This window comes from Musa acuminata, chromosome BXJ2-4, assembly GCF_036884655.1.
Source record: "Musa acuminata AAA Group cultivar baxijiao chromosome BXJ2-4, Cavendish_Baxijiao_AAA, whole genome shotgun sequence".
Classification (NCBI taxonomy): Eukaryota; Viridiplantae; Streptophyta; class Magnoliopsida; order Zingiberales; family Musaceae; genus Musa; species Musa acuminata.
In genome coordinates, this window is record NC_088341.1 from 30130989 (window position 1) to 30191936 (window position 60948).

Consider the following 60948-nt stretch of genomic DNA (forward strand, 5'->3'; position numbering starts at 1 on the left):
GTTGCCCTACAATTTGGCCGAAGGCTAACATCCACAATTTGCTATAAGTTTTTGGGTTTACTTCACACAGGCAGGCCCTATCGTTCCAGAGAAGTAGAAAGTAATGAAAAAGAGTAGAAAGTAGACTTCCATAGAGCCCAAAAACAGGACTTGCTAGAGTAGTTGCGAGTTGCTTGGCTCTTCAGAGAATCTGCCTAAGATGGTAGTACCGGAGTCGAGTCACATCTAGCTAGCGAAAAAGAAGCTGTAAGGCCTTATCCTAAAGTACAGGTTTGGGTCTGTATCCCAACTCACAAGTATAGTTCCGGGTCATATTCCAACTCGCAAATCAAACATTTATTTGTTGGTCTTGTCCTAGCCAAAAGTAGCAAGGTCGAGAGCAGCAAAGGTGCTCTCAACCTACAGGTTGGCAACCCTTGCAGTCAGGAAGGGGCACCCCTAGCGGCCAAGGTTTCTTAGTCGTATGGGTTGCTCTAGCGGCCAGGAATCCTAGCTGTAGGGGTAACCCTAATGGCTTAGGCTTCTTGGCTGCATGGGGCACCCTATGGTAGGGTATCCCAAAGGACAACAGAATAATTAATTGAATGGTTTAATTAATTAATTATTATTATTATTATTATCTAGTAGTCCTACATGATGATATATACATGTGATATATAATGTGTGATGTGATGTATGTGTGTATTATAATAATTATTATTATTGTGGCATACGAGCCTCTATTTTTTCTCGTTTATTATTAGACCTGCATGTCTACGATTATATTGTAACTACACGAGAAGGTGCAACGGGAGCATGGAGGCAATAGCGGGACCCACGAGGCTGAGACAGATGATCACGACGCATGGAGATGCGATAAGATGTTGACGGAATCGATGATGATAAGATGGACGATCACAGGGCATGGAGATGCGCTAGTGCACACATAGATCGTGATATGAGTGATTGGGCTCATTGGCTCGAGCTTGATTATATTAGGTTGTGGTCCATGATCAGCTGGTGTGATTGTTCATATGACATGTGATTGCTTATACACTTATATATATATATATATATATATATATATATATATATATATATATATATATATATATATATATATATATATATATATATATATATATATATATATATATATATTAATTTGATAAACATGAGACAATCAGATTGACTCATATGGCTTTCCATCATTATTGGGAGAAATTAATTCTCGATATAGGTTGAGTTGGTCGAGTCCCTCGAGGCTCACCTATATTACGATTTGATATCTTGCCTACGATATAGAGATATCACCGGTGACCTAAAGATGTAGTATGCTTGGTCGAGTCCTTCGAGGGCATACCATCGAATCAAACTCATCTTATAACGATGGTAATTACTTAACCGAACATCCTTGTTCGTCGAGTCCCTCAAGGCCATGGTGGTTCGAAGGCCGAACAAGATGTGAATCATAAAGTGTTGTGATCAACAAGAGCTACATACCTTTTTGGGCTTAGCATGATTGGTCGAGTCCCTAAAGGTTACGTTCAGATGCCGATTGAATCCCGATCCCTACTAGAGATCTACCATAGGTCTCTAATTCACATATTGGAGGGAGTTATATATTTTACAAGAAAATAAAGGGAGTAAGTTAAGATAGAATTCCTTATCTTAGTTGTTTATTTTTTACAAAATCTACATATTATTTATTTTTGCTATATATTTATTTTCAGAAAATATCGCTTTCAAATCATTTACGTGGCATATTTAATATCAACTGTCTCACTGGTCTAAATTACATGGATTGACTCTACAACCTAAGAATCGTTCTCATGGCAGATAAGATCAAGTATATCCTTGATATAGTGATGCCTATCCTCGAGGAAGGGGCAAGAGAGGATGATATCACTCGCTACATAAAGTACACAAATGACTCAACTCTTGCTTAGTGTTACATGTTAGGCTCTATGACTCCCGAGTTATAGAGGCATCATGAAAAGATGGATGTCAGATCTATTCTCTTATATCTCCATAAATTGTTTGAGGAATAGGAAAGGACTTTGCGATATGAGATATCTAAGAGTTTCTTCCGCGTTAGGATGACTAAGGGGACACTGATTCAGAACCATATTTTTAAAATGATTGAGTGGATAGAGAAACTCATGGGTCTAGGAATGGTCTTAGAGGATAACTTGTTTGTAGATCTTGTGCTTCAATCCCTACTAGATTCCTTTTCATAGTTCATCATAAATTTTAATATGATCAAGCTTGAGATAACTTTCCCTAAACTCCTCAATATATTGAGGGAGGCTGAGAGCACCATCAAGAAAGAGAACTAGTTCTCTATAGTGGTAAGACTAGAAAGAAAAGGAAGGTAGGGAAGTCCCTTAAAAAGGGTAAGAGCAAGGATAAACCGGGTAAAGCAAATATTGCTAAGAAGGACCTGACAAAGGACAAAGACCACTACTTCCACTATAGTAAAGACGGGCATTGGAAGAGGAATTGTAAAGAATACATTGCAGAGAAAGTGAAACAGAAGCTTGGAGAAGCTTCATATACATTCATGATTAGTCTCCATTTGTCATATTCTTATGATAACACATAGGTATTAAATATCAGTAGTACTTATTATATCTATAATTCGTTGTAGGTTTTGGTAAGACATAGGAGATTGTTAAGAGATGAGATGAACCTGAAGATGGGTAATGAAACAAAAGTTACTATAGTGGCTATTGGCGAGGTCAACCTATATCTACTTGGTAGAGCTTCTATTACATTAGATGCATGTTATTTTGTTCCTTCTATTATCAAAAATATTATTTCTATTTACTCTTTGATAGTTAGTGGGTATAAATTAGTGTTTTAGAATAATGGTTGTTCAGTAATATTAGATGATAAGATCATTACTAGAGGAATATTATATAATGATTTATTTATACTAGATACTACTTCACATATCATGAATGTAAGTGTGTCTAAGAGAAAACAAGATAAAGTGAACAATGCATACATGTGGTATTGTAGGCTAGGCTATATCCATGAGGGAAAGATTTAAAAGTTGTTGAATGATGGATATTTAGATCCATTCGACTATAAGTCATATGCAACTTGCGAACCTTACCTTCGTGGAAAGCTAACCAACTCTCCTTTTAGTGGAATTGGAGATTGAGCCACTAAGATACTAGAACTCATACATAGTGATGTATGTGGTCCCACGTTAACCCAGGGCATAGGTGGTTACTCCTACTTCTTTACTTTCACTAACGATTTCTCTAAGTACGGACACATATACTTGATGAAGTACAAGTCTGAAATTTTCGAGAAATTCAAGGAGTATAAGAATGAAGTAGAGAACCAGATTGGAAATAGTATCAAAACTCTTCGATCAGATCGAGGAGGTGAATACTTGAGTAGAGAGTTCACATAGTTCCTCATGGATTATAAGATTCTATACCAATAAACACCTCTTTATACACCTCAGCTCAATGGTATATCCAAAAGGAGGAATCGTATACTATTAGACATGATACGGTCCATGATGAATTTCGCCAATCTACTTGTCTCATTCTGGGGATATGCCCTAGAATCCATAGCTTATCTTCTGAATAGAGTTTCAATTAAGTCGATAGTATCTACATCATATGAGATATGAAAAGGGAAGAAGCCTGATCTTAAAGTTATTAAGATTTGGGACTATCCCGCCCATGTTAAGAGACACAACTCCGACAAGTTGGAATCTAAGACGAAACGGTGTAAGTTCGTGGGATATCCCAAGAAAATTTATTGATATTATTTCTATCACTTCGAGGACCAAAAGATCTGTGGAGCCAAGAGGACAATGTTCCTTGAGAAGGAACACATTCTTGGTAGAAATAGTGAGAGCATGATAGAGTTGAGTGAGGTTGGAGAACCTAGCTCAAGCATCATTCTATAGCCCGAGCCTGTTCAAGTACCTAGCATACAAGTTCTAACTTTACGTAGATCTAATAGAGTACCTCGTCCTCTTGAAAGATATGTGAGATATATCAGAGGAAAGAATATTAAGGATATTTAACCTTAGACTTACGAGGAGAATATTACGAGTATAGACTCCGTGATAAAAAATTATAAATTTTGAGATGAATTTTATGTATTCTAACAAAGTTTAGATATCATACCCATTAGTTATAAATGAATCTCGATCAAATTAGATAGAACAGTAAAAGTATAATAAATACAACAAATATCTCAAACTATAATAAATACAACAAGTATCTCAAACTACGCATCCACCCATAGTTCCTTCACGACATGGACCCCTCTTGTGCCTTCTTGAACTCAAAAACTTTATTCCGTTGTATTGAACTGTCAGGTTTGATTTCACAGGATGACAGCACTGTTTGTTGGTACACATGAAAGAAAAAACAAGAAAGATAAAAGGGAAGTTGCATCACCATACTCCGGCCCTTGGAGTCTCCTTTCCTGTGGGTCAACCTATTCAGTTCATCTCCAGTTCCAACGCTTTAGAGGTTCTTCTCCAAGTCAAAACTGTGGAGCTATCAGGAGAGTCGATCCTTCTGCGTTCTAATTGATTCTTAGAAAGAGACGTGAAATATATCTACGTGGCTTGGACAGTTGGACTTGCTCTGTCCCCCACGGGACAAGCAGGTGTCGGAACTGTTCCAAGGAGTCGCTCCCCTATAAAAAGCCCAAAGTAAAAGAAGAAGAAGAAGAGCAGATCCGTCGGTAAACAGTGACAACAGTAGCAACAGAGTTTCTTCACCTGCAGGTCCAGAAGAGCAACGAAGAGTCCGCCTCCATGGTTGCAGCTCTCAGCAGTCGCAGAAGGCCCATACCAAAGCGGGGGCAGATCAAGTATCGGGTAGCCACTTCCGCAATACACTCCGTTGTGTCAATGCTGTGGAGAGCTATTCACCGCAGCCGAATTCTCATCCGTCATCCTCCTGTGAAGGAATTAGAGTTGTGCTGTAGAAAACCCAAGTAGCTGTACACTCCGTTGTGTCAATGCCTTATCGACATATTCATTCATTTCCTAAGTAGCTGTAGAAAACCTTTTGCTTCGAGTTGTGCTGCAACTGCTCTATAGATTTCTTCCACCACTTCTCATCTGGATAATCTGAAAACACTAGTTGTCTCACCGCAGCCGAATTCTCATCCGTCATCCCCCTGTGAAGGAATTAGAGTTCCACTCCACGTCGCATGGCAGAGATGTGTTGGAGATGAGTATGTATATAGACTTGTTGTCTCAGCCACTATAGACTTGTAATGCTCTAGGAGAAGAACAACCGGGGAAAAAAAAAAAGTGGATGCAAAAGATTTGAACACAATTCCCTAAGACTGAAAATAAATTGTCAAAAATATGTAAAAAATTTGGTAAGCGAATCACACGACTTATGGATTCAGACCAATGAGAGATGGAGATACGGTTAGCGACGTACGCTTCCTCTAGGACAAACTTGTAATCAACACCGCATCACTTGGAACTGCAGGACAATAGTAACCTTTCTGAATACTATGATGGACAGCTTACTGCTGTGTGTTGGAATAAGAAAACTGTTCATGTTATCTACGGACTTCGATTTCGTAATTCTTATAAATGAATGAATGGGTAGTGTCCGTACCGCCAGACAGGATCCTGGCAACACAACATAATACACCGATTTTATATCATGTTCCTGATATTTTGCAAACTTATCTTGAATCTCGAATAAAAACATAAATATTGCAGTTTCAGATACTAAGTACCACTTTTCCTGTGTGGGAAATGTCCGAAACAATATTTTAGATAAGCTATCATGCGATGACTAGTTTTGGACCAAAATCTTCCGGAGAAGGATGATCATGTTCATTACGTATAATTGTAAGCCGATGGAGCCAGATGACAGGCAAGGCAAAAACTTCATGCTCAGTAAGACACATCACAAACCATCAGCATTAGTTCTCCTTCTTACTGTCAGCTTCTTCAATAGCAGAAAGTCTTTCAACTAGCGGAGGGTGGGAGTAGTGGTAAGCCGAATACCATGGATCAGTGTTCATAGCAGAGAGGTTCTCCTCCTGAAAGCAAAAGTAAATATAAAAACAAGAATAATATATCACAAACTATATTGATATTCATGCCTAATCTAGCAAAATAAAGTGGAAAATATCCAGTGATTATGATGCCGCAATCCCTCCATTCACTGAGATAGCACTAATAGCAAAAAGAATATTACATCACTGCTGATCCTTCAGCAGACTCTATCTATTACTTGGTCTTCCTATGAATTCAGCTTTCTTCAACCATAAAAGCTGTCAGGTCAAGATTAGGAAGCACGGACAAGGTGATTTGGGTGGCATATCCGTGTCCGTCACGTGCTGGACACGGATTCATCACTGACACAACCGAACATGTCTAGCCTTGTTTTTTTTAATTGTTTTAATTCAGTTGGACATGGTGTTTACATGTTAGACTCGAGATTTCTCAGCGCTCGCGTGCGGAGGCATCGTGAAACCTTCGGAATCTTTCTCCCTCCTAGATATAGATATTTCTTCCTCATCAACGTTAAATACCACTTGTATCCTGCCTTGACCGAATCCTTCATCCACCTCGGCTTCCTTCTTCACCAGTAAAGCCTTCACCCCCACCCTACTTGCAGAAGAGGTGGGCTTTGCCCCCCGCCCCAAGCACCCCCTAGATCGCCACCACCCACCGACCACCTTTACTCTTAACTCTCGAGTGAATCAAAGGTTTCACAATATAGTGAACCCTTCTTCCTCGATGAAGCGAAGCCTCTTCCCTGCCCTGAACACCCCTAGTCCACCATAGAGGTCCAACGAAGCTTGCGCCCTAGCAAAACATCCTCACCTGCCCCGAGCACCCCACCTGTGACTCGGTGGCCATCATGTTATCGGGCCCTCGGCCCTGAGCGCCCCACCTGTGACTCGACAGCTCCACCATCGCATGAAGCTTCTTCCTCGATCATTGTGCTCTACCATCACGTGAAGCTTCTTCCTCAACCGTCATGTGTTGCCATTGCACATCGTCATGCAAATTTTCTTCTTCAGTGGCAATGCTTCCTCAATCATTGTAAGGTAAATTACTATGTCTAGATTTTTTACCGCTAAAAAACACTTATTTCAATTAATAACATATTATTAACCTATTTTATTTAATTTTAGTCTAGGTATTTTTATTGCTTCTGATTAAATTGTTAACATATTATTAATCTATTTTTTTATTTTTATTTTTTTAATCCAAGGTTTTTTACTACTTCTGATTAAATTATTAACATATTGATGGGGATCAAAGCACCACCACATCATTACGGTGGTCCAAGAGGATGCAAAGAGCTCCAGATAGCGACATCGGAGTCACATAGGCCTAAGTGCCCATGGAGAGCTCATCCTATACATATTTTATTTTCTTATTAGATTATAGTAGGATTTGGGCATCCGATATATTTGTATTGGGCTTTGGGCTTCAGCTTGTATTGATGTTCATGCAAGGGTGGACACTTGTCCCCATCTTAAAGTACATGTTTTAAGGTACACATAATAGAGGATCTTGGAGTGGACACATTTCTCCATCTTATGAATCCCTAACCCCCTCTTCTAGAAAGGGGATATGTGACGTTCAAGCAAGGGTAGATACTTGTCCCCATCCTATGGATCTTTACCCACAACTCTTTTATGAGACATGTGGCACTCATCAAAGGGACATTCATCCTTATAAAAGTATTATAAACCCCACATTTTGGGATAAATGAATGAATGAAGAGCTAAGAGCTTGTAGCTACCAAGAACCTTAGATGAGACACCTAAGGCGAGATTCCTCAAGGTGAGAGGAATCTCTCCTATGGATACTTGTCTCCATCCTATGAATCCCTACCACCACTTTTCTAGGAGAAGGCATGTGGCACTCATCAAAAGGACATTCATGCTTATAAAAGCATTGTAAACCTCACATTTTAAAATAAATGAATGAATGAAGAGCTAAGAGCTTGTAGCTACTAAGAACCTTAGGTGTGATGCTTAAGTGAGGAGAGATTCCTAAAAGGTGAGAGGCCTTACCCTATCTATTCTTTCCATTTCCTTCCTCCCCACCACCCTTCTTGGCCTCTTCAACCATCACAACAGCACCATCACTATCATAGCATCACTACTACCACCAAAAGGAGCAACAACATCAGCCACCAATTGCCATCAACACAATCCCCATCGACAACCACCACCCTACATGCCACTTCTTCTACCACGCCATTTTCTCGTTCATCATTGCACCGTCCCAGGCCAAGAGCATTAGATCCTTTACAGTTGTGTTAAGGGCTGTTTACGGGAGGAATGTTCCCTACCCTCAAAGCTTAAGCTATGTATTAACTCGAGAAATAGGATAGATCCAGCCCCTTGATTGTATCTAGATTAGGACTAGCTCTTGGCATCGTTTTCAGCTCTTTCACCCAAAGTGAGTCTTCTAAACCCCCTTGTTTTCCTTAGTTATTTTGCACTTTCTTGTCTAGATTTATTAAATCATTGCTCAAACTAATCAAGTCATGGTTGGAAGATAAGTTAACATTCTCATTGCTACCACTTGTCTTTCTCAAGCTCTTTGACTTCATCACCTCTCATTACATCTTTTATTTTGCTCACCACACACCACACCACTCACCCCTACATCACATATTATTAAACTTTTTTAATCTTTTATTTTTTAAAATCTGAGATTTTTTACTGCTTATGATTAAATTGTTACAACAATTTGAGTAATATAACAAGATTCTGCTACTTCCCAGTTTATTCTGATTAAATTATTAAATATTATTTGATGTACATAAACTTTATTTTAGATACTTAGATTTAGATGATTTTAATTATTTAAACTCGTGTGATAATATTTATTTATTCACATTATTGAGTCTATAAAATTTAAATATAAATATTATAAATATTATAAAACTCATGTTAATAGACTTTTTTTTTTTAAATAATGTCGCTGTATCTGTGTCGTGTCGTGTTGTGTCTATGTAACACTAATTGCAGGACCTGAAAAAACAATAATCCACCGATCTTGATCTACATCCTCTAAAATAACCACATTGAAAATAAAATTTTGAAAACAGTTTTAAACTGTCCACCCTTTCACCAAGTGGTTAAAAGAATGAGTTCAATAGAAACAAATTTACACAGTTTACTTTTTGATCACTTAATCAATTAGGAAATGGGCTTTGAATGTCCTGATTTATTTATTACTTCAGAAGGTTCATCAACTTGAATAATTCAAATCATCTACTGGATCCAGACTCCCTACTGACCAATGTGCTATTTTTCTTAGTAGAAATTGAAAAAACCAATTGAACATAGCAAATTACTAACAAACCGGCAGGGTCTACCCGTTTGGTATTGTTTCCCACAAAAAATTGAGCAAGCCCCACAAGCATAAAGATTAATAAGACATTATGGTGCAGGACTCTACATGGGAGGCTCCACGAGGATTTTGCAGAACTCCAAACTAGGCACTGCCACACAAACTCAACTCAATCACTCATTCTTCATTCAACCACTATTTAGTTGACCTTTTGTTGAAATTGCTGCAATTAAACCTCATATAAGACTGGGAAAAAACTAGATTTTCACCAGAGAAAATTTTATTTATTTTTCCAGCAAAAACTCCCATATCTTTTCATGCAAAATAGTACAATTTCAGTACATGAGACATTAAAAAATTATTAAAATTTGAGGGAAAAAAAAGAAGAATAAAAAAGCAAAGACATGTTTCCTTCAAACATGAGGCAAAGTATCTATAATCTGAGATATTGCTCAACACAGTTCACCTTGTGAGGTCAAAACATTAAATTTAACCATGAGACTCCCAAATGTTACAATTGATAACCAAAATCAATCTCACAATTATGGTTTGCCCATTTGGACAGATAAAAAGTAGTGTTTGACATGAAGTAATTTAACAAAAAACTAAAACATGAGAGACTAGGTGAACATTAAACAACAAACAACATAAAATGGAAAAAAAAAAAAGCCTGCAACTTACTTGCAACTTGATGAGGCCTGCTCGAAGAGCTTTGGCATAGCCCAGTTTCTTAGCAAAAGCATCAGCCTAAAAAACATATTAATTACATAGCTTAAAGTATAAGGTGGCACCAAAATATATAATGAAAAGTAGCCAATTCTTAAGTGAGACTGTTGAATATGAAAACATCAATTGCAAAAACTAACATGAAAAAATGATTTTGACAAGATCTAAGGTACCTGGAATTCAAATGCCCGGCTTACAAGATTGAGACCAAAATTCACAAGGTGCTGGAGGGGTATAACAGTATGCTGTAATAAGACTCCAGAAATTAGCCAAACATTTTATATATCATAGAAACATCCGACATGATGCTTGCTATATAGACCCATAGTAACAAAGAAATGATAAATTAGCAATAAAAGAGTCTGTTAACTGACTTTTCTAATAACTAAAGTAAGAAAATGAAAATCTACATAAGCTATAACATAAATGGTACCAATGCCATTGCATCATGAAAGGTTAATAGGAAACATATGTTAGATCAAGTCCTTTCTCCTTGTCCTCTCTGATGATTATCATGTTCATAAACAAATATTTTTCTCTCACTTGTTGTCTCTTACAGTGATTTAAAAAGCACTAGGCGCCAAAAGATACCAAGGTCTAAAAAGGTCTAAAAACGCCCTAGGCGCTCGCCCGAGCGAAGCGAAGCGCTAAAATATAAAAATATATAATATAATTAATAAATATAATTATTTAAATAAATTATGATATTAAATTAAAAAATCTTACAAAATCACAATATCACATTAACAAAAAATCTCAAAATTCAAAACAATAACAATAATTTCAAATAAATAAAAATTAGCAGTATTAAAATCAAAATAATATATTATTAATCTAATAAAAAAATATTGTTACTAGTATACAATTAACAGTATACGATTAATATATTGTTAACAGTATACTATTGAGTCGATGTGAGAAGAGGTAGCAGCGAGTAACGGCAGCGAGAGCGAGAGCGAGAGAGGCAAGCGGCGACAGTAGCAGCGAGAAGCAGCAACGGGAGCGGTGACAATGGCAGCGACAGCAGCGAGCAACGGGAGCGGGAGCGAGAGCGATGAGCGATGAGCGATGATAGTGACAGTGACAGCGGCGAGCAACGACGGCGACGGCGATAGCGGGAGCGACGATAGTGGCAGCGAGCAACGATAGCGGTAACAGTGAGCAACGAGAGCAGGAGCGGCGACAGCGACAGCGACAACGGCGAGTGGCAACAGTGGCAGCGGGAGCGACAGCTACGAGTAGGGTTAGGGTTGGGAAGTCGTGAGAGGAAGGCTGATATCGGTGATTTAGTTGGTTCGATTGAACCAACTAAAGCACCGGAGACCGAACCAGACCTAAAACGTTGGTTCAGTCGCCTAGTTTAACCCGGGCGCTCGCCCGAAGCGCCCAATGCCTAGGCTCGGGCGAGCGCCCAGGCAGTGCCTCTTTGAAGTGCGCCGCCTGGAAATGAAGTGAGGCACTCGGGCCTCACCTCACCTCGCTCGAGCGCCTAGGCGAGTGCCCGAGCGCCTATTGAAATCACTGGTCTCCTACAACTAATCATGCTCTTCTATGTCAACTGATTCAACCAAACATTTGTTTCAAAGTTAAACTACTACACAGGAATCCTTCATTTTCAGCCACTTTTGCATATCTATGAACCTTTTCTTTTCCTACCAAAACGTACCACAGATCTCTGGCTAAAATATGTACCTCTTACTAAACCATACCATTTGTCTCCCACTCACCAGAGCAATATAGAAGGCGAATCTTGACACTAGACAAGTATCTGATTTTTCAATTTAACTAGACAAATTACAAAAAATATACAATGCGAGCCTTGATGCCATAGTTAGATTGCTCCATTATGACTTGGGTGACTAGGGTTTGAGATAGAAATAACTTATTTTCTTGCAAAAGTAAGACTATATACAATAATCCTATCCAAAGCCTGTACTAGAAACCTTATACACTAAGTGAATCTTCTTTTAACACAATATAAAGACAATTACACTAAGAGGGAGCTGCCAAATTTACTATCCCACTTTCTATTATTAAGCATGAGAATCATATATTTTCTGAAATATGAAGTAAAACACACAAAACTACAACAGTAATATTCAACTTTCCAACAGAGCTGTATACTAAACTAAGAAGTTACTATACAAATTAAGTAGATTGGAGTCTATGAATATGAGGTCACCATAAATTATTCTTATTATGCAAAGTTAAGATGACCAAACAGGAAATACAACTTCATTAACTACATTGCAAAAGAAACATGCAACACAAGATTACCTGAAATATAATGAGACCAATAAGTATTGGTTGACTATCAAAGCCAAAACTTTCAAAGAGATCCTTTGAGTTCCTCACTAGTGTGTATCCTCCAAATTGCAAAAATGTGAGAATCTGAACAAAACAATTGATCTTAGACATTAGATGTCTATTCAATCATGATTGCAAAAGGTGATTTATTTTGAGTAGGTGCTTTTGTCTCTTCATAAGAAGAAAAAGGTACCAAGAGAAACATGTAGAAAAAAACAAGAAAATAGTAAACCAGGATTCATGTATTATGTTCTTCAATAATGAAATTTTGAAAACAGACCAAATATAAAGTCCCCAATATAAAAAAATAATTGCCAAATTGTAAAATTTATTTGTGCCTTCTGATCTTGCACACAGCAATTGTGAGAACACTTGTATAAGGTCATGCTCATGGAATGATAATATAATTGTCCTGGCGTTAAGTGCAAAATAACTTATGAACAAATATTAAGTATAAGCAGGAACTCAAGAGTAAATGAGATTTCTAAAGACGAATTTCCCTTATGTGGATATCATGCACAGTATTTTGTGGTTACAATCTTACATAGGAAGCATTACACGACATGTATATCAACTGATAGAACCAAATTCTGACTAAAATGTCACCGACAAAACCTTCCACTACAGCCAAGTTTAAACTCCAATGTAGACAAGAAAAAAGAAAAGTTGAAAGGAAATAAGTTAGAGATACAAGTGAAGACGTTATTACTAAAGAAATTACCATAAAATTAAGCACAAAGAATTCAGTGAAAAACCATGCAGTATGGTAATCAAGAGTAAGCTTTAGAAAAGATGCAAAAAACATATCAGAATGTCATGAATAATTAAGAAACTATATTAGGATCCTTACACAGCTCAAACACATACATGTGATGAATGATAAATTTAAAACCTAGTACATTCCTTATTATTGCACTGAATGAAATAATAATGTGTTTGCCAATTATCCACACTGCACACTCAAATGCCCACACAAATCTAGGAAAAATATGGGGAAATGACACAAGAATTCCAAATTCTACTACAAGGACAATTTGGAGTTATTTGTGTTCCTTCAGATATAGGGGCTTTGACACGTAGGCAATTTGATGCCATGTCATACCCATCCATGCTGACTGAGTCATCATCCAATAGGGATGATTACTCGATATCAACTTGCTCAATATCAATGGGGACGACGACTTGAGGATGATCTACTCAACCGAAATGGCAGCTGGCAGGTCCTAGTGCCAGTGCGATCATTACATACCTGTAACATCCAATGATTCAGTGCACGACTTCTTGACTCAATGATGGGATACCTCGTGTGACTGATGGAGTTAGTCCCCACTTTGATTCAATGAACGCCCTAACACACTGTAAATTCCTTGACCCTATCTAATATAATCTCCTCTCTATCTTCAAGATCCTCTGAAATGCCCAACTACCTTACACATCAAAGGGCCTTTGTCGACCACGCCCTCAACATAGCTTTTGTAGTCTTTTGCCCGATACCTCATCTTCTCGACACCCAACATGTTACAAGCTCGGAAGTCGGAGCCGAGATGGATTTGAACCCCATGTGTTGGACAACCATAATCTAACTTATCAAATTGGCGTCAAAAGGAGGGTCAGAACAACCATAATCTAACTTATCAAATTGGCATCAAAAGGAGGGTTAGGACAACCATAATCTAACTTATCAAATTGGCGTCATCCTAATACATGACATCACAACACAATCATGCTAAAAGATTATGAGGGACTCAAGAGGACCCTACTCTCTCGAACTTGAACCATCTTGATGGTAGTTGTGAGGAGCAATCTTTTCTCAATTATTGAACACTCAATCTTCAGGCATCTCTTCAATCTTGGAGGACTCCAAGCCTATCACTGTATATGCCTCATGCTTGTAAGCCTTGAGGCATAGGGTCTTTTGAATACAAGTCTTGTTTCTTGAAAGGTCTGGTCCTTCTCATACAACGATGTATCTCTTTGGTGGATTCCTCGTAGTGGTGAGTCCCCAAGTCTTATGTCCCTAGCTAGACTCCTTGGATGGTGATATTTTACATGGGTGGTGAAAACTAGTTTATCCTTCGATCTATTCCACTTATTTTTCTCTCTAACTCATCCATACCAACATCAAATTGGTATCAAAGTAAAGGTTATCAAGGCTGGTCATCGTCAACATGCACTTAATGCCGAAGAACATGTTGCTCGTGAAAGAGATCATCCACACATTAAAATCACAATGAGTTCAGGAGGCATATACAACTACTCCGACAACGTTTGGATCAATATGAGCCATTTTGATATAATGATCCAAAGCATATTTCTAAAGTTGGAAGACAAGTATATGTTAATCCTTTTCATCAAAATCAACCTTAGAGATGATTGCATTCCTTCTCATGTATAAAGAAATCATGAATTTGATCGTGACTTCAATTTAAAGTAGATTTTTAGAGTTTGAAGGACGAATGCAACAATATGAGTTTCTTGATTGGGTTAATACCGTTGAAAGAGTTTTCTTATTTTAAAGATGTTCTGACCCAACAAAGTCATGCTTGTCATCATGAAATTGAAGAAACATACCTCTATGTAGTCGGAAAATCACAAAAGAAGAACAGAACGTGAAGGTAGAAGAAGGATCTTAACATGGAAGAAAATGAAGAGGGAACTTGAGAAGAAATATCTTCCTCACAACAACAGTCAAGATGTTTTTCTCCGTTTCGTAACTTTAGACAAAAGAAACTTTCAATGGAAGAGTACACAACAGAATTAGAGTTATAATAAACCAAAGGAGCAAACTACTGCAAGATACTTTGGTGGTCTAAGGCTCGAGATTCACAATGTTGTCCAACTACAACCTTATTTGAGCTATAATGATGTTTGTAAATTGCTTTCAAGGTCGAGAAACAATTAAAAGAAGCTCGATGGAGTGGATTTCAATATATAGCTTGTGATGGCATATCCACTCGAGGAGATGTCTCTACTTCAAAGTCTATCCCAACTATTAAATCTACATCAAAGGCGATCTCAAAGGATGATGGTGGGGCTAATTTCAAGCACCCCTCAAGTTCTTTTGGTGAGAGTTTTCGTTAATGTTTCAAATGTCATGGATGGCTTCGGAATGTCCTAATCACAAAATTCACTCTAACTGAGGAATTACAATACAATGGCTGAGAAAGCTCATACCAATCCAGATACTACACCAACAAATTGAAGAAATTACCTATGTTGATCATGGACAATCTCATGTGATTCAAAGAAGCTTAAATATTGTTCATGAAGAAATAGAACATCAATGGCTTTGAAAGAATAGTTTTCACACCAAATGCGCTTCTCATGGGAAAGTTTGTGATGTGATAATTGATGGTGCCAGCTTCGAAAATGTAGTATCAACTGAGATGGTAAACAAATTAAACTTGAAGAGCGAGAAGCATCCTCAACATTACAATCTTTCATGGCTCCTAAAAGATAACGGAATCAAGGTTAAAATATGTGATCTTGTCTAATTTTCAATTGGAAACAAATATAAAGATGAAGTATGGTGTGATGTTATTCCTATCGATGCTTGTCGCCTATTTCTTGGGCATCCTTGGCAATCCAATAAGAACTTTTCATGATGATTTTAAAAATACTTATGCTTTCACCAAGGATGGTGTTAAGATTACTTTGGGTTATTCTAAACTGAAAATTACCTCTAAACCCTCCAAGGGAAGGAGAACAATATCTAACTCTTTCTAGGCTCAAAAGGAAGGTCGAGATAAGCAATAAAATGTATGCGCCATGGTTCGTGTTACCAGTCCGAACTAGTGCACCGACCAGCTGTTGATACGATACGTACCAAGCTTTATCGAGCCATACTGAGTGTCACGACACACAATACACGAGGGCATACCAATGTACCACTGGTACCGATCCCCTATCGGACCGGTATGTACCGTCCATACCGAGCAGTACATTGTTGTATGGTGAACGTTGGTATGCACTATTCACTTATTGTTTTGAAGGAGAATGAGGATAGTGGAGATCCCCCTCTCATGATGAAGCATCTCCTAAAAGAATTTCATGATGTTGTACTCGAGGAGATTCCACATAGTCTTCCACTTGTAAGAGACATTTAACACTGCATTGATCTTGTACCTAATGTTGTTATAAATTAATGCAGCTTATAGAATAAGTGGTGTTGTTTTACCAAACAAAACAACCTACAGAATGCGTATGAAGCAGCATAAAGAGCTATAAAGATACGTGGATGAACTTTTAACCTAAGGATTTGATAAGAGAAAGTTTAAGCTCTTATGTTGTACCAGCTCTCTATCCAAAAAAAAGAAAAAGATGGATCACAATGTACATGTGGATAGCAAAGTTGTACATAAGATTACTATTGACTATAGCTTTTCTATTCCTCGTCTAGATGATCTTCTTGACTAACTTCATTGGGCAACTATGATTGTGTTTGGGAACACATTTGCATCTTTAATGTGTATTTGGAGAAAGGGGCTTGAGTAAATGTGCAATTGTAGAATGCTTTGAGTATTTGGTAAACGATAGATGAAAATTATATTTTAAATATACATTGAAATAAGTATTGTTTGGTATATATTTCAAAAGTTCATTAAATTTATATGACAAATTTACCCTTCTAATATTTTTTATATTTACTCAAAAGTGAATACATATTTTTCATTTAAATTAGTAATTATATAAATAAAATAATTAAATGCATGTATGTAATCTTGCAAAAAATTACATATGGCCTAGGTATATAATAAATAAAAAATATAATCATATAATGAATGTAAAATAACCTTTGGAAATAAATAAATAAAATTTTAACTTAAAAAGGACATAGATTATGTTGGCTTTTCACTAAATCATGTTGATAATCTTGTGATCTTAGATAATGTCATAGGGTACTTTGGAAATTTCAAAGATTACGTTAGCATCCTACAAATGCTAAAATGCTAATGCTACCCAGAAGCAACATCAGCATTTGTGAATTTGCAATGCAACATCCAAGCCAAATACGATTTGAAAAAAAATTACCAACCACACTTCACATTTATGCGCATTGGACCCTCGATGCATATTTCAAGTATGTTCCCAAATGCACCATATATTCTTTGAGATTGATCTTCGCATTGTTATCATAAAATCCATATAAGACCTGGATATGAATAGAAAGCAACATTCAAAACAAGGGATGGTCTCTATGAATAGATGATAATGCCTTTTGGTCTCTCTAATGCTCTTAAGACATTTACCTCGTGAATCATATGTTTAGACTTCTTACTAGAAAATTTGTTATCGCATACTCTGATGCAATAATGAGAAGCAACATCTACAACAACTTCGTAAGATTTTTAATACTTTACGAGAGCAAAAGTTATTTGGTAATTTGAAGAAATGCAGATTTTTCACTGATAGACTTAATTTTTTGTTATATTGTATCTAAAGATGAAATCAAAATGAATCCTAGCAAAATGGAAGTTATCTTGAATCAGCTTACAACAAAGACACTACATGACATTTGGGGCATTCATGGTCTTGCCACTTTTTATCATCAATTTATAAAAGGATTTAGTTCTATTGTAGCTTCAATCATTGAATGCCTGAAAGGAGATGATTTCAAATGGACAAATGATGCTCAAAAGAGCTTTAAGATTATGAAAAGCAAGGTAACTAAAGCTCTTATCCAAACACTCCTAAAGTTCGACAGTTTTTGAAATTGAATGTGAATTGTTGTTGTTCTTAATTAAGAAGGTAAACCAATTGTGCTCTTTAGTGAAAAGTTAAATGACTCTTACAAGAATTACTCTACTTCTAATAAGTATTCTGTAATCAAATCAAATATTTAACTTAGGAATTAATTTTTATTTTCTTACTTACCATTGTAATTTAGAAAATATTAATCTTGTTTTCTTGTTTGTCATTGCGAATTAGAAAATGACTATTAAGCATTCCAAATAAGATGATATCAAATTTGTTAGTATATTAAATAGAAATAATTCACATTAAATAAATATGAAAATTAAGATAAATTTCTTTTAATAGAGGCTCACCTCCTCCTATTTAAGAGGAGAGATTTCTCTCCCTCGTTCCTCACCTAGCCGAGCCCAACAGCAGAAGGAATGAGGAGTTACATACTGCCGACGAGAGGTAGATTTCCCTACCTTTCTTGAAAACAAAAGTTTTTATTTTGATTCCTTAAATGTTAAAATTTTTATAGTTTGAAAATATTTATCAATTTTTTTAATGTCAGAATACTTATTTTTGGATTAGGATATATTATCTGAAGTTTTTAAGGGATTCTTCAATCTTCTTTAAAGGTTTCTTAAGATTTAAATACACTGAAATTATATATGTTTTATGTATTAAATACATGATATTTGATTTTTCATATTTGGATTAGGAATATTATTTTCTCGCATTGCAATTTACCTTTTAATCTTATCTGGATTAAAATATACTATGAGTAATTCAAAAAATATATTTCTTAATCCTTTAATTATTTAAATTTTTATTGTTAGATTATAATATATTATCTGAAAATTTTTATCCCTTTTAAAATTTAGAATATTATTGCTTGATTAGATCATGTTGAAATTATTCATATAATAGGTAGTGAAAATATGATTTCTAATTCGTATTAAATTAAGAATTGTCATTTCCTTGAAGTTTATCTTTCAATAAATTCTTTAATCTGTTGTTATGTTTTAATATATTATTATTAATGAATATATATTGTCATAATTCAATATTGATGAAATTAGATAGGCATAGGGTTAAAACAGCCCGCAAACTAGGCTCAACCCATAGGTCAGGCCACAACCCATTGGCTAGGTCCAATCAACAGACTAGGCCCAACCCGTCGGCCAGGCCTAACCCGCGGGTTAGGCCCTAGCCCGTAGGCTAACCCATCCCAACCCAACATGGGCAGTCATGAGCGATACATATGACCAGTCCATGGGCCGAGGTTGGCCCAACCTACTGTGGTGCATGCACAATTATATGCAGTGCACATGACCAGTATATGAGTTGGCCTAGCCTAGTCCAATATTATGTAATTGTTGGATTTAAGCCCAAACGTTGATTGAACTAAACCAGACTTGATTAGTCTAAATTAATTCAGGGTGATTTCGAATTTGTTTGACTTATTCAAGTCGATTTAACCTAAATTGAACCTAATCTAGGCCAAATTATACTAGTCTAAGGTGGTTCTAGACTAGTTAAATGAGGATCAGAGATCAATTCAGTTAGGTTCTAATAAATTGAGTTTAAATGGGATCGATTAAACTAGGGTTCAAGTCAATTGAGGGCTAATTTATATTACTCGATATTGATGACATTTGAAAGAGATGTTTTAAATGTGTTATTTCATCCCGATATAGACATGACTAGTGTGAAATTATGTTATTTCCCTACCGACGAAAGGTAGAGCGATTCCCTTCGAGGATTAGCGGGCCGTCAGACGTGGCAGTTGGACGATTCCTCCATCCGCTACTGAGAGTACGATATGAGTTTGCCTCAATCCGATGTTAGGAGAATACAAACTCATCCCATAGGATTAAAGCCTCTCTATCTGCTGTTAGGGGAGTGCTCCTTCGGGTATTTGATATAAGCCAATGGGATGATTGATTTTTTATCATGTATTCATTTTGAGTTAACTTTTGGGGTTCCTACTCAGTGTTACTAAATTTTCTTTGTTCTTGATTTTCAGAATAGCCTCCCACTAGTACTAAATCGGATTCCAGTGGAGAGCAAACCTTCCTCTACCGTTAGGTTGAGCCACTTGGATGATTCATCGAGTTAGCATCACTATGTTTACTTTTTCACTTGTGATTTGACGAATAATGAATTATATTAAATGTTTATAAATTATGAATAATATGATGTTTGGCTCTGAATGTGTGGAAAGATGTGATCTTAAAAAAAAAAATCCGGGATGTAACATATTCTATACAACTTATTAAGCTTTAAATTAACGAAATCATTAGCTACTTCCAAAACCATTTGTGCTTTACTTTCATCATAAAGCTTTGAAATATCTTAATAGCCAACCGAAACTCAACAGACAAAATGCTACATGGGAAGAGTTTTTACAAGCCTATAATTTTACTATCAAGCACAAGTCTGTTGTTAAAAAATATTGTTGTTGATGCTTTAAGAAGAAAATGCTCCTTATTCAATTGCAATTAAAGGTTATGGGGTTTGAAATCCTAAGAAAGCTTTGCAAAGATGATACTTATTTCAAGGAAACTTGGGATAAATGTGAAAGTGGCGATCACAATCAGTTCCTACTTCATGATGGTCTGAATGTCATAGTTCAGAAGACAATATAAAGTGAACAAAGGTTGAGCGATTCCCATATATTGGGAAGGAGTTGACCCTTGAGCTCCACCATTGGACCCTTTGATTGCCCAATGATTCAACCAGACAACTAGTTGCGGTAGTAGATTGGCCCAGCGAAATTGATCCACTAGGATTATGATCTCCTCGGATCCAGACACATTGGTTAAGTACCGACGTGGAGCTCCTCAATTGGCCCCACAATAGTTGATTATCAGGTAATCATCACGAATTGTAATCAAATCGAATCAGACGTTATAATCATAGTAACATGTATGTAAAAAACTAAAGCAACAACGATAAATTGCACATATGGAGTTGAACCACCACAGCACCAATTACTCAAGCCGAAACCCAAAGCGACAAAATCTTACAGCTCACGTGACAACGAAATGAGAAAATACACGACATGATCGAATTCAGCCATAAGGAACCTCGACGATAATGCAATCGAATCTGACTATAATGCATCCCTCGATAATGATGCGATCAAAGCCAACCATAATGCATCCCTCGATGATGACAAGGTTAAATCTAACCATAAAGTATCCCTCAATGAGGACACAACCGAATCTGACAATAAAACATCCCTTAATGACAATGCGGCCAAATATGACCATAAAGCATCCCTTGACAATGACGTAGTCATATCCAACCATGGAATGTCCTCAAACCATAATGCAAACAAATCTAGCCATAACATCATTCGACAATATCGTGATCAAAGTCAAAACATCCAAACGCGCAATGAATAAGGTGGACCGATAGCCCACAAACGCCTCCCTCCATGTGCCTAAATACAATGGGGGTAGAAGATTTTGGGCCTCAACACAAGCAATCCAATGTCACGTCATACTCATATGTATACTTGCCTAACAGGCACGATGGCTAAATCATTATCTTATCAAGATAATTACTTGGTACCAATGGAGACGATGGCTCGATGCCAACAAGGTCTACTAGATCAGAATGACAGCATGACGATTTGACGCATGAATTCTCAGCTCAATGATGATCAAATGACTCAAATATCTCATGTAACTATTCATGGAGTTAATCTCCACTCTGATTCAATAGTCGCCCTGACACACTATAAAAGACCCATGTGCATCCTTGATCCTATCTATGAAAATACTTGTTTTCTCTCGAATCCTCCGAAATTAGCTACTTAGGCATCGAAGGAGTCTTTGTTGGGCATATCCTCGACATAGTTTTTATAGGATCTTTATCGAATCCTTCGTCTTCTCAACACTAGCGATGACCATGGTTCGGTTCAAAAACGGAACCAAAACCAATCAATGGTTCTACGATTCTAAACCAAAACTTAAGGAGCAAACACTAGAACTGGAAGGTTCCAGATCAGAAACTGAATCGATAGAAAACAAGACATTCGCCAAATAACCATTGTGAAAAAAAACAATGGCCAAATTTTGAATTTATGAAAAAGATAATTTTGCCCTTTCCAACAACTAAATAACGACTAATTAAAAGGATATTTTAGGAAAGAAAACACAATAAAAAATGTATAAATACCTCCCTTCATTTCATTCTTCTCCATAACAAATCACCTTGAATCCTCTCAATCTCCCTATTTCTCTCTAATTACAATATTAATTCCTTGTTCCCCTTAATTTTGTACTCCCACTCTTAATTCCCTACTTCTATTCTTAATTCTTCTCTACTTGTATTAACTAATTTTACATAAAACTTTCCAAAACAAGTGTAAGTTGAATATCTCTAATTTCAACAAGCATGTATATGGAGGAAATTTTTGATTGTACAACGAGCAAGGCGAGGCGAGGCAAGGCTCGAGCACCTCGTATAGTATCCCGATGACACGCTTCACTGAAGCACCACTTGGGGGCTCGCCTAAGCCTAGGCGTCAGTCACCTCAAGTGAGCGCCCAATTGATTGCCAATGAATCGAACCAGAATGTGACCTCTGGTTCAATTGAACAATTGAACAATAACTTGGTTAGGTCAATCGAACCAACTAAACCCAAACCCCCCTCCAGCAGCCCCGACCTAATGAAACCCTAGATTCTCGCCGCCTAACCCACCTCTAGTCCGTCGCCGCTATCGTCATGCATAGCTCCCTCCACCACCAATAGACAAATTCGAAGTTTCCTCCACCGCCAACAAATAGGTCTGAAGCTTCCTCTGTCGTTGCTACTATCATGCACAACTCCCTTCACCATCGAGGGACAAGTCTGAAGCTTTCTCTGTCGCCAAAGAACACATCCGCAACTTCCCCCGCCACCACTATTATCATCCAAAGCTTCCTCTACCACCGCTGCCTTCATGTGCAGCTCCCTCCGCCATCGAGGGACAGGTATGAAGCTTCCTCCGTCGTCAACGAACACATCGGAAGCTTCCTCTACCCCCGACACCATTGTCTACAGGAAGCCGCAAACTTGCCCCCAACCGGCAAGTTTATTTTGTCTTATACGATTTTTATAATTTCACTAGTTAAAACAATATCAACAAACTACCAATTTGATAAAATTAAAATTAGTTGACCTTGCACCAACAGTTCCCTCTAATCTATAAAGAATTTAAATTAGCTTCCATAAGAAATATTAGATGAGATTTTATTTTATAAGCATATTTATCAATCATAATATATATTTTTTCTATTTTAATATTCTAGAACACCTTGTTTCGCTTGGGTAAGTGCCTAACGCCTCGGGTGTTTTGGGACCTTGGCACCTAGCATTTTGAAAAACACTAGTGCCAACCAAAGAAAGTCAACATTTTACTTTAGAGGAAGAATATACAACAAAAAAAAATCAAGATAGATTTCTTCAAGGTGAAGTTTAAGAAGATAAGAAATTTCAATAACTCATTTCAGGTTATTTACAACAATTACATCCATAATTTTAAATTTAAAGAAAGTGGTAGGTTAGTGACATTTAAAAAGCATATTGAGAAAAAGCATCCTACTTAATGTGAGTTTTGACAAAACCCAAAGTCAAATTTGTAAGGATGCAACCTCTAACCCTTCTAAAATATTTCATTTTACTACTAAAAAAAATAAAGAGAAATTAGCAAGATTTATTTTTGTTGAACACCCCTCTATCAGCTTTGATGAAAAATTAGATTTTGTAAATTATTATCAAAATCATTTAAATCTTGTTGCAAAACATATTCCTATGAGCACTCTCAGATGCACTATTCACAAGTTTTATTAAAAAATTTAAAATTTTATTTCAATCTTTTGATGGGCATGTTATTTGTAGTGATATTTGGAATGATCATTGGCAAATGCATTTTTTATATAAGTATTAAATATTAGAATGACAGTGATTAGACCATACAAAAGAGAGTGATTGTCTTTAGAGTTTTTTATGAAAGACATACTGTCAAAAATATTTATAGAATGATAAAAATTATTTTGGAAAACTATAATTTTATTTTAAAATTCTTTTTTTTATAATGCATCATCAAATACTTCAAATATGCTGCATCTACTCTTGAGTTGGAAGGTTTGTCAACGGCTTTTGATGGTATTCTTTTTATGTTAGATGTGCATGTCCTGTTTTAAATTTGTCTATAAAAATATCTTAAATCTCTTGATATTTTTCTTGGCCCTATCAAGCTATGCAATTTCATTTTTTGAATACATCCACAAGTAATGAAAGAATGGGCAAGATTTTGCAAATTAAATGTCAAAAGACCCAAAGATTTCCAGGTCCGATGGAATACAACATATGAATTGCTTAATGAGAATTTTGAATATAAATAATTATTATGTATTTTTGTTGTAAACATGAGAGGCAAGTGAACTTTGATATCCTCATCATTGAAATGTTCGTAAAAAAAAAGTTTTAGATGTTTTCAATGTTTTTAATAATGTTAGTTATACTTTATCTAATGTTTATTATCCTACAAGTTGTTTAATTATAACTGAATGTATTAATGTTATTGGTGTTTAGGAAAAATATATAAATCATAATGAGTTGAAGTTGACTATCAAAGCAATGAAGACTATTTAGTTTGTTGCTTTGTCTTATCCACATTGTGGATTAGATTATTTGCATGATTATTTAGGCACTTACTATAATTGTTTATATTTAAATATTAATAGAGTGAAAAAATGAACCAAATTAGAAAAATGGTCATTGACTTACATGACGGTCATTTATAATAGACAAATTACCCCAACCTTCTCAATCTATGGATCAAGTTGGTGAGTGTGGTAGAACTAGTAAAGGGCAACAATTATTATTGCAAAGGCAAAAGATACAAGGGATTGAGATACTCTAACTTCGAGCTTGATATTTATCTAATCACTTCTTTTGAGTTTGGTGATAGATGTACAGTTTTAGATTTTCCAATTCTATCAATTTTTGCTAAACAAATTTTAGTGCTAGGATGTATCTTGGACGAAACTCATTCGAGTATAACCGTCGAATCCATTGAGGCCCAAACATGTGTTGATGATTGGACCAAACCGGAGCAAAGGAGGTATTTGATATATCAAACGAAGGAACAATTGGAACATGAATGAGATAAGAGGCTACTTAATTTATGTATACAAAACTACGTGCGCTTTGATGAAAATTAAAAATTAAGAATTAAACATTAATGGAAACAAAATTAAAATTAAAAAATAACGATTCCTCAATCGAAACTAGAATTGCCTAGAACCATTATGGTTCAGGTTCCATTTTCAATGGGACCTAAACCGATGATTCCGGAACCATGATCAGGCCTACCCAACAGCCAACCTGTGACAACCTCGAAAGTTAGACCCAAGTTAATTCCCAAACCCCTAGGTGTCAAACAACTAAATCTGACTTATCACCTTCCAATTTGACACAAATTATATTAGCCATAAGCATCTCTCTCATTCTGCTATAGTTGCATCAATTGACAGAAGAAAAAAACTTAGTGAATCAGGACAACACAACCAATTAAGTCAATGCTAAAATCATGATCGAGAAATCCATAATCTTTTTGGCAGTACAAAGAGAAAAGATACAGCAAAAATATTAAAAAGAGTAAATCTAGAGTACCTGAATAGCAATGAAAGAATACATTGTGTGATTCAGTTTCCAATGTCCAAGTTCATGGGCAATAACTGCAACTACTTCCTCCTCATTTTTGCACTGTAGATGTACCAGAGATGATGAGACTCGGCATTTCACACTATCAACTCATCAATAAAGAAATATATGTAGCCATGCATCAAAAAGTTATATCAAGAGAGTGAGGTTCAGATACAACTTATACATAGCAGAGAGAATAACTGTTAAATTAATTGTAGCACTCTGCAACATTACTACAAAATAAGGTTTCCAACTAACTGGGAACACAAACCATACAATTCAAAGCAACGGCTAACTGCTTTGGGTCAACATGAGGCCAAGATTTGAATGAAAGTGTAATACCTCAGTCCCCAATCTGATTACTCCTGCATCTGCTATGGGCAATGCTTTTCTAGTGTATGAGTTACAACCAACCAACCCCCAATGTGTGTTCTCCTTTTTTAGGGTATAGTTATGTGATTTCGGGCTCAAGATGTATCAAATGTGGTATCAAAATAACAACCACTCGTGATACATAACACATTAGGGACCATTGTGGATTTTGGTGAATCTCTAATCTGACAAAGTTGCATGGTGGGTTATAGAATCTCCAGGGGGTTCATCGTACCATAATAATAATATACTGCTCGATACGAGCGATACATACCAATCTATTAGGGGATAGGTACATAGACCACCCTGCACCATATAGTATGTATCACACGAGCGATACATACTAAAAGGCTTTGTATTGCCCGATACAAGCCTATACCGTTCGGTAACAGTCGAAATCCAACCATTACCGACTTATACCAATTGATAACAATCAAATTTCAACCGTTACCGACAAATGGCTCAAATTTGACCCTTTCCAATGGTTAGCTCCATTTGAAAGGGTTTTTTAACCCTTTCCTTCTCCTCTTTCACCCCCTTTCACTCTCTCAATCTCTTTCTCACTCACTTATTTCTCTCATTCTCACATTTGCACTCTTAAAACTTATTTAAGCTACGATTTATGGATTAGATCAAGCTTGGGAGGCTAATTAGGGTGAATTAATACATAAGTTAGATGAAGAACTATCTATTCAAAGGTATATTTATAACTTCTTAATCGCATTTAGCAACCCGCTCGGTCCAAAGACATGACAGCGACATGGACAGTAGTTCCTCAACCAACAATGGCGATGATGATCGGGAGTCGATAGTCCCGTCTACACAATTTAAGGGTGGTGCATGGATCGAGAAGTAGTCTTTTACGCAGCCACCCAAGATTCAAACCGTGGAGCTGGATGTGATAGTTAGTAATTCTTCTCCTAGTAGCGATGATAGTTGGTTATTCTTTTTCGAACAGTAGTACGATGATCGATCTTATGATACGAAGCAACAGATCAGTGACGAAAGCATAATTCCGACATTCTCCATGTTCTGCACAGATACATGCCACAATTGTACTTGCCTCAGGAGATGCCTCGAACACATGTGGTTCATGACAATCAAACTACGACCATCACCACATTGATGCACCAATAGCATACGATGTATCAGTATACTATGTCCTGGGATTAATTTCAAGATGGGTCCGACAAACATATCAAATTGAGATACAGATACATAGAATCGAGAATCCCAATCCACCACCCGTGGAGTCCCATCGTTCTTTTCTTTTTTGTGGTAAAACCAGGTATATCCATCAATCGATTACTTGATTCATTTGAATCTTAAAGTTCAAGTTGTTTGACAAATAATCTAAAAATTCAAATCATTTCTCTGTAGATAATTCAATAGTAACGAATGGATAGTTCAAGGCGTACCAAAAAGCTACTCCTCAAAGCTCAAAAAGAAATATGTGCAACTATTATTTCCTAATTTAGATTATTTTTGCTAAAATTATACTAAATTTATATTTATTTCTAACCTAAAAACCCTAATCTAATTGTTTTCTTCTTTTATGAATTTTTAGAGTTATTTTCGATCATTTTTCCATACCGTTAGTATGCCCCGCCGTACTAACACACGATATGTTAGCATGGAGCAAAACGTATCGTACCATCGACCAATTGGTACATCAATAAGGCGAATCTTACTCTAGACCCTGTATTACCTGCAGAGTCTTAGACTTTCTATAACGTGTCTAACTTAACAAGGATATCAAGAATTTAAGTCGGAGAGATAGTAATACCTAATCTCTAATCTGGCTGGTCTCATATAAGTTCTTAGGTAAGCTTTAACTAGAACATGAGCTACAATCCAATCTAACCAGGTTGTTGGGAATTTAAGTGGGACATTGTCGTACCTAGATCTTCAATATAATCAATCCCACGTCATTTCTTAGCTAGGCTTGGACTAGTACATGAGTCAAAATCGACCCTCATCTTGTAAATACTCCTTTTTTAGGGCATAGCCAACATCATTTTGGGCTCAGATTAATAACAACAAATATGGGAAAGTAATGATTTAAATAGGCGCTCAGGAGCTCGCCTAAACGCTCGGGCGAGGCGAGGCGAGACGAGGCCCAAGCACCTCGTGTGTGGACCAGGTGGCACACTTCAATGAGGCATTGCCTGGGCGCTTGCCCGAACCCAGGCACTAGGCGCTTCAGGCGAGCACCCGGTTCAATTAAGCGAACCAAACCGATTTTAGTCTGATTCGATTCGTAGTTTCTTACCTAAAAATCCACGCTTCACACTCGTACAACCTCAAGGAACCCTAGCGCTACTTCTGCCTCCACCATCGATGCTTTCTGCCATTGCCTCTGCCGCAAACGTACCAGACCAAGCCTTCCTCTGTTGTCGACGGACGAGTCTGACGACCCTCGTAGCTTCCTTATACTGTCACTTCCTTCCACCATCGAAGGAGAGGACCGCAGGTTCCTCCGCGACAGACGGACGCCCTCTGGAGCTTCCGTCACTGCCGCTACTACTATCTGCAGCTTCCGCCGTTGTCGCTGCTGCTGTCCGTAGCTTCTGTCGTTACCACTGCTGCTATCTGCAGCTTCCCTCGTTGCCGTTGTTGCTGTCCACAACTTCCACCACTGTCGTTCACAGCGCTGCCGCAACTATCTTAAACTAATCCTTCGCCACTGCTACTTTCACCCTCTATTACCATTAACATTCCCCCCCCCCCCCCCCCCTCTCTAACTTTAAGTAATATACTATTACAGTATAATTTTAATTTAATATCATATTTTTATTTAAATAATTATATTTTTAATTATATTATATATTTTTTACATTTTAATATTTTAGAGATTTTTTTTCTCCCCCTATAACTTTAAGTAATATACCGTTAACAGTATATTTTTAATTTAATATCATATTTTTATTTAAATAATTATATTTTAATATTTCAGAGTGCCTCGAGCGTTTTGGGACCTTGGCACCTTTTGACGCCTAGTGCTTTGATCACTGTGAAAAAACATACCCTTTGAAAGTTGGATAAAGAAAGGAGCCTACAAATCTAACGGTTCCTAGTAAACACAAGGCATGGTAAATGAAGTTGACACATCAAGAAATAATTTCAACAGCAAAGTGGAATTCACTAAGAGGTCAAAAGATGCCAAGTGTTTGTGTACTTCCAATCAAACTACTGAAAAAATGTCATGACATTTAAGTGTTTCCACTTAACCTTTCACACAGGAAACAAACAATGGTTTTACCAATAATGTCAACAAATACTTATCTTCAGAAGCTTCTCAAAATCAACATGTTCAGAAGACAAAAGAACGTCGCAGGATTTTCATGATAAACAAATTTGAATAAATTCTTGTATACAGCAGCATAGCACAAAACTAAGATAATGAGCACTTATAAGTTCTTGACAAACAATGTAACAATGTGATGTTTAGTTTGAACAGTTCTGATACAGAAAAGTTATATGTTCTGATACAGTATTGATGTGTTAGTACATGCCTAACAAAGGGAGGAAAAAAACATTTAGAAAAATATGTGGACAGTGGGTGGGATGTATGTGCAAATGAAGCTTATATGTTCTAAGCTAAGATGTGGGCAAAGTAATCCCAGACCTAAAAAACAAAAGGCTTTAGAATTTGTTCAGTTGCGGTAAGCAATCCAGACAAACTTTGCAGTGGCTTACGTTATCAAAGGAGCAAATTGAAGTTTGTCCCGTGTTCATTATAAAGGAACACTGTTTATTCCAGTACACCCATGAAGACAAATGTATCCTTAAAAAAGGCATATAACTCACTACATTCAAGAACATATAGACACCTGTTTACACTACAAATCCTTAGTCATTTCTCAATGGTTACCATGTAGCTCCTTTTGGAAACAGTATTATGTACATGGTCTTTTGATCATTTCTTAGTCACACCAAAGGATATTGGCAGCAGTAAAAGTGCACCAATTTTGTAATTAAACAAACATTAAACATTAAATCAGAGCAAACCTGCTGAATCAACGTGTCATAAAGAACAATGCGTTTGTTGTTGAAAAATCCATACATATATGCCTGTTGAGTAGAAAAAAACATAGACAACGGGTAACACAAATGTAATAAACTCACAAAATATATAGCAATGAGAAATCATTCAGGGAAATTGTTAATGACAATGTGATAAAATGATAAAACAGCAGTAATGACATTTAAATTTCTGAAACCACTTCTATTTCTGTTAATTATTCTAAGTTGTTCCAGATAAGCTCTGCAGCATAAAGAAGGCTTAATATAAACAAATGAGAAAACAAAAAAAAATCCAGAAAACGATATGACAATGAAATACATCATCCAAGGAGCACTATTGATTGGTGAGTAGATCTTATAACCTATAGGTTTCAGGTTGTTCATATACAGCACCAAATAAAAAAACAAAGTCAAACAGCAACTTCTAATGTAACATAATAACAACCTCTAATGTAACATAATAACTTGCAATTTGAAACTGTATGAAACATCAAATACTTCATGTGCCGGTTTCTTTTTGAATGCTGTGATAGTTTCTAGCTATTACTTTTATACATTCATGCACTTTTATGAACATTATATCTCTATTGATCAAGTGAATACCTCAGATGTTGGAAAGAAGGCCCTATTATATAGGCAAAATTCATGTGTCCCCTTTTATTGAAGAAAATGAGACAGCATTAAGGAAAGGTTAACTTGTTCCCAACACTGACCGAATCATTTAACAACATTGCTCAATCATAGAAGAGCTAAGTGTTAGTGCCCATCTAACAAATATGACCTAGGACACATTTCATGGCATTTATTCAGTCCCAGATTGCTTGAACAGAACGCTGAAAAGCTTGAAAACAGAACCACTTCGATATGTATTAAATTATCTAAACACATATTGGGAAACAGCACTAGATAGTATTGCTGCAAAAGCCACTATCTGGTTGTTCCTGCAATTTAATCAGACAATTAAATCTTGATATCTGGAACCCTTAGATGAAACTTAGCAACAATACCACAGCAAAAGAGAGCATAGAAGAATCTTACACAGGAATACATATGTTTTTAGCAGATTTATCTAACGACCCTCCTTATATAATTTGTTTATGCAGTAAAACGTAGCAATACTTTCCAGTAAATCACAGAATCAAAGAATTTACAGAGTTGATACTTGATAGAAAACTGGCAATTCTCAATTCTTGAGCTGCTATATATGGCTTTTCTGACTGATGCAAGTTGGTTGTCATCTTTTAAAGACAGGGCATCCAAATATTGCCAATGTACGGCTAGTGTTCAATCAAAGAAGAGCTAAATGTTATTGTCCATCTAACAAATATGACCTAGGGCACATTTCATGGCATTTATTTAGTCACAGATTGCTTGAACAGAAAGCTGAAAAGCTTAAAAACAGAACCACTTCCACAGGTATTAAATTATCTAAACACAGATATTGGGAAACAGCACTAGATAGTATTGCTGCAAAAGCCACTATCTGGGTGTTCCTGCAATTTAATCAGACAATTAAATCTTGATATCTGGTACCCTTGGATGAAACTTAGCAACAATACCACAGCAAAAAAGAGCATAGAAGAATCTTACACAGGAATGGATATTTTTTTAGCTAACTATCCTCCTTATATAATTTGCTTATGCAGTAAAACCTAGCAATACTTTCCAGTAAATCACAGAATGGACGAATTTACAGAGTTGATAATTGATAGAAAACTGGCAATTCTTGAGCTGCTATATATGGCTTTTCTGACTAATGCAAGTTGGTTGTCATCTTTTAAAGACATGACATCAAAATATTGCCAATGTACAGCTAGTGCGCATAAAAGCATTAAGCACCATAACCACTTCCCACCAAAAAATTTCTTCATTGTACAAAATGCATGACTAATTACCATACAAATACTAATAAATATTTCCCTTAATCTATCACCATTGTAAAACACAAAACAACATATTGATCAAGCCTAGGAATAACAGAACCTATATAAGATACCAAAGTTCCGATGTTACGGAATGATAAATTTTCCACCATTGGAATCAATGTGTCTGTCTTTCACAATGAAAGAGTTCATCTCGAACGATACATATCTGAGTTAGGCATGTACTAACATCAATACTGCCCATCTTTGAAGATCAAATGAGAATCAATCAAAATTCGTTGTGTCACAATGATTAGGTTTAGTCTTCACACAGCTTCTTTTATTCAATCAATGATTATTGTTATAATAAGAATAAGCAGCAGAAATATTGACATTTAGAGTGACGTAGCTGAATAATTTTATCGATGAACAAGATAAAAAGAATGCCAGGAGTTCAAACTTCTAAAACATAAGAGAGGATTGCTCACATTGCTATGGCTTGACCTCGTAGATCCATCAACAACAAAAAGTTTCTTTAGAGGGAACTTCAGTGAGGCTGCAAGCTTCTCTATTTTCTTCCTGAGCTCTCCATCAGGAAGCTGTTCCAGATTATTGCATAAAGTAATGGAAAATATTATGTAGTGAACTAAAGAGTATGGAATCCAAAAACTTTTGCACAACATCACATCAATTTAAATACTAGGAAAGAGAAAGGCCCCCCAGAGATGAACATGTCAATTCTGATTGGTGGATGAAAAGGCGAGAACTTTTCTGCACTTATGCTTTTTCATCCACCCAGTGCAACCAGATCATCATGTCATGCCATCTCTGAGGCTTCTTGGACCTTTTATAAGAAATACCAAATGAAACTAGGCACAAAGTAATCAATATAGCGACAAACAAGCCACTGATTTTACAACAAAATACTCACAGGAGTGAACTTATTGAACAGAGGAGCTATGAGAATGGGATATAGTGTCATCATGACAAGGGAGAGAACAAACATAAAAGCCCAAAGATATATAGCCAGATATGGACCTCCTTTCTGCAGCAATACAGATGAATGTAACTCAATCAAATACAGGTAAGCATGAGCAAAAATCTGACAAATGAAAAGGTTTTAACCTGAACTATGAAAATAATTGCAGACACAATTGGGGGGCCAAGTAAGATGGAGAGGCAAATTCCCTTAAACATGTCCCTGAAAAATAGCCATATTGTTTGCTGCAGAAGAGTATTTAGAACTAGGTTATTTCCATTAGCATGTAAGTTTTGAGTAAGTCAGGATATCAATAAGCATCCAGCTAAAAAGGTAAGAAAAGCCAATTGAATGTGGACAAACTTTGTTAAATCCATGGCGAGCCTCGATCACGAATGTAGAATAAAGAGAAAATGGCAAGTCCGTTATCTGCATGATGACAAGTCCATCAGAGTTAGAATTTTTTGGTAATAAAAGCTGGCTTTATACACACAAAAGTTAATCCCCTAAACAATAGCAATTTTAGGAATAGTATAATAGTAAATAAAAACAGGCAGTTTAAATTTGATATCATGTCAAAAGTCGAAGCCAATTAAGTTTTAATATATACAGCAAACAGAGAGAAATGTCTATTATACTATTACTAAGAGAGAAGTTAAGAGAGAACTTTTGATATCATGTCAAAAGTTACGAGAGAAGTTTGCTGGTACATATTTTCCACTAGTCCTAGTTGGAGACAAAGCAAACTCTGCAACATGCTATGATGACGTTGGTGACATCCAGCAAACTAATTGTTTCCGAGATATGTCTAACATATAAGCCATTGAAACCAATGACCAATGTCATTCAACCCATACCTACATGAACCTAAACAAAAATAAATAAATATGAATCCAGGGAAACATATTAAGAAGTCAACTAGTGTTCTCTATACCTGTGACCAAATCATAACACCAGCTAGAAATGACAGTGTATGAATAATTTCATTTTCTGCATCTAGGCCCAAGTATGCCACCAAGTTTCCAGACAACTGCAGTGAAGATTGTAATGTAAATGAGTCACATATAAGAGAATAGAGATGTATAAGAAACTAAGACTGCTACTTTACCTTCCAAAACCAAGGTAATAAGCCAAAATACAGAATTGCAGTGTCCATCAGTATGGTCACAGCTTCATGAATGAAGTGAAAGTAGCTAAAAGAAATAAGCAGACAAAACAAATTTAATCAGAAGATACAAAAGATCTAGCTAACACCTGAAAATTTTTCACATACAAGAAATTTGAGTTTTAAATTATGGACAATGCCATAATACTGAAATACATGCAAGTGAACAATGTCCATCAGTTATCAAAATAATCAGTTTACTAGGGAATAGACCTTTTATCAATGCTATAAGCTCGAGCTTTTTCAAATTTTTCTCGACTAATTACCCCTTCCAGTGGCTTAGGCAAGTTGGGTAGCTTCAGAGCCGCATGTTGCCGAATGTCTAAGTATGTTTCGAACAAGTACATGAAGATCATAAAGCCTGCAATAAATGATGCCATCAATCCTCCAATTTAAAGATTAGATTGAAACTTCTTCAGAAGTAACTAAAAGACCACCATCCTTACTAGAATATTGGGCAAATACTTAAATACAAAATTATAAATAATAAACTACCTGCTTCAGTTATCAAGAATTTCCATCATACAGGAAAACAAAGATCCAGAACAAACATAAATGACCTTGAATACCTCAATTTTCCTCCCAGAGAACATCCTGCACTGCTGGTTCTTTTGCAAATCATCAATTTCTCATGATCAAAAAGATATCTTACTGCTAACCACCTCAGTGCTACCTCTTTCTGATCATGCGATAATCATGTAAATAGACTCCTAGGTCAGTTTCTCTAGTGGCATAATTTTTTCACCTAACTTTCAAAGAATCTTTTTCTTTGTTCACTATTGACGAATCCGGAGCTCACCTTCGTTTTACTGACGCAAAAGAAAATGAAGCAAAACCAAAAAGACACTCAAAGAACTGATACCGCTTGTATACCAAACCCAGGAAACGAATGTTGATGATGAGAGGTGATAAGCAGCAAAAAGAATTGAACGATTACAAGATTCTTGATATGGGTAATCTCTGAGATTATTAGGGAGTGCCTCTTTTAGTCCCCGCTCAACCCTAAATTCACAAAACATCACAGCAGAAAAACAAGAAGAAGAAGACAAACCCCAAACCATCAAGAGCACGAGGCCACCCATGAAACGATGGATCAACAACACAAACTTACGGCATTACGAACCAGACAAACCAAACGGATGTTGTCACCAGAACAAGAAACGATTTCAATAAAAGAATAAAAGAAACGAAAAGCAAAACGAATTCACCATTTTCGCAACCAAAAGAATTCAAGAAACGAGGAAGCAAGAACTTCGTGGTTACGAGATCAGGGCGAGAAACAAAGAATCAGAAGCCAAAGGAACCAAAGCAAAACCCCTCGCAAGATCAACAGAGACATAGAAGGAATTCACCCAATACCGCTTCGAGGTAAGCGAACGCCATCCGAGAAGAAAACGAAGCAAAAGAAACAGCCACACTTACCAACATCACCGACCAAACAAACCAAATTGGATGCCGTCACCAGAAGAACAAACAAATACAACAAAATAACAAAAGAAAAGGGAAAAAACGAATTCACCATTTCCGCAACCAAAAGAACTCAAGAAACGGAAACAATAACTTCGTGATCACGAGATCAAGGCCAAAAACAAAGAATAAGGCATGGGAACCCAAGGAACCGAAACAAAAACCCTCGCAAGACCAAGAAAGACGAGAGAAGGAACTCACCCAAGACCGCTTCCAGGTAAGGGAACGCCATCCGAGAAGCAAAACAGCACAAGCACGGGACGTCGCTGCTGCTACGAAGCAAATGCGTGAAGGTTAACGCACGAGAGGAGGAAGGGAGGAGGAGGTTAATTCGAGGGGAAGGAAAAAGGTTGGTCCTGACGCTCTAAGGGTTATAATCAGAAAAGAGCAAACCAGAGACCGTGCTCACCCAACTGTGAAGCGAGTGAGCCGCAATGATCGGACCGAGTGCCGGACTCGGGCATCACATCGTACGAGACGGGCTCGGATCATTGAGATAGCAGTGTCATCGAATCAGCCCACACGACTCTGATGGGCCGTATCAGGTTTCCACTTGGTTCTTTTGTGAATTGGCTGCGACCCGTACAATGATGTGGACTCGAATCTCCAAGCACGACTTGGTTCTTTTCTAGGGACCGATATACTCTGTGTTCACTAGTCATGTATATTATGAGAATATCTTGATTTTGAATAATCACAAAAATATTCTATTTTGATATAAGTAATTATAGACATTCTGTTATGCGAACATATCGAGCGAAAGAATCTACAAAGGACAAAAGCATGGAGAGACATTCGGCAAAATCCTTGTATGGTCAAACTGAGTACAGGATGAGATGAATAACTTAGTAACAAAAATTAGGAGAAAGAAACATCATAAACATTTAGGGAGACCTCCTTTTATAATATGAAAACAGTAACGTTCAAGCTCAATTTTTTATTATAGGTAATTATACAAAACATTTGATTTTGATATAAGATTTGATGATGACATGATAATTGAAATGATTAAACTTGTATCTCATTTATTTCCTTTCATCAATTAGGATGATGAAGCTGTTAGGATCTTAAAAATATTAAGAGGGGGAGGGGAGTGAATTAGTATTTTCGAAAAATTTTGGTTTGAAAGCTTATTCGATGAAACTCATATAAAAAAAGTAGTTAGTAATTAAATCAATTAGTAATAAAAATAAAAGGCGTAAAGGAAAATATAAATTAGATTTATAGTAGTTTGATCGTTTCGACCTATGTCCACTCTTTTTTCTTTTTTCCTCGAGGCTATCGGTTTTTACTATCGATCTTCTTTTCAATTGGTGAATATCAACTATTCTTGCTACAACCATTTCTCCTTTTCATAGACTCATGAGAGAACATTCATACTTTTCTTTTATAACAAGATCTTAGTCCTTCCTTAGAAAAACTTCTAAACTCAAGGATAAAGAGACTCAACGCTTTAAAAGAGTTTACACACTTAAAATCACAAAAAAAAATTTCATGCTTTTGCAAACAAACATTAAAGGGGTATTTATAGGTCTCAAATGATTTCAAAATGAAGTCAAAAATTCAAATCCAAGTTTTCAAGATACTGGTGGTACCATTGCCTATATTGGGTGAGACCACCGCTTGAAATAACCTAGAAGATTCTGTTTTGGCAGTACCACCGTTGACCCTAGTGGTACCACCATCAGATTTTTCGGAAAAGTATATTTCATACTTTCTAGCTCATAGGTGATGTCATCGCCTAGCCCAATCTCAAGTCACTGAATTGGCCTTCCAATAGGCCCAATTCAATCTTGATTCAGGCCCAATAGACTCCTAATCAAGTTGGCATAGTTACACTTAAAACCAACTCAATTAAATACTTAAACTACTTCGATCAAGACACAGTAATTAAAATCATGAAGCATGCATTGTCCAACGTATCATTAGTTCATCCAACACTTCGTCCGAACTTCTAGCACATCGCCCTTTTTTTAGATATATTGTATGATCCATCGGCATGTTGACCTCCTACAATATTTGATTTTTTTAGTGCAATATATGATTCTTTTGGCCCGATGCCCAAACTAATATTACGAAGTTCATCCCCTAGTACATCGATCAATCCTTCTACATGATGTTCAATCTTTGCTCTCTAGCTTAATGTCTAATTCTGCCTCAATGATTCAAGTTTTTTTTAATCGAAGTTTCTTCTAATAACTTATTTTAAATACTCATTAATTTATAATAATATCATAAATTGATTTCATCTTTTAAAATTCAAAATTCAACGGAAGCTATATCAAACTTCAATCTATCATTATAGTTAATTATGAATTTTTACCGTCCATCTAGAATGCCAATTAATTATGCGTTTGCTGCACAAGTCCTCCGAATTAGCAGCTGCTGCCAATTGGCATGCGGAGGTTTAGCGCAAATGTTTCCAGAGTAGCAGAATCTCATGTATTTAGCAAATGGCATGTGCTTCGTGTACGAGGACAAATGGAGACATTGATGACGGCATCTCTTATTCAGCATATTAATGGAAGCTCTCCTGGTCTTTCTTTTCCTGGTCTGCTCAGCCTTCGAAGGAGGCTTCTCGTGCCATTGACGTCTTCCAAAGAAAGAAGCTTCTGCTTCAGCTCGTTGCCAATTCCGACCTGCGGCCCACCTGCGTCGCCTCTCCACTCTCGTCCTCAGTCAAAGAAAAGATTAAAGTGGGAGAAGAGAGAGAGAGAGAGAGAGAGAGAAAAGTATTCTTAAGCCTTTGATTAATTCCAAGACAAAGTTGCCCAACCTATGCCAACTATAGATTGCTCTGTGAATCTTCCCTCGGATATTTCGTGCTTCATTGTCACTAAAACTAATCATATTTCGTGCTTCGATTTTCTGAGGATCAAATCTTTCAATTCCATGTGTTTCTTCCTCGGATTAATATTTTCAAGAAAATTATTTCAATTTCATAGTTTAAGCAGACTTATTTTGTTTTCATATTTCAATTTCAATTTCAATTTCATGTGATAACCCAATCAAATTAGTTTTCAGCAGACTTATTTTGTTAATGTGGGTGTAAAGACTTCATGCATGTGATGAATGCTTGTTTAAGATTTTGCAATTAATTTGTCATAAATTTATGGACACAAAGACAGAGAAAATGAGAAAATAATATATCAAAGAGACAAGTGAACGGCGGGTGATGGCTTCATTTCTAGAATAGCTTCATTTCTAGAATAGCTTTCCAGTGGTTGAGAGAACAAGAGATGATGGACTACCATTTTACCGAGTCGTGTTTTAGCCCTTCAAAGATGGTGGCTTCCCCCCCCCCCTTCATCTTCAAGGTTGTAGGGACATTTAGACAAGTCTTCTAACTGAAAACACACCCACAAGAAGAAATATAAGTCTACACCATATCCCTAAATCTCAAAGCATCTCATCTGACCAACTGTAGTGGATCCCTCTTCCTAGTGTTATTTTATTTGATCATGACGGAGACATCATTATTTTCAACCCTCACACATAACGAGAGCTTCTAGATCAGGTCTCATAGACTACCAGTCAATCTATCAGTGAAGCATCAATAAATAAATCCCCAACCAAAAGGAACATAATGCATACTGCAATCAACGAACACTTCGACATCCTATAAAGAGAGGAAGGTGACATGCACTCGAATTAAAAAGGCATCCTGAATAGGTAGTTCACCAAGCAATACACCCCTCTTCTTGAAAACCATGCTGAAGGCCAATTTAGGGGCTGTCAATCCAATCCAGGGAGCTCTTTGGTTTCCTGGCAAGAAGATGGATGGCTATGTGGCGGCTCCTCTGTCAGCAAGAGCACTTGAGATCGCCAGGAGCAGAGAACAACTCCTAGCCCTCCTGCGTGATCTCCCGGAGTCTGAGCACGAGCTCTCCCTCACCGACCTCGTCGAGGAAGGATCTGCTGCTGCTAGTTCACTTGTGAACGAGGACACATCTCGGCGCGAAGGAGAGCTGAGCAGGCGCACGGTGATTAAGGAAAGAAAGAAGAAGCGACACAGCAGAAGTAGCTTTGGCAGCAGCAGTGACGGTGTGCTTCTGAACTTCTACGTGCCGACATCCTTGGCACGAAGCATCACCACACCGAGGCCGATCGGTGGCGGGACTTTGGCCACTGCAACAACAGACTGCAACAAGAGGTAAGCAAGCAAGCTTGTGATTCTACGCATATATTGTTCTTCAAATCTTTTTGGTGAGTTTTGGCTACGCCACTTAGATCGACCAATTTCTCTAGAAATATTGATAATCATTTTAAGTCTTAATTTTCTCCTGATGTTTCCTTTTTCAGGAGTTTTGGATGTTGGTCCGCCTTTTGGGAGAGAGGGAAGAAATCGAGGAGCCAGGAGCTTCAAAAGAATGCGTTGAACAGGATCAGTCATAGCTTTTATTGACTTTCTGACAGTAAACTAAATCTTGTTGGGATCTTATTTGCCACCATTTGGTTGACTGGTAGGCTTGGAGTTAGTGTTTGTTGACATATGATGTTTTATCCCTTCTGGATGCTTTGCCCTTCTTTGACCTGAGCTGAAGAAAGATGATGCTTGATTCTTTGTGCACCTGCCAGAGAAAATATGTGCTCCTTAATTTACAATAGCCCAAGATTGAAGTCTAATTCTAATGCAGTTAACACAGAACTGCAAAGAAATCGAAGCAATGAGAAACTCATTAAATTTGTAGTTACCAAAGAAACTTAAAATTCTAAAACTGGGAACATGAAAAGTAAATTGCATGACTGTATTCAGAATTAAATCTATTGCAAGGTAATTAACTGTTAAAACAGGCAGTGCATGCATTCCAAGCATCTTTCCCTACATACAAATTAGACATGCCATGACTAATGCCATCTTACACACACACAGCTGCAAGGATTTTGATGGTTACCTCCAACAAAGCCTAGCAAGAAACAAAGGTTTGCACTAGTTTACAGTCTTTTCACAAAATAAAGAGAAAAAGGACCTCAACCCTAACCAGATGGTGATGCTCCAAGCCCTGTTTCTCTTCCCTGCCTTTTCAATTTCTGGAATATATTATAAAGTCTTCCCAATTTAATTCTCATGGACAATGCTGATTTTAGGGCTAGTAAGTAAATAGCATTGAGAAACTTGTTACCATTTAAAGAAACCATCCTACAGCAGCCCACTAAAAATCTTTAACGTATAACTAATATATACAACATACAACTATCCGACAGCGCGAATGGATTACATGCGCGCGTGCACACATACACACATACATATACATCTTAGGTCAAATTTTACGAATACAAATTTGTCCACTTGGTTCTGGATACCCATCTGGGATCATTTAAGAGAGATACTTACTGTCCTAAAATTTTCGATACTTCAAAATGGTAAATGATAGATCTCCTACAAGCCACAACCTGTTTCTATTCAAGCTCAAGTAAAATATACTCCACAACAAATTTCTCAAGTGATTGGTCTGAGGCTGCTCCAAGCCACCAGGAAGAATGCAATTCTTTGCAAGCTTGTTTTGGTTGGATTTGAATGAAATCAAATTCTTAAGACATCGTGCGTGTCATAAAAACTGAAAATGGAATATGACCTAAAGAATATAATTGTGGCCCTATGAGATAGCAAAACTTACTTTAGTAGTTGCGCCTCCAAGCTTAACTTTACCGAGACAAGGTAATAGTGAGCTCTGATATTATGATTAAAGCTCATTTTCAGAGGACTGAAGTTACATGCCTAATAGCATTGTAGAATTTAAGCATAAAATACATTTGTAAGGAAATGAAAGAAAGAAGGACAAAGACCACTTTATATCGAGTATGCTTTCCAATCTTTACTAATTACATAAGATTCATATAAATGTGAACATGGTTTATATCCTTAGCCAAGATGACAGTATATATCACATGTAATGCAAGACACACGACAATTCTCCATATAGTATTCTATCAATGAAAGCTTAAACATTGAGTATAGAATAAAGTATGTCATCTTATTTAATTAAATAAAATATATTATTATTCTAATTATGATTATCAATTAATTAAAAAATTATTTATAATAAGATTTTTTATGAAATAATTTTAATTGGAGAGATTCTCCTAATTAACCTTATGTTCTTGCTCATACAAAACTTCCTAGGTTATTGTCTACATATAACATAATAGAGATTATTGATTTGTTTCTCTTTAGTCCATATTTTATTATTTATTGTATTCTTATAAATGATAGAATGAGAGGAGAACGTGAGTTTAGTTCTCTTTGCATATTAGTATTGGTATGTTCAACAAATCAAACTATGAAATGCATTTATAAATCAAATAAAGGTATTCTGAATAACATTGCAAAATACACATCCAATCTTGATCTATTATTATTTGATTTCATGTTTTGGTATTAAATTTATTTCATATAATAACTTAATTATAATTTTATGCTTATAATTGGTATCAGAGCCCGTTGATTTAAAATCAAATACCTTATATAGTAAAAGTTTAGATATGTTTGTGTTATCACCTTTTACTTGCATAAGGTGATCCGATCTATTTTGTTATTACGTTAGTCTTAGTCATCCACTTGCTGGTGATGAAGATTTCCTCGCCTACGTAGATGGTATTGTAGATTGCTATTGATGACATTGCAGGGAGTCACGATCGAAGAATCTCGATTGCTAATATCGAGTCATGTTGGTTTTGGTGACGGTCAAGGGTGATGCAGTAAGAAGTTATTACTACTATGGGTAGAGATAAGAGGGTGTGGTGCTACCACATGCCATATGCATTGTTGCGAGCGAAGGTGGCTGCACTCAGGGACACAACACCAAGATGGTTGGAGGCTCTTGTTGCGTGTAGTGGCTCTATGGAGGGCTATGTAGGCAACCGACAACAATGCTAAAGGCACTGTGTAGCAAGCGACTACTGTGCCGGAGGAGCAACCCACCCAACTAATGGCTGTGATGAGTAGAGGTGTCGTTGTGATTAACGATTGGGCAATCCCTTAACAAAGGTAGCGGTTAGTGGTGCGACAATTATGTAGTAGGGCAATAACCCTATTGGGTGTCACTATGGTGGTCGCGCCTAGTGGCCATACACGGTTAGGCATTAGACGATGGTGCTAACAACTGTAAGGCTAATGTCGATCCAGTAAGGAGTGCCACGGGTGCCCTTGTGATTTGGTCCTAAATAATATTTAAAAATAATATTCATAATGACACATAATTAAAAAATTTAGATAATCATAAAAAAAAATATGAAATAATTATTTAATGGGACAGGATGATATTATTTTGGATATCCTTGCAGTTGTGTTAATACCGAAAGGTAACAATACTATTCCACGAGGATGATTTCAATAGTTCATTATATTTTGGAAGTTTGAAGTATTAATATTATTTTATATTTTTATTTTAAGTGATACTTCTATGCATTCTCATGCTTCTAGTGTCCTAGTACTCTCTGGTTCAAATTATTCAGAATAGTTAGCGTATGTGTAGTTTATATTAGGTGTATTAGATTTTGACCTAGCATTATTTATTGAAAGACTTACAGAATTAATTAATGAAAGCACCGTGAAACATATTAACGAAATACATACTTGGAAAAGATCTAATAGTCTTAGTCTAATGTTTCTAATAGTGATAATTGTAAATAATAATAAGACTTCATTACTATCTATAATTAGTGTACAAGAATATTTGAAGACTATCGAAGACATTTAAATCTGTTGATTAATCATTAATTGACACATTAATGAAAAAATTGACTACGCCTTAGTACGACGATACTCAAGGGATTCAAGATCACATCCTTATTATGGTTGATAAGGTTACAAAACTTAAAGTATTATGCATAAATGTGGATGAATTTTTTTTTCATATAATTCATTCTTAATTTTCTTAATTCTCAATTTGACTCATTCAAGATTCATTATATTACAATAAGGATAAATAATACTTGAATAAGCTGACTAATATACGTGTTCAAGAAAGATTCATGTTAATATAGAAAAGATTTTATCATGTCTTAGCTAATTCTTAGGAATATGATAACAAGAAAAAAAAGTTGAACCATTATCCACCAAATAAATTTATCATATTTCAAAACGCTAGGCAAAATAATGAAAAGAAAATCTTCATAATAAAGTGATTCTTTTGTAATGAGAAACGACATATGAAAAAAAGACTATGTCAAATAGGAGACTTAGTTCGAAAAGAAAGGTATAAACATGATCTTTATATGTTTCGAATCAAATATTAAAGAGATTTCTTCTAATATTTGATAGATTGATTCTAGTGATTCAACTCATGTTATCAATAATATGTAGGGATTTTTTTTAACCTAAAAACTTAAAAAAAAAATATTGTTATAAGGAATCATCTTAAAGTGAAAGTAATAATAGTAGAAACTTATTGTTTATGCGGGTCATCTAATAGATCTAATAAACAAATATTCTGTTTTACTTTTTTTTTAGTTTTAGTTTCTCCATCTAGAATTTTTGAGTTGAGATATCATTTTTTTAGTGTTGACAAACTTAGTATATTTTATGATTCAATAAAAATTGATCTTGGAATTTTATATGATAGTTTATACATAATTAATCTGAATCTTGTGTTTACAAAGGCATGACCATGCAATCAAATGTTAGACTAAAATATAGTTTTAATAATGAGAAATCTTTTATCTTATAATATAAATGTTTGAGACATATCTTAAAGAAAAGATTCAAAAGATTAATGAAGAATAATATTTTAGAAAAATTAAATTTGATTAATTTTGATATTTATATAGATTATATTAAAGGAAAGCAAACTATATATATAAAGAAAAATATCACAGTAAGAAACTCCATGAGATTATTTTTACTAATATTTGTAAACTACTTCATATTCTTTATTTTAATGAAGAGAGATATTTTATTTTATTTATAAATAATGTCTCAAGCGGTTGATACTTCATTCTAAATAATGTCACAAATGGTTTCGCTTGGTTTTGCTCTAAATACTTCAAAACTGTGTATCAAAAGATTAATCTTAGATTCTTTTGCTCTATTTGTGCCTTCATAAGTAACTTCAAGTGTGTGTCAAATATCATATGTAGTTTCACATATAAAAATATGATTAAAGTTATTTTTGTCTAAAGCACAAAATAAAGCGTTCATAGCTTTAGCATTAAAAAAATGTTTCCTTTTCAAAATCATTCCATTCATTCATTGGTTTAGAGGGTTTTTGAAAACCAAACTCAACAACGTTCCATAGATCAAAATCTATACAAAGCAAGAAAATCCACATTCGTGTTTTCCAATACATGTAGTCCGTCCCATTGAACATAGGAGGATGAGTGATAAAGTGACCCTCTTGATTGCTAGAAAAAGTCATTTAATCTCTCTTGGGTGTTAAACCAAATAAGAGAACTAAGCTTTGATACCAACTATTAGGATTGTAAAGACACTAAGAGGGGGGGGGGGGGTTGTAGTGGTCGGAGGGGGGAGGGGAGAGAGTGTGGGAAGGGGGAGGAGGGTTGAATTAGTGCTTTCTAAAAACTTCGATTTGAAAACTTTTGTTCGATGAAACCCGTATCGGAAATACATTTAACTTAAAATATAAGTAAAAGTAGTGAGCAAGTAAATCAGTTAATAATAGGAATAAAAAGTATAAAAAAAATACAAACCGATTTATAGTAGTTCGATCGTCCCGATCTACGTTCACTCTCAAATTCTCTTCCCTCGAGGCCACCGGCTTTCATTACCGATCTTCTTTTCAACAGGCAAAGATCAGCCACCCTTGTTACAACCCTTTCTCTTTTTCACAAGCTTAGAAGATAACTTATACACCTCTCTTTTATAACAAGACCTCATTCCTTCCTTAGAAAGACTTCTAAACTCAAGGAGAAAAAGACTCAATATTTAAAGAGAGTTTACAATAATTTTATCTTTAAGAATTCTTTCCCCTTTCTTTGCTGTATCAAGCAAGAATGAATGAGATATTTATAAGCACCGAATGACTTAAACAATAGAGCCAAAAATTTAAATCCCTAGATTTTCGAGGTACTAGCAGTATCATCGCCCCCTGAGCACTAGCGGTACCTTTACTAATCTAGGCAGTACCACTGCTTGACATTGGCGGTACTATCGCTAACCCTAGCGGTACCACCGTTGGATTTTTTGAAAAAGTACAACTCATACTTTTCAGCTCACAAGCGGTTCCATCGCTTGGCCTAGCAGTGTCGTTGCCTAGACCAATTTCAGGCCATTGAATTAGCTTTCTAATAGACCTAATTTAGCCCTGATTTAAGCCCAATGAGCTCCTAAGTAAGTTGGCATGGTTACACCCAAAACCAACATAATTAGACTCTAAACTACCTCGACCAAGACTTAACAATTACAATCATGAAGCCTATGTTATCCGACATATCATTTGTTCATCCGACACTTCGTCCAAACCTTCGGTGATCGTCCTTTCCTTCGGCATATTACCCGATCTATCGACATGTTGGCCTCTCGTAGCATCCGATCTTCTTGGCGCAATATCTGATCCTTCCAACATGATGCTCGAACTCATGACATGAAGTCCATCCTTCAACACATTGATCAATCTTTCGACCCAATGTCCAATCTCTAACATGATGCTCTCTGGCCCAACATTTGATTCTGCTTTAATGATTCAAGTCAATGATCGAAGTTTTTTCTACGTCACTTATCTTAAATGTTTATTAGTTTATAACTTTATCAATTGATTTCATTATCAAAATTCGAGATTTAACAAAAGATATATATCATAATATTGATATATTATTATTTAATTTTATATTTTAATTAAATTTATTTCAGATAATGATCTTATACTTATGTTCTAAGTTATAACTTCAAACATAATAAAAAAGACATATTGGGAATCAAAACACCATACGAAGGAAACTAAATTGAGAGAAACTCTAATACCTTATCGAATATCGAGTTATCTCACGCTCCTCCTAAAGGTGAGGCTCTTAGTGGTTAGGGAACGTAATAAGGCCAACCTTTCATTAGTCCCAACCATAAGGTCATGACACCATTGTATGTCTCGGTATAATGAGGTGGAGAAGTGGTTGCATGGGAGGTACATCCAGTGGAAAAAGACTAAGATGGGATCAACGATCTTGTCGACCTGAATGCTATCGACGTGACTGAGGCAGAGGCCGAGGTTGACGCTAAGAGTATCTTACGGTAGATCCTATAATCTAATCTCTCGAGCTCCAAATTAATTATGTTTTAGGAGTCTATTTTTTTCACAGAAAATAAGAATACAAAGAAACAAAAAAAATCAAAAATCAAAATAATTATTAAAAATTTGAAGTATTTAATTCTTTTAATTCATCGTTAACCACAATTCTAGTGGCTAAGTTAAATATATAGGACGGATGGTAAATGAAATCGACATATAGAAAGAGATATATATAATATACATCCTATATTAAAATTTGAAAGGTTAAATATACTATTTCAAACTTTGAAGAAATAAATATAAAAGATGAGACCATTTAATTCCTTTAATTGCTTTTTTGTACAATTGTATAGGTCTTATTTAAGATATTATTATTATTTTATTAAGATATTACTGAAATAGGGGAGAATGATATGATGATATCAATAATTGAAGATTAAGGAATAATGACAGACTAATGACTACAGTAAAGACAAACTTCATTCTAACCCCTTTCACCTCCTACATGTTTCGTCCACTCCTGCCCGAATCCTCACCTGTCACCGTCTCCGTGAGCGAGAGCGAAACCAATCGGTCCATGGCGTCGATTTCGTCGGCAGCTGCCCATCTCTCTCGCAGTCGTGGCCCTCTCCTCTTCCTCTCTTCGCGTTCTCCTTCCGCTCTCAATCGCCCAGCCTGCCTCCGTATCTCTTCCTTGCCGGGCGGCGCCCACTCCATAAAGAAGAGTAATGGTGCGAAGAGGTATGGCTGCTGCAAGATCCCCTCTCCCACTCTTCGTTGTAGCGCGCAGCTCCTTGGCGACCTCGCCCCCGCCACGTCCGCCGCCTACGGCACCCTCCTCCTCGGCGGCGGCCTCTTCGCTTGTAATTCATAATCCCCTCCCAAAACCGTCCTTATCTTCTCTGCAGGCAGTTAAATGATAATAACGCTCCTTTTTTCTTTTCCTTTTGTTTTCTCTTTCTTTCTGCTTCAGATGTGAAATCGAGGAGCAAGGGGTCCATTCTTGGAGGGCTTTCGGGAGCCTGCCTCATGGCCGTTGTAAGCACTATAGTTTGCATTTTCACTTTGTTGTTCTTGGGTTCAGTTTTTTATGTTTTTTTCTTTGATTGCTTTCTTAGCTGCTACTATTGTCTTCGATTGTACTCTCTCTCTCTCTCTCTCTCTCTCTCTTTTCTCTCTCATCTGGTGGTAGAACTTAGGGTTTCAACAGTTGCAACAAACACAAGGAAAAAGGGGTCACCTTTGAGATTCTGCATCAAAATAAAGAAAGCATGCATGGCATGAAGAAAATGACTTATCCTCCTGAAGAATTTCATGGCAATTTCTTTTTCTTTGTTTTCTTTGCAAAGGCAAGTGGTAAAAACGAGATTTGATCCCAGGACCTTGCTACCAACAGTGAAGATCTCCACCAGCTAACCTCATCCGGTAAATTCCATACAATTTCGATAACCATCTTCTCCGGTGGGTTTATAGATATTCCCCTTTGGTCCATAGTCACCTTTTTTGCACGGTAATATACAAATGATGCATCTCCACTATTCATACTAGTGGATGACATTTCATTCATAGTTATTCTCTCATGCTTTGTGTTTATTATGATCGGGCTATCCTTCTTTCCACTTAATTCTATAAGTAATTTATCTTATTTGGCCTCTAATTTGGATGAATAGTATTGGTCATTATAATAATATGTTCATACTTGGTTTGTCATGTTGTCTGTGTCGTATTGGTTATGTGTGTGTGTGTGTGAGAGAGAGAGAGAGAGCAAGATTATGGACCCATATTAAGCATCATTTTCTCATAATTGGTTCTGTTGTGTATATCTATTGTCTCAGACCCCATGTTCTAGGGAGTTCTGTGAACTAGGTCATCCTTTTTCTTGTTCCAATTTTTGTGATAACTGCAACTACTTTTGCTTCTTGAAGCATGATCCACCTTTTGTTGATTTTAGAGCTGGTCCTGTTAAAAAACATGCTAGAACTTTCCTTGTGATATTTCTTATCCTCATAGTAAGTAAGATTTGTTGTTTAGTAACTATTACCACTATTGATTTTGCTTGTAGGCATATTATCTGATGCAATCACCAGAGACAAAGGAATTAGGTATAGCCATTGGCTTCGGATCAGCTTTTCTCTTCGGCTCTGTATTTGGTATGCTGTTTTGTCCTTGTTCATCTCTTATTTGGCAATCAGCCCAATTTAACTTTGGACCTCCTCCTTTGTCATGTTGGCTCATTGATATCAAGCTTTATATAACTATTTTTCCTTCTTTATTTTGTCTTAGGTATACGATTGGTTGCCACTCGAAAATTCATGCCTTCTGGACTTCTATTGAGTCTTTCTGTTGGTGTGCTGGCAGTGTTCCTTTCTGCTTATACGCAAGCAAAAGTCTAATTTGCACAGGTTTTGTACTTTATATTTGATGTAGGCTTCACTTGGATCTTCATGAGATGTACAACTGGCAGGATATTGGTGTTTCTCAAACCTATATTTTCAAGTTGTATTTGGTGTTCACCAATTGCATGATATCAATAAGTTTGTTGTCTGTATGAATTTTTTTCCTAAGAAGATTCTTGCAAGATCAATATTAAGATACTATTGAGGTAAATAGTCCAGCATTACTAAATGAGTATTGCCTTTTTATTAAAAGATAGTCTTAAGATATGATGCTACACTGTACTAGGAATCTAAAGTGGGCATGACCTTGAAGGCATTACTAACTTTGATTTGGCCATCCTCAGCCTCGATAAAAGATTGAACATATACAACAACAAGTCATACCATCCCAACAATTTGGGTTTAGCTACATGTATATTGTGCCATCATTGAGCTCTATGCAATGTAATATCTTTAATTAAATAAAAAAAGTTAAAATATCTTTTAATTGTTTCAGGAAATCTTTTTGAATCTCTCTTTATCTCCTCATATTACTCAATTTAATTAATTCATGCCTAATCACAACATTTTTTGGCTTTCTTAAATATATTTGTACCATTTTAGATGATATTCTTTCATTTTATCATTTATTGGGCAGTACATGAATGCTTATAAAGTAAACATTTTTAATCTATCTTTTCTAATAACCCAACACATCCACCTTAATAAAGAAGATGATGATGAAAGCTTGAGCATTTGTGTCAAGAATTTTAGTCCAAGATTCATGTAAAGGTCTTATTGGCTACTTTGTTGTATAATTTGATTCAGACAAAAATACTGTAATATTCTGCTTCGTTGGACACATGTGGCCTTATATTTAAAACGTAGATAATCTGATAAATTGAAGTTCATTTTCATAGGAACTGATATATGGACATTAAGATGGATAATAGAACATTGGTGTGGCTGTTTTGTAACTTGTTGCACTGCCTTAAATATTCACATCAATGTGAAATCTAAGGTTGGAATTTCCTTATGTGGCTTAGAAATTTCTACAGTTGGCTGTAAGGTAGGTTTATGATGTTCATTTTATGGGAACTGCAACAGATTGATATGTGCTTATTAGCTCAGGTAGATTGAAATGTCAGTCCTTCATGAGATCTGACCTAGTTTTAGGTTGGTTGTCAATAACCTGACACAACCCCTCACCTTTTTTATTTGGACTTGGGACCGACATTGAAATATCAGTCTTTAATCCTTAAAATGTGCAATGTCAGAATAAATTCTGCATGCTCATTGGCTAATGTGTATTAAGAGGTCAAAGATTTCTTCAGCAGGAGGCTCATGAAGTATATGACTGTGGTTCCCCAGCTACAGTCTACTGTGGTGTCAATTCCCAGGTACTAAACGAGGTTCCCAACTTCTCAGTTATTGCAACTCGAGTGGACCTTACTAGTCTACCAAAGGGTTGCTATGTTCTTTTTTATGGTCACACTGAAAACAAAGGTGTAAACTGTGGATTCTTCAACTTTTAGAATCAATGACTTTGGTTTGCTTGACCTATGCAAAAGATTAAGAGGATTGTCAGAATCATTTTTTTGCTTGGATGGTATTGATTGAGTCTGACTACTTTAGATTTCGTTTAATTTCTCAAGCAGCTGGATTATATGTTGTGGAATTCCTGATTTAAGTGTCTCTCTAGGCCATTGTCCTGCTCAGCTTCAAATTTGTTGCAAACCTACTCTTTAATATGGTTTCCTGCCTCCTGATACAAAATCCAAAGACTGCTCTGCTCTTATGATTTACTTGTTAGTTTGGTTGATGGTGAAATGTGATTTATTTCAGCTAAGATGCTTCGTGTGGCTGATCCTTTTTCTCATTTAGATTGATTCTTTCTCATGGTATCATCCTATTATCTTGTATGAACTTTTCTTGCCTTGAGTAATTAACAGCATTTTTTACTTAGATTTTGTCTTTACGCGAGCAGGACAAATGTAAATACATCGTTGATTATATTTGTAGTAAATTCATAATGAGAAGAATATATTCCTCGAGCAGCGTTGAAATCTGAGGACGTCCTCCGAAAGCAAGATGTGGTTTATTGGAGCTGCTTATGAATGTAATTGGATCTGTACCAATTATCGTATTTATAATCTTATTTATGTTAGCGGACTGAGATCTGACATTGATAGTCCACTTAGTTTGGCTTATTAAATCAATGCTGTGTTGATTAGGTTGGAGTAGTTCTGGGGGATATAAGACATGCTAAGCTTTTATTGGTCAAGCAATTCATATTAATGTCGAATAGAAGAGAACCGAAATATGGTGTCAAAATAATGATGCTGGTAGTCATACCAAAACATTATCCGCTTCGGTCATACAGTATTCTAGTTGGCTGGGAATTGGGCCTTGGGCTTCAATTGGGTCTCTGTTTATTGCCTTTCATTAGATAGGCTCTATTTGAAGGCCAGTAGTAATTGGACCCATCAGGAATATAACGGAAGCTCTAGAAAAAGATATTTTTTCGTGGGTGACAATAAAACCGAGAAAAAGTGTGTTTATTACCAGAATGTTTTTTCGAGTGAATTTTTGTTTCTCATATAAAAATAATAATAATTTTGATGGCCAGTGATTTGGCCACCTACAAGTCAGTCAATTTTGTTGTGGAAAACAAAGGGAAGATTGCTGCACATGGAGACAAGGTTGGGCGAAGACCGACTCAAGCTTGCTTCAGTGGTCATACACAAATAACTTGGTCGCCCTTCTCTCTCTCTCTCTCTCTCTCACTCTCATTATTAGGCGGCAGTCCATCTCGCTGTCTCACTGCTCTCTCTCTCTCTCATTATTAGGCGGCAGTCCATCTCCCTGTCTCACCGCTGATTTTTTTCTGTGCCGGTAGTTGGTTTCTTGTCTTCCTGAAAAGATGCAGGTAAGAAGGCTTTTTGCCTCTTCAGCTTCGTGGAGTCTCACCTTCAGCCCTATGATGATTGTGGCCTCGTGTAACTTGTTGAGGAAGCTCTTGATTAGATCATCAAGTCCCTTTATCCTCTCCTCTTTTCCTCAGGGAAACTTGGAGGATGTTTCTGACACATGTTCTATCCTTGGTTTCACTTTTGACTTTGATCCAGCAATCAATACGAAACAGAGGTTTTGCCCCTCTTGCTCTGCATCAAACTTGGTTGGGTTGTGATCATGGTTTGTGCTTGTTGGCAGAAAATTGTGTTGAAAGTGGACTTGCACGATAACAAGGACAAGCAAAAGGCGATGAAGGCCGTCTCCACGCTTCAAGGTACTTTGTTTCTGTGTCTCGACTTCCTTCCATCGACCAGCCACTAACCGAACGGGGAAACGAGCTTTGCAGGGATCGATTCCATCGCGATGGACATGAAGGAGATGAAGATGACGGTGATCGGCGCCGCCGATCCTATCGACGTCGTGGGCAAACTGCGGAAATGCTGGCCCACCGACATCGTCTCGATCGGGCCGAAGGAAGAGCCGAAGAAGGAAGATGACAAGAAGGAGGAGCCGAAGAAGGACGACGCGGAGAAGAAGAAGGAGGCGGAGAAGATGATCAAGGAGCTGGTCGATGCTTACAAGGCATACAATCCCTGCATGACCACGCACTACTACGTCCACAGCGCAGAGGAGAATCCCAATGCTTGTGTGATCCTTTGAGTCATGTGCATATCGGAAGCAACTCATGGGTGCCATAGACATACATATGTACCAGTTAAATAAGCAAGTCATGTGGCTATTCCAATTAAAGTGCACTGTGTGAAGAGGCTTTGGCACTTTACTAGCCATCATCTTTGTGATTTTATGTAGCTATTAGTATGTCAATTAGCATACTACTTTTGATGCAACTCCTCTCTCTCTCTCTCTGGATATTAACACAGTATGTCATCTATTCTTCACATGCAATAGCTGATGTTGGAGATTCTTCTGCTAAAATGATCTGATCCAGAGCAAAGGATGAACGAATTTGACTTGTCGATTCTACAAAAAGGATTTACATCTCTGGAGCACGAACAGTAGTGTGTTCCATTTCTTTTCAATTGCAATCTATTGGAAGCATGGCGACAACACAAGACACCATAAAATTGCATTGATGCATCTTAAGATACCATGGGCAAGTCTCCATGGTTGTTTGCCAACTAGGGAGTAGAATACTGAGAGCACCTGGTCATCCCCTGCCTGCAAGTTGGAGAGGGTACTGAAGAGGTTGGCACGTCAAAATCAAAGACAACAAGAATTGTTTACTGCAAAGCTTAACGACAAAGAGAGAACCATTATTCTAATTGCTGATGATGCCTGGAGCAAGCAATAACCACTGGAGGATGATGATGATCTTTTCGAGTCAATAGACACCATGAATTAGCGATATATTATATATATATATATATATATATATATATAATATCCACATCACGTCTATTTACAAACGCATCAAAAATGTAGATTTTGATGTGATGATAATAAAAGATAGGGAGAAGAAGGTCGGGAAAGACAATATTTTACTCACCACCAATCAATGTGATATAAAATATATATTTGATCCTCTTTTAATAACTTAAGTTTTTTTTGGATTTCTCATAACTCAATTAAATTGCTAAGATATTATTAGAGCATGTTATGAGTTAGCATTCTATATTATTTTTCTAAAATAATATATTAGGTTTTTTTTTTAATAGGAGATTTGTAATCGCTCAACTAAATCTCAAACTCCAAAGTTTGATATATTAGCTTACATGTTTGACTGGTCATCTAATGTTTAAGTCACTCAAGATAATCACTGACTTCTTTCATGCCTTTGGTGCCTCATGGAGCACTCATTGAGTTACGATGATGTCAGCGTCAACCATGTCATGTCTTACGTGAATGAGAGCAATCGATCTAGAATTTTGTGGCCATAATGGTGACAAAGGAGGTCATCAAATGCATGATTTCCTTCTCTGTAGAAAAAAATGACAGGAAGAAAAATCGTAGAATTCTTTACTTGAAATCGACAATCCCTATGACTGACTTTGATGGTTCATAATAAGGTTTTAAGATCAGATTCCATCTTCTTCATCCATCCTTAAATAAATAAGAAAAAGTCAATCTTCCATAATTCTCTAACCTGCAAAGAACTCATTCTCAATAACCTCTTATTCTTCTTGTTTGGAGTCTCTAACCATTTGATAAGGATGCTTTGCAGTGGATGTTAGAAATTATAATTTAAATTTGATTACGATTAAATTACAAGTTTGAGATAAATTATGAGTTTGAGTTGAAATAGAAATCCTTATGGTTATGACTTTGTGGTTTAGGTCTATAAATATATGATATCATATTCACCACATCCTAAGCTAAGAGAAAAGAGGGAGCACGAGTGCAAACGACGTGGGTGATGCGTTGTTGTTAAGCACTATTCTATAAGCTCTAAGTAATAGAGTTTTGTAATCAAAGACTTGTAGAAGCTAAGAGGTTACCAAGAGAGCAATAGGTGCTGTGAGTACCTATCATCCTACTGAGCCTTGATTTGATCCTATTAGAGAGAGAAGCATACCTGTAGAGAGAGAAATAACATTATATAAGAGAATAATAAAGCTCTTTAGAAAGAGAACAATATCATTGTAGAGAGAAATAACGGTATTTAGATAGAGAAACCCTACTATTAGAGAGAGAAAGACTAAAGAGAAAGAAACTATAAAGAGAAAATTTAAGGAAAGAGAAAGTCTAGAGAGAGAAAAATCGAGGGAGAGAGAAACTATATAGATAGAAAATCCAACAAGGGAGAAACTATAGAGAGAAGAATTTATGAAGAAGTGACAAGAAGATTGTCGACATGGCTTCTTTCAATAAAATAATTTAGTCTTAAATTCCTTGATTCATCGATAAAAACTATAATCACTAGATGAAATTTTTTTAAATATCAAGATATTTGAGATATTATTAACAAAGGATTTTACAAAGCCTTGTAAATATGATGAAGATTCTTACACCCCAAATTAGAAGATCTGAGTTGAGAAATCACAGAAAGAAAGATCAAGAGACTCTTACCCTTATTCATTAAGCAGTAGAAACTAATATCTTTAAAAAACCTCCACAACCCAAACTTCACATGATGCTTAGTCCATGCATGCTTCACAAGATATACCGAGGCATGACAAAGTATGCCTACAAGTGCTGAGATTAGAGTTTGAAAGTTTAAAGATAAATCAGGTTGAATTTATCTCAAATTATTTTTTTTTTACACTATGATCATCATAAACCAGATGAAAACCATTAGTGAAAAGGTTAGCAATATTAAAATTATGAAAAAGATTCTTATGTTATTAACATCTAAATTTGAGTATGTAGTTTGTTTGATCCAGGAGTCTAAAGATTTAGAGGAACATTTGATGAACCGATGGATTCTTTGATGGTCTATGAATAAAAAATTAATAAATATACATAACCTAAGCAGTCTTTGATACCAGATTTTCAACTTATGAAGCACAGAGAACTGAAAAGTGAGGGAAAGTGATGAAAGAAGATATTGATTCCATTGAAAAGTATCAAATCTAGGAGCAAAAGCCTATTGGTGTAAAAGTGAATCTACAAAACAAAATTGAGGCTATAAACAAAAGAAAGGGATTGATTATAATGAGGTGTTTGCACCGGTCATTAGACAAAGATTAGTACTTTCTCTTATAGCTCAAAATAAGTCAACTTATCAATTATATATTAAATTAGCCTTTTTGCATGGTAAGTTATAAGAAGAAGTTTATATTGATCAACATATTGGATTTATGATTAAAGGATTTAAAAATAAGATATACAAATTAAAAAAAAATATTATATAGTCTAAAGCAAGCACCCAAAGTCTTGTAGAGTCATATTGATGCATATTTTGATACACATGGATTTGAAAAAAATCTCTATAAATATACTTTGATTGCAAAATATGGAGAGGCTGAGAGGACATTAATTATTTACTTATATGTAGATATTATTTATGCTGGTAATGATGTTAACATGATTAATGAGTTTTAATCTTTTATGAAGAAAGAATTTGATATTCATGACTTGAAATTGAGTTTGATAAAACATTATCTTGAAATTGAAGTTGAGCAACAAAATATAGGTATTTTTATTTCTTAGAAAAAATATACTATATATTATGGGAATTCTTATGTATTTGACTATGACCGAACTATATATTATGTACGGAGTTAGCCTGATTAGTAGATACATGAAGAATCTAACAGAAGTTCATCTCTAAGTAGCAAAGAGAATCCTAAGTTATTTGAATAGAATTCATGATTTTAATTTTTCTTTTATGGTAGGAAGTTTTTTTTATTTGACTGGATTTATTGCCATTGATTATGCATGTGATCTTGATAATGGGAAGAACACATGTGATCTTGATTATTGCCTTCAAGAAATAGTTTTTCTCTCTTCTGTCTTCTTAAATCTTGGTTTCTAAGAAATTTCTTCCTCTCAAGAGTAGACATAGTCATGCGCTCATGTATCATTTGTGTTCAATAGAATCAAGAAATGAGGCAGACACTTGCAATGTAATATAACAATTCTATGTTAATTAGCTCCCTGATCAAGAGATGTCCTTCATGGGTAGAAGGATCTCAGAAAGAGGGACCTCGCTCTGCGTTCAGGGGGAGCCATGTAAGGAAGCAGATCACAAACCATGGTTGTGTCATGTTGCAACTGCCCTGCAAGACATGCAAGCTGCATGCGCCCGAGTACGTAAGCATTGCTTCCTGCCCCTCAGAAGTCCCGTCCTAATAAACGCCACAACCGCACAGATCCCATGCATCAGTTGCAGCTGATACCTCATGGCCTCATCGGTTGCCGCATCTCCTCCCCTTTGCGTGCTTCTTTTCTTGCTTTCTCTTCGGCCTCATCCAACCGCTTCCTATACATCCTTCGTCTTCGGTGACTCCCTCGTGGACACCGGAAACAATAACTATCTCTTCACGATATCCAAAGCCGACTCTCCACCCTACGGCATCGACTTCGCGCCTTCCGGTGGCCAACCCACGGGAAGATTCACCAACGGGAGAACCATAATTGACGTCATTGGTAAAAAGTCTCCACAGCTGAGAGATACTCTTTGGTGAACAGAGATATCAATCACTTACACTAATCTTTCGTGTTCCACTTGACCATCTCAGTTCAAGGTCTGGGGGACAGCTCCTTTCCTCCACCATATTTAGCTCCAAATGCCAGCAGCAGCAGCACGATTTTTGTTGGTGTCAATTATGCTTCGGGTGCTTCAGGGATCTTAGACGAGACGGGATCCTTATTTGTATGTGACTAGTCCATACCACTTCTGCTGGTTTTCTTCCATTTGGCGTCGAAAATTTTCTTGAACTGCTACTGTTGGAATATTGTTCAGATTGAGAGAATACCCTTGGGCAAGCAGGTGCAATATTTTGAGGAAACCAGAGATTACCTAGTGGGGACTCTGGGAGAGAATGCCACAGGTAAGTTCTTAAGGAATGCCGTCTTCTCAATCATAGCAGGATCCAATGACATCTTGAACTACCTTGAGCCCTCCATGCCTCTCTTTGAGAAAACAAAGCTTCCCCCTGTTGCCCTTCAGGATATGATGGTCTCCAACTTGACCCTGCATCTTAAGGTGAGAACAATGAGCGGCAAAGTTCCATCACTGAGGACTCTAACTAACATGCTGCATTCATGAAGCACTTGCACGAGCTCGGGGCGAGAAAGTTCGTCGTGGTCGGGGTTGGACCTCTCGGATGCATACCATACATTCGAGTTATCAAGTTGGTGGCAGATGGGAGGTGCTCATCATCTACAAACCAGCTGATCCAAGGCTACAACATGAAGTTGAGCAGGAGGATTCAGGAACTGAATGAAGAGATGGGTCCTGAAACTGTATTCGTGTATGCAAATTCCTACGATATCGTAAGAGAACTGATGCAGAACTATCTTCGATATGGCAAGTGCTTCTCCACTTGATGTTTTCTTCCCCCACCTTAGTTTTCCCTTGTCTTATGCTCCAAAACTTTCGGTAAACATTGGTGCACACGCTGACATTGTCAGGGTTCGAGAATGTAGACGACCCTTGTTGTGGTCTCAGCTTCCCCCCACTGCTCTGCTTCGGACGACATGATGGCAATTCGAGCTCTGTCCTCTGCAAAGATCGAGCTAAGTATGTGTTTTGGGATGCATACCATCCAACCGAAGCCGCCAACATTATCATCGCAAATAAACTTCTCGATGGCGGTGCGACTGCTGCCACTCCTTTCAACCTACGGAGATTGTACACTAGTCGATCCTAATGTAAAAGAAAGAATACATGGAAATCGTTCGAGTATGGTGATGAGACTTGGATATATCCTGTGACTGTCCATTGCCTTTCCTGGAAGGCAATAGATGTATCATAAGATCATGAAGATATGAATAAGGTCGATTATATTATTGGCATAGAGATTATTAGAGATCGATCTCAATAATTATTAAGACTATCTTAGAAAAGGTATATTGATTAAGTCTTAGAGAGTAGCTGTACACTTAATGATGAAAGGTGAAAATTTTAATTTAAACTAGTGCTGTAAAAATAAATTAGAAAGGAATTGGCTGAAAGATATTGCATATGCAATTAGAAGTCTACTATATGTTTAAATTTGTACTAGACCAGATATTAGTTTCTATAACATAAGAACGAAGCACTTGAAAGTTGTAAATAATAATAATAATAATATTTGTAAGAGACGAAGATCATATGCTCACTTACAAAAGGTTCGATTAGTTAAAAGTGATAAAATATTTAGATGTTGATTTTATAAATTACCTTAACGGTAGGAAGTCCACTTCCAAGGGTTTTTTTTTTTGTAACGGGCGAGGTGATTTCCTGAAAGATTTCTAAGCAATATATTAGTGCATTATCGACAATGGAACCTGAATTCGTGCCATTCTTTGAGTCCACAAATTAAGTTTTGTGGTTTCAAAATTTTATCGCAGGATGTGATCGACTCAATTGTCAAACTGTTAAAAATATTTTATAATAATATTATAATAGTTTTATTTTTTAATAATGATAAGTATTCAAATCGTTTTAAGTATATTGAGATAAAGTATTTGATTGTTAGAGAAAGAATTTAAAAATATCAATTGAGAATTTGAGTACTAACTTAATGATTATTGATTCATTGACAAAAGCCTTATAGCCTAAAATGCATAAAGAATATATTCTTAGAATGAATCTTGTGAGCAACACATAAAATGATAGTGATGCATGTCTAAGTGGTTATTATAATTGACATTATTGCTTGTGTTTGATGATATTACTGTTTCTACTATCTTATTTTTTGTTTATGTATATATATATATGTTATATATGTATTTAATGATAAGAATAATTTGATAAGATAAATTTGATAGATCATTATGTATTGAGAATGATTGATAGGTTTATAGTATATAAAAGGAATGATGATATAAATAATATACAACTGGTATGACTTGCATTATCTTAATATAGTGTTATGTTATTTGTTAGATCTATCGATATGTTTTTAAAATCGTACATGTATAAATTATTTCTTTTCAAAGCTTAGAATCCAATGGCAAAATTATTTTAAAAATAAAATTTTATTTTGTTGTAATGATTTTGAATATTTGTTTTACATCTTTTTCTATTTATGAGCCGGGAGAATGTTAATCATATATGTGCTCGTAACTTAATTGGTAAGAGGTACTAAAGATAATGATTAGATTCTAATCAAATATCATCCAAATCTTAGATATTGATCTTGATAGAAAAGAATATTCAAGATTCCTTTTTTTTTTTCGAATCTTCTCTCCTCTATCTATAAATAGGTAGGGTCTATTATTATGTCGAAAAAAAAAGGGCACATACCCTCTTTTCTCATATTAAAATAAATTAGATTTCAATTCTTGACATTAATGTTTCAAAGTTACAGATTTATTTTCTAACATTATCATCAAAAGCAAATCCCTTAAATCCTTTTCAGAATCAGTTGAAAGGATGTTAAGGGATGCCATGGAAACTGAATGAGATGGAGTGGGACAGATGGCTTTAGGAGAATGATGCAATTGATCAAGCAGTGCTAAGGAGACATTAGGGTGGGAAACAATCATTGACTCCGTCACTTGGTTTCCACATGTTGGGTAATTTGACCATATCTTTCTCGTTACTGGCATTGATACCATAAGACGTTTACGTCGAGAAGGATGACGTGAACTTGTCGTATCCAATGACCAAAGTGAGATCCTTTGAATCCTCATCAACCATCATCTCTGGTTGAGTCTTAGGCCCTAGAGGCCGAGCTCCATCCGAAGGTATTGGTGGAGGAACAGGCGGATCAGAAAGGCTACGAGGACTACAGTGATAGCAACGAGGAGGAAAGTTTTCATAGGCAACAACATGAAATAGGTTGGATTGGGGCTTGCCTATCCTAATACCCTTTTCGAGAGCAAGTATTATGTCAATTTCATTAGAGACTCGAACATATCTTCCACTCTCTAATTTTAAAGAGGATGGATCTATTTTCAAAGAACGACCTAACATTCTTCATTCCAATGCTTTATAGTTTGACCACGAATATGGAACCAAATAGGAGCAGTATCATCATCAGTTGAAAGTTTAGCCGCCATAGGATTGTTAACTATAAGACATCCATCCCTATGCGAGTTAAGTTCCATGGTGTCCATTTGAAACAACTTTGAGTGCATTAGATTTAGAATGAAATTAAAATAAGAAAAAAATCATCTTTCACGATCAAAACAAAGAGAGGGTTGGAGAGACCAAATTT

The 60948-nt window shown here is 36.3% G+C and overlaps 5 protein-coding genes across 9 annotated transcripts; 4 read left to right on the forward strand and 1 right to left on the reverse strand.

Annotated features, from left to right (window-relative positions):
* Positions 1-5623: 5623 nt before the first annotated feature.
* LOC135610243 (CAAX prenyl protease 1 homolog) lies at positions 5624-35973 on the reverse strand. 2 transcript variants are annotated; one of them, XM_065104501.1, is made up of 14 exons: positions 35809-35970; positions 34354-34501; positions 34084-34168; positions 33910-34005; positions 33339-33404; positions 33122-33220; positions 32928-33041; positions 32485-32595; positions 30120-30182; positions 25704-25796; positions 12323-12436; positions 10219-10290; positions 10001-10066; positions 5624-6033 (listed from the first exon to the last, which is right to left on the reverse strand). In XM_065104501.1, the coding sequence occupies exons 1-14, from the start codon at positions 35837-35839 to the stop codon at positions 5914-5916; spliced, it is 1278 nt and encodes a 425-aa protein (XP_064960573.1). In that variant the 5' UTR covers positions 35840-35970; the 3' UTR covers positions 5624-5913. The 2 variants fall into 2 exon arrangements, with proteins under 2 accessions (XP_064960573.1, XP_064960574.1); XM_065104502.1 differs by lacking the exon at positions 30120-30182 and having other exon boundaries at positions 35809-35973.
* Positions 35974-39279: 3306 nt separating this feature from the next.
* On the forward strand, positions 39280-40139 carry LOC135609093 (uncharacterized). The gene is made up of 2 exons (XM_065102184.1): positions 39280-39760; positions 39910-40139. The coding sequence occupies exons 1-2, from the start codon at positions 39318-39320 to the stop codon at positions 40010-40012; spliced, it is 546 nt and encodes a 181-aa protein (XP_064958256.1). The 5' UTR covers positions 39280-39317; the 3' UTR covers positions 40013-40139.
* Positions 40140-47289: 7150 nt separating this feature from the next.
* On the forward strand, positions 47290-49335 carry LOC135584161 (protein FATTY ACID EXPORT 4, chloroplastic-like). The gene is made up of 4 exons (XM_065104503.1): positions 47290-47650; positions 47761-47825; positions 48850-48937; positions 49071-49335. The coding sequence occupies exons 1-4, from the start codon at positions 47293-47295 to the stop codon at positions 49178-49180; spliced, it is 621 nt and encodes a 206-aa protein (XP_064960575.1). The 5' UTR covers positions 47290-47292; the 3' UTR covers positions 49181-49335.
* A 2609-nt stretch (positions 49336-51944) lies between these two features.
* On the forward strand, positions 51945-53025 carry LOC135584167 (heavy metal-associated isoprenylated plant protein 39-like). 4 transcript variants are annotated; one of them, XM_065104508.1, is made up of 4 exons: positions 51945-52091; positions 52227-52309; positions 52376-52451; positions 52524-53025. In XM_065104508.1, the coding sequence occupies exons 3-4, from the start codon at positions 52427-52429 to the stop codon at positions 52835-52837; spliced, it is 339 nt and encodes a 112-aa protein (XP_064960580.1). In that variant the 5' UTR covers positions 51945-52091; positions 52227-52309; positions 52376-52426; the 3' UTR covers positions 52838-53025. The 4 variants fall into 4 exon arrangements, with proteins under 4 accessions (XP_064960580.1, XP_064960579.1, XP_064960576.1 ...); XM_065104507.1 differs by having other exon boundaries at positions 51945-52309; XM_065104504.1 differs by having other exon boundaries at positions 52227-52451.
* A 3954-nt stretch (positions 53026-56979) lies between these two features.
* Positions 56980-58452, forward strand: LOC103979650 (GDSL esterase/lipase At5g41890). The gene is made up of 5 exons (XM_009395816.3): positions 56980-57226; positions 57319-57452; positions 57543-57785; positions 57851-58109; positions 58214-58452. The coding sequence occupies exons 1-5, from the start codon at positions 56980-56982 to the stop codon at positions 58450-58452; spliced, it is 1122 nt and encodes a 373-aa protein (XP_009394091.1).
* Positions 58453-60948: the final 2496 nt, after the last annotated feature.

Coding starts and splice junctions, on each gene's coding strand:
- LOC135610243 (XM_065104501.1), bottom strand. CDS start 35,839: ATGGCGTTCCCTTACCTGGAAGCGGTCTTGG. Junction 30,183..32,484: donor CGAGGTCAAGCCATAGCAAT/GTGAGCAATCCT, acceptor TCTACTCAACAG/GCATATATGTATGGATTTTT. Junction 10,067..10,218: donor GCCGGGCATTTGAATTCCAG/GTACCTTAGATC, acceptor TATGTTTTTTAG/GCTGATGCTTTTGCTAAGAA.
- LOC135609093 (XM_065102184.1), top strand. CDS start 39,318: ATGCTGAAGGCCAATTTAGGGGCTGTCAATCCAATCCAGGGAGCTCTT. Junction 39,761..39,909: donor ACAACAGACTGCAACAAGAG/GTAAGCAAGCAA, acceptor TTCCTTTTTCAG/GAGTTTTGGATGTTGGTCCG.
- LOC135584161 (XM_065104503.1), top strand. CDS start 47,293: ATGTTTCGTCCACTCCTGCCCGAATCCTCACCTGTCACCGTCTCCGTG. Junction 47,651..47,760: donor CGGCGGCGGCCTCTTCGCTT/GTAATTCATAAT, acceptor TTTCTGCTTCAG/ATGTGAAATCGAGGAGCAAG. Junction 47,826..48,849: donor GAGCCTGCCTCATGGCCGTT/GTAAGCACTATA, acceptor TTTTGCTTGTAG/GCATATTATCTGATGCAATC.
- LOC135584167 (XM_065104504.1), top strand. CDS start 52,355: ATGGTTTGTGCTTGTTGGCAGAAAATTGTGTTGAAAGTGGACTTGCAC. Junction 52,452..52,523: donor GGCCGTCTCCACGCTTCAAG/GTACTTTGTTTC, acceptor CGAGCTTTGCAG/GGATCGATTCCATCGCGATG.
- LOC103979650 (XM_009395816.3), top strand. CDS start 56,980: ATGGCCTCATCGGTTGCCGCATCTCCTCCCCTTTGCGTGCTTCTTTTC. Junction 57,227..57,318: donor AACCATAATTGACGTCATTG/GTAAAAAGTCTC, acceptor TGACCATCTCAG/TTCAAGGTCTGGGGGACAGC. Junction 58,110..58,213: donor GCAGAACTATCTTCGATATG/GCAAGTGCTTCT, acceptor TGACATTGTCAG/GGTTCGAGAATGTAGACGAC.